The sequence below is a fragment of the Salvelinus alpinus genome, chromosome 11 (genome assembly GCF_045679555.1).
Source record: "Salvelinus alpinus chromosome 11, SLU_Salpinus.1, whole genome shotgun sequence".
Taxonomy (NCBI): domain Eukaryota; kingdom Metazoa; phylum Chordata; class Actinopteri; order Salmoniformes; family Salmonidae; genus Salvelinus; species Salvelinus alpinus.
In genome coordinates, this window is record NC_092096.1 from 51,704,176 (window position 1) to 51,776,264 (window position 72,089).

The 72,089-nt window shown below is 43.1% G+C and overlaps 2 protein-coding genes and 1 pseudogene across 4 annotated transcripts; 1 reads left to right on the plus strand and 2 right to left on the minus strand.

Moving 5' to 3' along the window:
* Window positions 1–17,693: 17,693 nt before the first annotated feature.
* Window positions 17,694–21,896, minus strand: LOC139534357 (heterogeneous nuclear ribonucleoprotein C-like; annotated as a pseudogene).
* A 10,406-nt stretch (window positions 21,897–32,302) lies between these two features.
* Window positions 32,303–40,814, plus strand: LOC139534889 (gastrula zinc finger protein XlCGF57.1-like). The gene is made up of 2 exons (XM_071334421.1): window positions 32,303–32,574; window positions 37,369–40,814. Exons 1-2 carry the CDS (start codon window positions 32,415–32,417, stop codon window positions 38,715–38,717), a joined length of 1,509 nt encoding a protein of 502 aa, XP_071190522.1. The 5' UTR covers window positions 32,303–32,414; the 3' UTR covers window positions 38,718–40,814.
* LOC139534888 (uncharacterized) lies at window positions 40,808–49,852 on the minus strand. 3 transcript variants are annotated; one of them, XR_011667024.1, is made up of 12 exons: window positions 49,552–49,852; window positions 48,610–48,654; window positions 48,189–48,461; window positions 46,964–47,284; window positions 46,593–46,863; window positions 45,860–46,032; window positions 45,509–45,625; window positions 45,366–45,390; window positions 44,774–44,916; window positions 43,700–44,443; window positions 43,051–43,200; window positions 40,808–42,150 (listed from the first exon to the last, which is right to left on the minus strand). XR_011667024.1 is itself a non-coding variant. In XM_071334418.1 (10 exons), the coding sequence occupies exons 1-9, from the start codon at window positions 49,580–49,582 to the stop codon at window positions 44,800–44,802; spliced, it is 1,329 nt and encodes a 442-aa protein (XP_071190519.1). In that variant the 5' UTR covers window positions 49,583–49,851; the 3' UTR covers window positions 44,304–44,443; window positions 44,774–44,799. The 3 variants fall into 3 exon arrangements, 2 of the variants coding, with proteins under 2 accessions (XP_071190519.1, XP_071190520.1); XM_071334418.1 differs by lacking the exons at window positions 40,808–42,150; window positions 43,051–43,200 and having other exon boundaries at window positions 44,304–44,443; window positions 44,774–44,872; window positions 49,552–49,851; XM_071334419.1 differs by lacking the exons at window positions 40,808–42,150; window positions 43,051–43,200; window positions 43,700–44,443 and having other exon boundaries at window positions 44,780–45,250.
* Between the last annotated feature and the right edge of the window lie 22,237 nt (window positions 49,853–72,089).

Sequence of the window (72,089 nt, forward strand, 5' to 3'; positions counted from 1 at the left end):
CAATGTCTTAAATAGTTGAACATGTTATGTGTTTTGCTAGCCAACATCGCCATGACATTGCCTGCGTGTGTGATCAGTGTGATCAGGGATTTCTGTTGGGTTTCTATCTTCATACTGTACTGTCTTTGATTTTATATAACCAAATATATGGTCCCACTCCCCTGGGAAACACCGAACAACACTTTGGTTTCTACCTTGTCACAATAAAGCCTCCGTAGAGATCCTATTAGTATTCTTATTCCTAATTCTATGAACACCTCCCAGGCTTTTTCATGAATTGTCATGTCAAACAACACTATTACATTTTAACTATAGAATTTGAATAATCTTTCTATTTCCATGATTCCAACAGTTCACCCAAGTGTTTCGATCTAAATTGCAAGTCAAATCTCAGTTGCAATATTTGGTTAAAATATTGTTTGCCCATATTGTGCAGCCCTACGTGGCAGTGTGGCAATGATCTCAAATAAGATCAACTTTTTGTCATGCACAACTCATAAAGCAAATGTAGAACTTTTATTATAAAATACTGTCAAATACCATCCAGAAAATATTGTAATATGATATTTTGGCCATATTTCCCAGCCATAGAGTGTGTGTGTTTTTTAGGGGAGTGTCCCATCCCTCACAGGTCACTATGACATGGTCAGGTCATATATCGTTCACTGGAAACAGTATGAAACTCAACAATGGAAAAAGCATAGAGTTTGCCAAGTCACTGCACAATCACTAATGTCAACAACAGAGCTGTGTCAGTTACACAAAAAAGAGCTGTGCAGTGTGTGGCCGTGCATGCGAGCGCGTGCACAAGGCTATAAAAAAATAAAAAAAACATTTATCAGTTATTTAACCGGTAGCTTTTGGAGCGGTCCATCCATAAGTCCATGTTGTTAATTTCACCGGCCGCCGACCTCTCCACTCCCACTTCATTATCTGAATGTCTGTTGATCAAATAACAGTCCTGCTACAATTGTCTTACATTAGATCGTGTGTCGATTCCGCCTGCACCAATCTGTCTCGTATCTTGCAAAGGGTAATGGGACAGATCAAAAGTAATCCGGCTACCTAGGTAACATCTTTTGCTGCACCCCAATATTGTGCTTCAATGAGCAGTATTTCTGAAGTTTGGCTAGCATACATTTCTCCAATAGCTGACCCAGTCACTGAAATCATCTTTGACTGAAACGATGCTGCTGACCAACCAGTACTTAGTGCTGTACACACAATGTTGAATTTTCCAACAAAAGCCACTTTATACCACATTGCCACTGTGGTATAAAGAACTGGAGACAGCATCCAAGATGGCGGACAGTTGTTTTCAACGTAACCTACTCACGTTTGCATATGCCGTTTCATGGTTGCTGCCATGTTGTTAGTTTCGGGTTTTACTGAGATTACTCCGCCTGCGCACTATGTAACGTTATGTAACGGAGCAGCGCAAGCATGAGCCCGGGCAGCAACTTCATTACGTGGGAAACTTTTGGAGAATTCTGCCAGTGTTGCCGGGGACATGGATCTGCGTGGCTGCGACTAGTTGGGGGGGAGGGAAAATTTGCAGGCACCCCAGTGACCACAACCACTAGAAACATGAAAAGTAATTTGTTATGCAGTTGTATGCAAGTACCTTACTGAGGACTAAATCAAATGTGCTCTAGCTAGCTGTGACTGTTGGGGCTCCATCCTTTCTAACCCCTGCCAAGAGACCTCTTCGACCTATCTTTTCAACATGAGTACAGCATGAGGTACTTTATTTTTGTCCTGCTATTCAAAAAACTATCAACAAGTGCTGCATCAGAGTAAGAATGACCAGATAAAGAACGCCTTACAGACGTGGAAGGTTGTGCATCCTGACGTAAATTATCTGCTCCTACTTATATGGATTATTTTGTATATGTTATCTGCAAATATTTCTCTAAAGTTATCATTTTAATGCATGAATCATTTAGCTAATCTGTTTGGCTGGCAAATTGGCTGAATCATGCGCCGATTGAACAATGTCCGTTGTCCCCTCCAGAGATTGGACAGTTTGATGAGCCAAGCTGGTGATCCATCTTCTCTCCATCTGTGGGCATAGTGTCCATCAACAGGGCACGGATATCCTCAGCCTGAGGACGGAGGATGTGGTCAGCGGGAGAGTTACTGGGTGATAATGGATTTCCCGAGGCATACATCTAAAAATATATTGGATGGGAATTATAGTGAGCAGACTACTTCATTGTAAGTCAGAAACTTAGTTGTGCAGATATAAAGATATAGCACATGCATACATTCACCATGTCTACCATTTTGAGCAAAAAACACGAGAGCTCTTGTTCATGTTGATAATCAGAGAAGACTTAACACTTCATTTGACATCTTCATGCTATCTACTGTTAACACTAGTGTCGAGAGGGGTGAAATCCCACAGAGGAGAGGACAGAAGAGACAGAGGAGGACAGGACAGAGGACACGAGACACAGGAGAGGAGAGTGACAGAAGACAAGTAACAGAGGAGAGATGAGAAGACAGGAGAGACAGATGAGAGGAGCGGAGAGAGAATACATGAGAGGAGAGAGAGGACAGGAGGAACAGAGGATAGGAGAGAGGTGACAGGAGAGAAGTGACAGAGAGAAGAGATGATAGGAGAGAAGAGAGGACCGGAGAGACAGAAGATAAGTAACAGAGGAGAGACAGACGAGAGGACAGGAGTGACACCTCTCTCTCCTGTCCTTTCTCTCTCATTAGAGACCTATGAGCATCATTAGAAAGCACATACACCACCAGTAAAATCAACCATTACACCTCCAATAGTTAGCTAACATTAGGTAAACGAGCGTAGATAGCTTGTAAATCAAGCTAGTTATAGCTAGAAGTCAACAGGGTTGGGTAGGTTACTTCCTAAATGTAATCCATTACAGTTACCTGTCCAAAATTGTAATCAGTAACGTAACTTAGGCGCTAGGAGAAACGCTGGTTGACTTGGGAAAACAAGACGAACTGGCACAGAGAGACAGGAAACACAGGGATAAATACACCAGGGAATAAAGGGGAAAACAGGAGACACCTGGAGGTGGGTGGTGAAGACAATCACAAAGACAGGTGAAACATATCAGGGCGTGACAGACATAGCTTGGACTGTAGCCTACAAAAGCCTATTGCAGTTTTTATCCCACGGATGATCAAACACATTTGGTATGTGTCATCATAGTGGTCTCTGATTTGTGGTCAGACTCGCTCAGGTGGAACAAACGTAAGCCTTTTTTCAATGTTCATTTGAACGTCATTGAGTAAACAGAAGATTTTTTTTCACAAACATCCTTTCTGAATTTAAAAGTAATCATCTGTTTTTTCAAAAGTATCTCTAATCTGATGACAATATTTTTGCTGGTAACGTAACCGATTACAGTTATTATTATTTGTTTTACATGTCATCCGTTGCTCCCCAACCCTGAGAGTCCCAGTAGTTCTTGTTGCTAATCTTATTGTTGCTTCTGTTTTTTCTGGCAGCGTTTAACAGGTGCAAAGAATTCTCCCAGCAGGAACGAGCACGTCCCAGTCAAGAGTGCGTGAGTGATTTCCTTTCAGTGTGTTCATGTGACATAAGCTCGCCAATGTCACAGCATGAATCTAAAATGATATTATAAACTGGGTGGTTTGATCCCTAAATTCTGATTGTCCGAAACATGTATTTTTACTGCTCTAATTATGTTGGTAACCAGTTTATAATAGCAATAAGGGACCTTGGGGGTTTGTGGTACGTTGCCATTATGCCACGGTTAAGGGCTGTATCCATGCACTCTGCGTTGCATCGTGCATCAGAACAGCTCTTAGCCAGTGGTATATTGGCCATATAGCACACCCCCTAAGGGCGTAATTGCTTAAATAATTTTGACTGAGTGATGGGGAGAGAGAAAAATCGGCCTCAGTGACAATTACTTGAATAGTGCAATGGATGTTTTGTTTATTAAGTTGATGCCTAAAGTGTCTTATTTGGAATACAAATGAGTTCTCTATAGGACCGTCTATGAGAATTGTCTTTCTATGCCGTACTTCAGCTGAACTGCAGTACCGGAAATGTCCTCTGAAGATAGTTGTAGCCTCCCGAGTCTGCTGTTGTACTCAGCTGCCCCAACGATACGATCGCAGAGAAACATGCTGATCTAGGGACTGATTTCTGATGAAAGTTAGTGCCTCTTAATTTTGTGGCTGCAATGTCTACAACTTCAGGGTAATTTAAACAGGCTAAGCAAGCTTTTTATGTCAGTGAAGGACGTGTTAGCTAGCTAACTGTGTCAGTAAGCTAACCAGCTACAACAGTTAGCTACACAGCTGATCAAGTCACTGCACTGCCACTGCGACCAAACTCCTTGCACGGAATTTGTGCAGGAGATCATTTTCTCTCACAATTGCACACTATTAAATCACTGTCTCAACGTTTATAATAATTTAGCGAGCTAGTTATTCTGCCTATTTCATGGTGTCACACTAGGGTGCAGTGATATAAAAAAATTGAATGGTGGATGCTCATTATTTGAATATGACTTCCACATCCTACGAGACATCAGTATAGGGACTAGCGTAGTGAGGAGTGAAGCCATCTGACGTGAGACAATTTCCTCCTACACTACTGATCCACCTGACATAGGTTCAAACTGTACTAAAAACATTTTAAATACTTTCTGTGCTTGATCGAGCTTTACCTGGCACAATGGTACAAATAGAAGAGTCTCAAAAGTGCATCCGCTCCACACCCCTGGCACTCCAGAAAGGGCTTAATCTAACGCTCACAAGTATTTGAAAAATATTGAATACTTTTGAATCCCAGGTCAGTATGCTAGACAGGGCTGTAATCCATATAGTGATTAGATTGGAGCTGCTGCGTCACTCAATACTGTGCTAGAACTACGCCTCGGGCTGCATGGTCCACCACCACGTCCCTATTGTAATCAACCACAGAGGTGAGAAGGCAGTCTATCCTTCTCCACCAGGCACTTCCACATATCCAGGTCAGGTTGATCAAACAAACTTTGGTTCATACTAACACGTTCTCATGGCCTGTTATGTCATCGCAACTCTACATATTCAGATTGTTCCGCCGAGGACACTCTTTTCAGTTTGAGTCTGTTATTCCTTGGGGACTGGTCCTGTATCCAATAAACTTCAGTATTACACTGTATATACAAAAGTATGGGGCCACACCTTCAAAATAGTTAATTTGGATATTTCAGTCACACGTTGGTGACGGGTGTATAAAATTGAGCACACAGCCATGCAATCTCCATAGACAAACATTGGCAGTAGAGTGGCCTCACTGAAGAGCTCAGTGACTTTCAATGTGGCACCGTCATAGGATGCCACCTTTCCAACAAGTCAGTTTGTCCAATTTCTGCCCTGCTAGAGCTGGCCCAGTTAACTGTAAGTGCTGTTATTGTGAAGTGGAAACATTTAGGAGCAACAACGGCTCATCCGCCAAGTGGTACTCCACACAAGCTCACAGAATTGTACCGCCGAGTGTTGAAACACGTAGTGTGTAAAAATCGTCTGTCCATGGTTGAAACACTCACTACCGAGTTCCAAACTGCCTATGGAAGCAACGTAAGCACATGAACTGTTCGTCGGGAGTTTCATGAAATGGGTTTCCATGGCCGACCAGCCACACACAAGCCTGAGATCACCATGCGCAATGCCAAGCATCAGCTGGAGTTGTGTATAGCTCGCCGCCATTGGACTCTGGAGCAGAGGAAACACGTTCTCTGGAGTGATGATTCATGCTTCACCATCTGGCAGTCTGACGACTGAATCTGGGTTTGGCGGCTGCCAGGAGAATACTACCTGCCCCAATGCACAGTGCCAACTGTAAAGTTTGGTGGATGGGTAATAACGGTCTGGGGCTGTTTTTCATGGTTCGGTTCTGTGCTTCCAACTTTGTGGCAACAGTTTGGCGAAAGCCCTTTCCTGTTTCAGCATGACAATGCCCCCGTGCACAAAGTGAGGCCCATACAGAAATGGTTTGTCGATCTGTGTGGAAGAACTTGACCGGCCTGCGCCGAGCCCTGACCTCAACCCCATCGAACACCTTTGGGATGAATTGGAACGCCGTCTGCGAGCCAGGCCTAATCGCCCGACCTCACGAATGCTATTGTGGCTGAATGGAAGTCCCTGCAGCAATGTTCCAACATCTAGTGGAAAGCCTTCCCAGAAGAGTGAAGGCTGTTATAGCAGCAAAGGGGGGGACCCATTACATATTAACGGACATCATTTTTTTATGAGATGTTCGACGAGCAGGTGTCCACATAATGTTGGTCAAGTAGTGTGTATATATTATTATATGGCACAGTACACTGTCCCATCTCTAGGGACTTCTGTCTAACAAAGAAAAGTCCTGTTTTAGTTGGGGTGTTTGATGGTCTTCTAACCCATACTCTTACTAGGTCCTACATCACAGCAAGATGTTGTTCTTCTGCCAAGCGAATACGCAGGAATCGTCATCCAGCTGTTCAAAGGTTTCCCTCTATCCCAGTTTCCCTGGGTCCTAAATTCCAGCAGAATATCCTTGTTCCTCTGTCTCCCTCTTTGTGTCTCCTACTCTCATCCTTCACCATTATTTTCTTTTAATTAAATGTAACATTACATTTTTTTCAAATTTCTTTAATATTTAACTTTTTGTATTTTTTCCTTCACATGATCAAAGCAAACTCAAAGTCTGAGGGTCATGATCACCTTCATCTTAGTATGTTTGACCCTGACTGTCCTGGTCCTCTCTTTGCTGGTTTCTTAGCTGGTGATGGGTTAGATCTTCAGAATATCGGCTCCATTCGATCACTGATCTTGTTGCAAGGTCCTTTTTTAGTCAGTTCAGCTGACCCCCAATTTTCCCGTTTTGGTCCTCTCTCTCTCTCTCTTCTGTTGTATTGGCTTAGCTCTTCAGAACATGGCCTTTCTTTCAGATGTTTCTGGATGGGGTGTCTGACCTGATAACTTTGTGGCTGGCGACCCCTTTTGTGATAGCAAATTCATCAGGGACCTCGTAACTCAAGATAAGAATAGCGTACAGGGAGTTTTACTATGACTTCGGCAGTGCGGGACAACACAAGTCTTGGGCCCTGGGAAAGAACACGTTTTAAAAGGCCTGCCTCTTGGCATCGGAGAGAACATTTTGCAGATAATTAAGCTAATTTCTTTCAATTCCACACATTTTGTCATTGGGCCGAGAGATTTTGTTGCAGCTTTTCAGCTAATATCCTGAAATTCTATACATTTTGCCAAGAGACAGAGAGAGAACTTTTAAGTTAAGCTTAAAGCAAGAGTGCCCAATTGAAACAAAGCCACTCCGCCTCTTATGATAAAAAAAAAAAGCTGAGGGATGGGCCTGGAGAAATGTAACCGATCAAATTCATAGACAGAGCTATGGATGCAAGGACTGACATCCATGATATACCAATTACAGTTTTACCCATGATTTGAGGCTATACAGTGTTTGTTTACAAACATTGGAGTAAAACAAGCTATTTTGAGTTCTGATGGGGCACAACGCAGCACTGTTGAAGTTATATTCTTCAAGAATCAATGGGTATATAATGGTAATCCATACCCAAAAATGGTGCTGCTTGAAAGTATGTGAACCCTACAGGGCATGTCATTATTTTGCAAAAAATAAACAAAATCCTCATCTAAACCCCAATTTGTAATAAATACATTCCAAGTAAATGACAGAAACAAAAAAATTATATTTTCCTTATTTAACAAGTGGTTTATTGAACAGAAACTCAGATTTGATGTGAACCCCTCAGTCAATAGCAGCGATAACTTGGCGTAAACGTGCCCTACAGCCAGTAATCAGTCTCTGACATCTGTTTTGAGGGATCTTTGCCCACTCCTCCAGACCTCAGCCAATTGAGTGAGGTTCGAGGGTTCTCTGACATGAACTGCCTGCTTCAGGTCCTGCAACAGAATCTCAATTGGATTTAGGTCAGGACTGGTCCAATCCAAAAAACAAATCTTCTTTCTCCTGAGCCATTCTTTGGTAGATTTGCTTGAATGCTTTGGGTCGTTGTCTTGTTGCAAGACCCATTGTCGACCCAGCTTTAGCTCCTTGACCGATGGCCTGACGCTCTGTTCAAGAATCTCCTGGTAATACCTCAGAATTCATGGTTCCCTTGACGATGTGGAGTCATCCAGGTCCAGAGGAGGGAAAGCAGCACCAGATCTTGACATTCCCACCACCATGCTTGACTGTTGGGATAAGGTTCTTTTGGTGGTAGGCAGTGTTGGGTTTTCGCCAAACGTAGCGCTGTTGATTGTGACCAATAAGGATTGTGACCAATTTTGGACTCATCGGTCCAGAGAATGGACTTCCAGAAACCTTCAGGTTTGTCCCAGTGGTCTCTGGCAAAGTTAAGACGGGCAGATTGGTTCTTTTTTGACAGCAGAGGTGTCTTCTGAGCCTCTGTGTTTGGGGAGTTTCTACCATTCTTCTCTGCAGATCCTTTCAACCTCTGTCAGGTTGGATGGGGAGCGTTGCTGCACAGTTATTTTCAGGTCTCTCCAGAGATGTTCAAGTGCAGGCTCTGCCTGGGCCACTCAAGGACATTCGGTCCTGCAGAAATGTTTTGTTACCCTTCCCTAGATCTGTGCATCGACACAATCCTGTCTCGGAGCTCTACAGACAATTCCTTCGACCTCGTGGCTTGGTTTTTGCTCTGACATGCACTGTCAACTGTGGGACCTTATACAAACAAGTGTGTGTGCCTTTCCAAATCCTGTCCAATCAATTGACTTTACCACAGGTGGACTCCAATCAAGTTGTAGAAACATCTCAAGGATGATCCATGGAAACAGGATGCACATTAGTATAATTTCGAGTCTCATAGCAAAGGGTCTGAATACTTATGTAAATAAGGTATTTCTGTCTTTTGCCTTTGAATACATTTGCAAAAATTTCTAAATGCCTTTTTTCACTTTGCCATTATGGGTTATTGTGTGTAGATTTATGTGGAAAAAAATATTTAATCGATTTTAGAGTAAGACTGTAACGTAACAAAATGTGAAAAAAGTAAATTGGTCTGAATGCACTCTACCTAGTTTCTGTTTTACCAAAGGTATATTTTTCAGTTAGACTTGATGGTGGGACTCTTGGACCCTGTGGCACCACTATCACCTTAGTCACAAGAAAGTCAATATAAACATTGGCAACGGATACAACACAAACACATGCACTTTTTTTGTGTCATCTTCTCTGATTGTCATTTTTTTATCAAAATAAACTTTCCCTCCTCCACAATGTCTTTCCTCTCAATGGTCTCTCTCTCTCTCTGTCACATGGATCTTTACAGCACCAGTTAAAGGAGTCTACTAATTCACTTTCAACAACTACAAGAGAAATGGAACAGCTATTGCCAATGGATAGGATCACAACTCCAGCGATGGCGATGACATGGTGAGCACCGTGTCCTTGGAGGTCGGAAATCGGGTCTGGGTGACCCTCATCGACAGCACTCCCATTGGGGGTGAGGAACTGATCACCACCTTCAATGGCTTTCTGCTCTTCCCCGTGTGAGGAGAGAGCAGGGCCCGCATTCATAAAGCATCTCAGAGTAGGAGTGCTGATCTAGGGTCAGTTTTCCATTTTTTTTTTTTTTTTTAGAACATAATGAATCAAGGCCCTGGTGTGTAGAAGCAATCCAGTGTAGAGAACCTTACATATGTGTCTGTACAGCCAGTGTAGAGAAATGTCAACTTTACATCTTCGAAGGAGCCACCCTTTGCCTTGATGACAGCTTTGCACACTCTTGGCGTTCTCTCAACCAACCTGGAATGCTTTTCCAACCATCTTGAAAGAGTTCCCACATATGCCTTCACTCTGCCGTCCAACACATCCCAAACCATCTCAGTTGAAAAACAAATGATAGTACAACTAAACCAGATGGGATGGCGTATCGCTGGAGAATGCTGTGGTAGCCATGCTGGTTAAGTGTGCCTTGAATTCTACGAAAATCACCAACAGTGTCACCAGCAAAGCACCCCCACACCATCACACCTCCTCCTCCATGCTTCACGGTGGGAACCACACATGCTGAGATCATCTGTTCACCTACTCTGCGTCTCACAAAGACAAAGCGGTTGGTAACAAAGAAGTCAAATTGTCAATAGTCCAAAGGACAGATTTCCACTGGTCTAATGTCCATTGCTCGTGTTTCTTGGCTCAAGCAAGTCTCTTCTTATTATTGGTGTCCTTTAGTAGTAGTCTCGTTGCAGCAATTTGACCATGAAGGCCTGATTCACGTAGTCTCCTCTGAACAGTTGATGTTGAGATGTGTCTGTTACTTGAGCTCGGTGAAGCATTTATTTTTGCGGCAATTTCTGAGTCTGGTAATTCTAATTAATTTAGCCTCTGCAGAAGAGGTAACTCTGGGTCTTCCTTTCCTGTGGCGGTCCTCATGAAAGCCAGTTTCATCGTAGCGCACTTGAAGAAACGTTCACATTTTCCGGATTGACTGACATTCATGTCGTAAAATAATGATGGACTGTTTCTCTTTGCTTATTTGAGCTGTTCTTGCCGTAATATGGACTTGGTATTTTACCAAATAGGGCTATCTTCTCTATACCACAACACAACTGATTGGCTCAAATGCATTAAGAAGGAAAGACATTTCAATAATACACTTTTATCAAGGCACACCTGTTAATTGAAATGAATTACAGGTGACTACCCCATGAAGCTGGTTGAGAGAATGCCAAGCGTGTGCAAAGCTGTCATCAATGCATAGGGTGGCTCCTTTGAAGAATCTCAAATATAAAGTATATTTTTATTTGTTTAACACTTTTTTGGTTACTACATGATTCCATATGTGTTATTTCATAGTTTTGATGTTTTCAATATTATTCTACGGTGTAGAAAATAGTAAAAATAAAGAAAAACCCTTGAATGAGTAGGTGTGTCCAAACTTCTGACTGGTACTGTATATGCCCCCATCTGTCTCTCCCTCCATCCCTCCACATCTCTGCCCCCCCCCCCCCCCCCTCACTCTGTCTGCCCTACACCCATCTCTCCTCCCCTTCTCTCTGTGCCTCAGGCATGCTGATTGCACTGTATAGATCGGTCTGTCTGTTTCTCTGTTCTGTATGTTGACACCAGACCAGGTCTGACCCACTCACAGGCGGCTGGTGGCACAATAATTGGGGAGGACGTGCTCATTGTAATGGCTGAAATGGAATCAACGCAAATGTCTCGAACACATCAAAGACACGTTTTCCATGTGTTTGATTCCATTCCAGCCATGATTATGAGCCGTCCTCACCTCAGCAGCCTCCTTTGGACCACCCTCCTATGTAGTCTACTAACACATACACTACATATACAAAGCATGTGGACACCTCTTCAAATTAGTTGATTCGGCTATTTCAGCCACACCTGTTGCTGACAATTGTATAAACTCGAGCACACCGCCATGCAATCTCCATAGACAAACATTGTCAGTAGAATGGCCTTACTGAAAAGCTCAGTGACTTTCAATGTGGCACTGTCATAGGATGCCATCTTTCAAACAAGTCAGTTCCTAAAATCTCTGCCCTCCTAGAGCTGCCCCGGTCCACTGTAAGTACGGGACTGCCAAGTGCTGAAGCGCAAGGTGCGTAAACATCGTCTGTCCTCGGTTGCAACACTCACTACCAAGTTCCAAACTGCGTCTGGAAGCAACGTCAGCACAATAACTGTTTCCTCGGGAGCTTCATGAAATGTGTGTTCCATGGCTGAGCAGCTGCACACGAGCCTAAGATCACCATGCGCAATGCTAACCATCGGTTGGAGTATTGTAAAGCTCACAAACCATTGGACCCTGGAGCAGTGGAAACGTGTTCTCTGGAGTGATGAATTCCGCTTCACCATTTGGCAGTCCAATGGACTAATCTGGGTTTGGCGGATGCCAAGAGAATGCTTCTAGCCCCAATGCACAGTGCCAACTGTAAAGTTTGGTGGATGAAGAATAATGGTCTGGGGCTGTTTTTCATTTTTCGGGCCAGGCCCCTTAGTTCCAGTGAAGGGAAATCTTAACGCTACAGCATACAATGACATTGTAGACGATTCTCTGCTTTCAAGTTTGTGGCAACAGTTTGGGGAAGGCCCTTTCCTGTTTCAGCATGACATTGCCCCCGTGCACAAAGCGAGGTCCATACAGAAATGGTTTGTCGAGATCGGTGTGGAAGAACTTGACTGGCCTGCACAGAGCCCTGACTTCAACCCCATTGAACACCTTTGGGGTGAACTGGAATGCCGACTGCGAGCCAGGCCTAATCGCCCAACATCACTGCCCGACCTCACTAATGCTGTTGTGGCTGAATGGGAGCAAGTCCCCGCAGCAATGTTCCAGCATCTAGTGGAAAGCCTTCCCAGAAGAGTTGAGGCTGTTATGGCAGCAAAGGGGCGACCAATTCCTTATTAATGCCCATGATTTTGGAATAAGATGTTCAACGAGAAGGTGTCCACATACTTTTGGTCATGTAGTGTATGTTGTTGGAGAGTGGATGGCATAAGGCTATGAGTAAAGTTAGATTCATGGGAAAAAGAACACGAGAGAAGAGAAATAGGGGGGGGAAAGGAGTGGAAGGGGGGCCCTGGGTGAAAAAGTTTGGGAACCCCTGACTGATATCTCTAGAGATGAAAGAAGTGTGTGTGTGTGTGTGTGTGTGTGTGTATTGTTGAGACAGCTGCAGAACTTTGGGAGAATTGGGGGGGGGGGGGGGGTTGTTTTGTTTTCCTGAGGCATTGGCAGCTAGGGGGTGTGTCCCTGCTCCAACGTGATTGGCCCTGCGGACGATTGCATTGGGAGTGAAATCACAACATCCTGCCTGACCTACTTGAAGGAAAATTTCACCCCAAAACTATGTTTTGGTATTTGTTAAGTAGTCAAACATTAGGAACACCTTACTAATATTGAGTTGCACCCCCGCACCCCCCACCCCACCCCTTTTGCCCTCAGAACACATTTGTCAGGGCATGGACTCTTCAAGTTCTCGAAAGCGTTCCAGAGGTATGTTGGCCCATGTTGACCCCAAAGCTTCCTACAGTTGTGTCAAGTTGGCTGCATGTCCTTTGGGTGGTGGACCATTCTTGATACACGCAGGGAACTGTTGAGCCTGTAAAACCCAGCAGCGTTGCAGTTCTTGACACAAACCGGTGTGGCTGGCACCTACTACCATACCCCATTCAAAGGCACTTAAATATTTTGTCTTGCCCTTTCACCCTCTGAATGGCACACACACGCAATCCATGTCTCAATTGTTTCAAGGCTTAAAAATCCTTCTTTAACTTGTCTCCTCCCCTTCATCTACACTGATTAAAGTGTATTGAAAGCAGGGGCATTCACCATGACATCAGGACTGTCTCTTTCACACTGCCTCTCTCTCCCTCTTTCCCACTTTCTTTCTGTTACTCCCTCACTCTTTTCCTATTTTTTTTCGCTCTCTCACTCTGTTTCTCTCTTTTTCCCACTCCTCTCTCTGCACCTCTCCTTTTGGCTCTCTATTGCTCCCACCCTCTCACTCTCTCTGTCCCCCCTCTCTCTCTTTCCCTCTCTCGCTCCGTTCCTTTCTTTCTTTCTCCCACCTCTTCTCTCTCTTTCCTTCACTCTCTCGCACCCTTCCCCCTGTCAAATTTGTAAAGAATTTTCCAAGATAAAAAACAACAGACATTGCTGATGTTAGATTTATCACTTAAAATTCACGTTGTGTTTTTCAAAAGCAGATGTATTGTCAGCTTTGTGATCCTATGGGGTGTATTGTGTTATACAGGGATATTCCTGGTTGACTACCACTCTGTGGATCTATTCTGGACTAACACTGTATTGTCTGACCTCGATAATGGCTCAGGAAGGAGAGAGGGTGAGAGAGGGATGGAAAGAGCGGTAGAGAAACTGATAATGACAGAGGATGTATGGAGAGAGGAATATAAAAGCGAGGGACAGCATCAGAGGGAGATATCTAATCCTCTCCCTCCCTCCATGACTGTGCATCGCCAAAGGGAGAAAAAAGGCAGGAAACAAAACAGCCCTAAGCACTAGCTCCCCCTCTCTTCTCCTCCTCCTCTCCTCCTCTACTCCACAATCACACTATCACACAGACTCCCTCTCTTTCCCTCTCACTCATTTCTTCTAAAATACTCCCTCACTTCCTACCTCCCTTCTGTCCCCCTTGACCTGTTTCTGTCCTCTCTTCTCTCTCCTAACCATTGGTTTTGTTCTCTCCTGGAGTTCTCTTCTCATTGACATTCAGTCCAGCTCTGAGGCTAGTTGCAGGGCAACCACAGCACAATACCATTCGTAAACGCAAATGAGCATGCACACACACACACACACACACACACATATACGCATGCATGCACACACGCACTGCCCAGGGGGAGACGCTGATAAATCGCCCTCTGGGCTTACAGCTCCATCTCTCCTTCTCTCTCCCCCTGTTCCATAACCTCCCTGGCGCTACAAAGCACTCCTCTTTCATCTCACACCCTTCTCATCCCATCTCCCACTTTCTCTTAGCCACAATGACCTCTGTTTAGGTTACATTCTCTTCATCATATTAGTATTCTGTCCTCCCATCTCCCAACCCATTTAACTAGAATTTTTCATTCAGTACATTGGAATTTAACGGTAAAAGTAATCTTTCTGTGCAAAACATCATCACGCACTGCTTTTTATCTGCAAAAAGTCCGTTTGATGGGAAGATATCTCTGGTGGGAGTTATTGTTTTAAGCAGATTTTATAATATTCACATGAAAATCTTTTGCATTTTGCATGGAAACCTAGCTATATACTGACCAGTTGAATCCAGGTGAAAGCTATGATCCCTTATTGATGTCACTGGTTCAATCCACTTCAATCAGTGTAGATCAAGAGGAGGAGACAGGTTAAAGAAGGATTTTTAAACCTTGACAATTGAGAGATGGATTGTGTACGAATTGAGGCTGTTCTGAAGGTAAAAGGGGGTGTAACTCAATATTAGGAAGATGTTCCTAATGTTTTGTACTCTCAGTATATAATAACAAAGCATTGTATCATAAACTACATATAACTAACACATTATATACTAACATTTAACATAACAAAATTGTATAATAATGTAATATAATAAAATCACATTATATACTGAACAAAAATATAAACGCAACAAGTTTTAGTTCCATGTTTCATGAGCTGAAATAAAAGATCACAGAAATGTTCCATATGCACAAAAATCTTATTTTTCTCAAATTTCGTGCACAAATTTCTTTACATCCCTGTTAGTGAGCATTTCTCCTTTGCCAAGATAACCCATCCACCTGACAGGTGTGGCATATCAAGAAGCTGATAAAACAGCATGATCACTATACAGATGCACCTTGTGCTGGGGACAATAAAAGGCCACTCTAAAATGTGCATTTTTGTCACACAACACAATGCCATAGATGTCTCAAGTTTTGAGGGAGCGTGCAATTGGCATACTGGCTGCAGGAATGTCCACCAGAGCTGTTGCCAGATAATTTAATTTTAATTTCTCTACCATAAGCCGCTCCAACATTGTTTTAGAGAATTTGGCAGTACGTCCAACCGGCCCCACAACTGCAGACCATGTGTAACCACGCCAGCGCAGGACCTCCACATCTGGCTTCTTTACCAGCAGGATCGTCTGAGACCAGCCACCCGGACTGCTGATGGAACTGAAGAGTATTTATGTCTTTAATAAAGCCCTTTTCTGGGAAAAAAACGAATTCTGATTGGCTGGGCCTGGCTCCTCAGAGGGTGGGCCTGGCTCCCAAGTGGGTGGGCCTATGCCCTCCCAGGCCCACCCATGGCTGTGTCCCTGTCATGTAAAATCTGTAGATTAGTACCTAATGAATTTATTTAAATGAACTGATTTCCTTATATGAACTGTAACTCAATAAAATCGTTGAAATTGTTATATTTTTGTTCTATATATATATATAACAGATGATATACTATATTGTTGAATACTCGTTTCTGATTGGCTTGAAGGGCATTCTAGAGCGTGCATTCAATGGCTATAGTTCATTCTTACATGTTCTATGTTTGATCTGCTTTTGAAAACAAAAGTTGAATTGAAAACATTATTGGCATTGTTGAATTTGATTTTCATAATAGCAAATATAGGACTGATGGTTTGGTTAGCTAAACTAGCAAGTCAGTTTGTTTGCTGACCAAGGCAACTCCTGTAGTAGCTATCTATTAAACTTGCTCGCTACTTCAGTGGGATGTTGAACACATTTCTACCTGTTAAATTATAAATTATGATATAAAAGGGATAATCAACGCAGGGCTCCATGTGTTCTCTGGAAAATAATGAACGATGAAAGGTTAGCTCCGCTAGTACATCGTCATGTAATACACCTTCCAAGTCGTTCATTATTTTCCATAGAATGCATAGCCCCTTGTTGATTATCCCTTACATAATATACTAAGATCATATCATATACTACAACCAAAGTGAGTTACTTCCCCTATCGTGGCCTTTGCTCAGAATGTGAGGGTTGGTTGAATACAAATTGACTCAGGGAGAGAGAATCATCTGTTGAACATTTCCTTCATATCTCCTGTTCCGGGAATCTTACAAAATCTTTTCCACATGTCCTCTATCTCTCCATCCTCATCCCTCCATCTGTCATCCACTCCTTTATTTGTCTCTACTCTTTATCAGTCTTTTTTACACCCTGTCCTCCTTTTATTCACTATTTTCATCTAACACTTTTCTACTGATCACCATCTGTCCTCCTGAAATCCTGTCCGTAATAAAAGAGGGATGAATAATTATCTTTCATCGTCACTTTTTTTTCTTTTTTTTTTCTGTTCCATCTGTCAATCTGTCCATTCTGATTTGAGGACCTCTGTTTCTCAGAGGCAGATAATGTGAGGGACATTCTGATTCCTTAGCTATCACAGGAACTGTGGAGTGAACATGAGCCTATAAGAGAAAGCAGGGCAGAGAAGACAGGACTAGGGAGGACTAGGAGGAGAGGAATGGAGAGAGTAGAGGAGGGAGGAGAGATATGATGAGTCCTAGATAAGAATTTATCATTATAGTCAGATAGGCCCAGACCTGCTCCATACTCTGTAAACACACACTGCATGCACACACGCACTCCACTTGCATACCCATATCCAAAAGCAAATAGCTATGCATTGAATACTTACAATCTTCCCATTGAGCACATACGTTAGTTCAATGTCTAGGTTTGATTTACATTTGGATGAGATGTCAACTACCGTGAATTCAACGTGAAATCAGCCCAGAAATGTCAACCGTCATTGGATTTGGGTTCAAAGTTGGGTAAAAACCTGACTAAATTCCCTGACGTTGATGCCTTGTTGCAAATCCAATCAGTTTCCCACGTTGATTCAACATCATCGCATGCCATTTTTTGGGGTTGAAATGATGTGGAAACAACATTGATTCAACCAGTTTTTGTCCAGTGGATTTGTATATCAACTCTGCAAAATAACTTACTGACATGTACACAGGCATACACGCAATCATTCTGATTGCATATCCAAAAGTAGCAAAACAGCCATTTATGCATTGAACCCACCTTTGCAAAAGTACTTACTTGTAGACACAGGCAGAGAGAGAGAGAGAGAGAGAGAGAAACACTCCTATATTACACCCACACATGTCACCTCATCTTGATTACAAACAGCTCAAAGACATTCTGGACTGGAACATTACCACTTTGAATTTTTTATTCACAAGCACAGTCCATGTAATGATTAACTGAAATCACATGGCAACCGAGACAAACAAACAAACCAACATGAATAATGCCCATTTTAGAACTCAAGGTCAAATGAGGTCACAGTCCTTATGTATTTCCTGATAAACACAATGAAAATTGTTCTAGCCAATAAAAACGGCATACAGAGGAAAATCCTGACATAACAACCTCCTATACAAGTCTGTATCATTGTTAACCTTGTAAAATCTTCCAACTCGTGTGCTACATTTTCATCGTAGCCTCAGTGTAAAATTGTCGTTGCACAGTGCCACCTACTGATGTAAACACAGCAGTACAGCACCCTCTCAGCTATTCTCCAGTTCAGTGGTTTTCAAACCCTTTTCACTCAGGCCCCCCCCCCTTCCAGCATTGGGGAACATCTAGCGCACCCCTGCGTGCACACGCCCTGTCTATTTCTATGGGCACAAGCACTGTTCATGACACAAATTGTTCACCCCCCTCTTGTTGGTGGAGAGAATATTGCAGGTTTAAAGCTTATTTCCTGCAATTCTACACATTTTGTCATGGGGTGCAAAGAAAATGTTCGAGTTTTAAAGCAAATTTTCTTGCAATTCTATACATTTTGCCATGTCTAATCTATGTGTATACATGTGACATGAGTGGGAGAAAAAAAAATGACAACAATATCTATGGGCTAAAACATTAAAGAAAAAAAAGCCTTAGCTGACATGGGCTAGTTGATCTGAACATTTCTGACAAGTTATAAATAGCTCTCTAAAAGGTATCCGATGACTGACATGACAAGAGGAAAACTGCTGATTCACGACCCAGTTTTGAAATTGCACCTTGTCCATTCAACGATTACAACTTTCAAGAGTAAGTTTAAAGCCGAACTGAGTTCCTTAAAAAAATGTGAACTCACACGCCTCAGAGTTTGGGAACTAATGCTCCAGGGCTCTCAAACTCAACTCTGGACTTCGAAGCCAGTTTCACTGCATTTTTTCTTTCCCTCTAGTCGGGGACTGATTTAGACCTGTGACACCAGGTGTGTGCAATTAATAATCAGGTAGAACAGAAAACCAGCAAGCTCTGGACCTCGTTGGGTAAGAGTTGAGTACCCCTTCTCGAGGGGTCCCCTAGGCATTTCACAATTTTGTTTAGTTGACAAGTTGAATCAGGTGTGCTAGCTCTGGAATAGATCAAATACATGGAGTGGCTGTGGTTCCCGCGGAGAAGTTTCAGAACCACTGCATCCAGAACAGGGTTGGGGTCAATTCAATTTCAATACCAGTCAATTCAGAAAGTAAACCAAATTCCAATTCCAAATGTTCCTCGTTTAAAGGAAAATTGGAATTTCAGTGTGCTTCCTGAATTGAAATGAAATTGACCCAAACTAGAATAAATTAAATCTCAATGACAGATAAACAAACATCCTGACCTCTCGCTCTCAGTTTCCTTTCACTTCACAGAATGTAAGCTTACGAGATCAGGGTGGTCGAACAAGGCTACAGAATAATACAGAAGAGACATCAGAAGAGAGGAAGAGGGACAGATATTTCCTTGACATACAGTAAATAGTAGAGTGTTAGTGAATGTGTATGTGGGAGCGCACATTCGAAAACGTGCAGTATATAGTTGAAACGTCCATTTGAACACAGAGCTCAGTAAGTACAACTGTCCATGTATGTGTGCGTGTTGGCATGTACAGTTAGACACATTTTGTTGTGTGTTGGTCAAGGTTTGTGTGCGCGTTCGCGTTGCTTAAGCATCGTCTCCGTTGGCGCCATCTCCGTTATCCTCTCCTTCTTCCTCATCGTTATCATCCCTTCCTCGACTCTGTACCTGCCGACAGGATTCAATAAGCTGACGTGAGACACCGCCTGCCTCCCAAATGGCATCCTTTTTCCCTACGTGGTGCACTACTTTTGACCAGAGCCATAGTCAAAAGTAGTGCACCGACAGCCACTGCTTCCTCCTCAATGTTTTCCTTCACACTACAACTCCTTTCCGTCTGCACTTCTCTTCCAGCGCTTCCCCGTCCCCCACAGTTCCTTTCCCCTCTCAAGTGTGGCTCAGTTTGTAGAGCATAGCGCTGGGTTGGATTTCCAAGGGAGACCCGTACGAAGTATGGAAATATATGCACTTACTACTTACTGTAAGTCGCTCTGGATAAGAGCTTCTGCTGAACGACTAGCTAAAATGTAAACGTAAGCTACACCTCCACTTCCTCCAGTAGGTCTCCTTCCCCCTCCTCCTCCTCTGAGTCGTTGAGAGACTGGTTCTCTCCCTCTTTAGGCTTTCCTCCTTCCCTCCGCAGTTGAGGAGATGAGACACCTCCCCTGTCTCCGGCTTCCCACTACTCTTCATGTCTAGAGAGGGAGCCAGAGAGGTTTTATTGATAAACAAAAATGAGTTGCTTTATACATGTTTATGTCTGAAAATGCGGTGGGCAACAAGTGTACATCCATCACTCGCGTCTGTCCCGTCCTACCGGACTTCTTGCTGTGGTCCTTCTCCATGCGCTCCAGACACTCCAGCAGGTAGTCCACCTTGTGTTTGATCTGGGTCAGCTCTCTCTTGATGGTCTGCAGGTCATCTGTCTTCACTGGGTTAGGAATAGGGGGGAGAGAGGAGAGAAGGAAGGAGGAGAGAGTCAGAGGCATACATTTACAGTCGGTATGGATGTCACTTCCATAGAATTAACATGGACACGTGTCTACCGGGTAAATGGATAATGGGTAAATGGTCTGAGTGAATTTGGACTTGGTAAGTGTGTGGCAAGGATGAGATCAAGTTATATCGTGTGTAGTTAGTAAGAGTGTGTTTGATCAATGGCGGAAGTGTCGAAAGCGTCTGTCATTCCATGTATGTGTGTGGCACTGACTGGTGTGTGAGATCGAGGTCCTGCTCTGGCTGCTCCTGGAGGTGGAAGATGAGAAGCTGGTCTTGGTGCGTCGGCTGCCCCCTCCAACTCCACTCAAACTGACCCGGGGATGTTTGGAGGGGATCGCCGGCCGGGACAGGGGTGGAGGCGGAGGGGGCACACGGGAACGGTATGAGTACATCCTACAACGGCAACACAAACAGGCACACACACATGTTATACGACATAAGGCTGTTACAAATGTAATGCATTCAATGTGTAACATCTCTCAAAAGAACGCTGCAGTTTAAGGAGGAGGTACAGCAAAAATATCAGATCCTTTATCCCTTTTTAAATACAGTGTGTGTGGCAACAGCGAACCAAAGGCTTACCGGTCATAGTAATCTCTCTGGAAGTCATAGTCCAAATCAAATGAAGAACTGGGCGGGTGGGCGGACAGACGGACGGGGTGGTGGGAGAGAGAGAGAGTGAGAGAGATTAACTGAAGCACTTGGTACAGATCCTATTTAATTATATTTATTCACACAGAGAGGAGTTGAGGTACACCTGTACATGTCTCCTGCGGAGCGCTTAACCGTCTTCGATCTCTGAGGCTTCGGTTCACAAGCGAGGTTAATGTCTGAGAGAGAGGAGGGGGTAGGGAGAAAGACATACAGAAAGAACAGAAATAGAGCAGAGGAAAATCAAGAGGAAGTTCTATCTAGACAGGGGGTGTAACATCCACATTATCACATGTCCCCACATACACTATGCCTTTAGAAGAGGGGAAACATATTGGAGGAAGATTGGGGACACGGGAGCAGGAGTGGAATACCGCTGCCTGGGTTCTTACCTAGGACCTGTCCTACAATCATCCTCCCGTCCTCGCCCGCTACAGCGGCCCGGGCATTCCTCTCGTTGGCGTACTGGACGAACGCGAACCCCTTGTGGACGGAGCAGCCCACAATCTTGCCGTACTTGCTGACGAAGAATGTGTTAATTTATTGTCCAATGTACAACGAATGGAAATGTGCCTTTTGTACATCTGTGGCTGTTCAATGTATATTTTTACGCTACACAAGAATTGCCCTTCTGGGACAGCATTGAATTGAATTCTTCTGCTCTATCCCAACCCCGCCGAAAGACACACATACACAGAGGCTGGTGATGTTGGAGCAGAGAGCAGCCAAGAGTATCGTGCCACCTACTTGAAGATGGCCTCCACATCTGCCTTGGTGACCAGGAGTGTGTTGAGGTTCCCGATGAAAAGCCGGGAATGGAGCGAACGAGGGTCCGTCTTGTTGGTCACGTTGCTGGACATCATGCTACTGGAGGTGAGAGGCCTGCTGGTGTGTTTATGAGAGGGAAATGAAGGGAGGAGAGGAAAGAGAGAGGAAGAGGGAGAGAACGGAGAAGTTGAGATATGCCTGCCTGTACGGGGCTGCTTTCCAAAATAAACTGGACCTGATTTGAGAGTCTGCGTCCATACACACACACACACACACACACACACACACACACACACGATTGGTTGTTTAAAACAAGCATCCCATTCATTATGTTTGTAGGGCTACTTTAGATGATGGCTTACAGCAATGAATGTGCATAGGAGGACTTTAGGCCCTTTCCACTTTTCTGTGCCTATAATCTACATATAATGGTTTTGTACATAGGAAGGTGGGTGGGGGTTCTCCTTTTTCACACACACTATTTGTGTGTCAGCAGTGCTTTTTGTTATATTTCAGGGTTTATACCGGAAGGCCTCTGCTTCTACATCTAGAGAACATATTTGGAAGGTTGAAGTGACCAGAACTCACTCCATGTCGCCTGTGCCCTGGACGGGCGTGGTCTGCCTGTTTCAGTTGGAGAGAAGAGTGTTGTTATCTCTCACGTCACCCCGCTCCTCCGCTCTCTCCACTGGCTTCCAGTTGAAGCTCGCATCCGCTACAAGACCATGGTGCTTGCCTACGGAGCTGTGAGGGGAACGGCACCTCCTTACCTTCAGGCTCTGATCAGGCCGTACACCCAAACAAGGGCACTGCGTTCATCCACCTCTGGCCTGCTCGCCTCCCTACCTCTGAGGAAGTACAGCTCCCGCTCAGCCCAGTCAAAACTGTTCGCTGCTCTGGCACCCCAATGGTGGAACAAACTCCCCCACGACGCCAGGTCAGCGGAGTCAATCACCACCTTCCGGAAACACCTGAAACACCACCTCTTTAAGGAATACCTAGGATAGGATAAAGTAATCCTTCTAACCCCCCCCCCCCCCCTTTAAAAGAGTTAGATGCACTATTGTAAAGTGGTTGTTCCACTGGATATCATAAGGTGAATGCACCAACTTGTAAGTCGCTCTGGATAAGAGCGTCTGCTAAATGACTTAAATGTAAATGTAAATGTTATTTGTCAACTGAGCCTGAGCTCGGCTATGCATCGTGGGAGACGTAGTGCATCTATGGAGTGGTGTCTCTAGAACTACAAAAGTCTTCAGAAGTGAAGCGTTTCATATTTTTTGGATCAGTGCTGCTCCCATGAGGTACTTCAAAAGTATTACATATATACAGTATATACGCCTCACAAAAAAAAAAAAAAAACGTGGAGTCATGTGGAGGTAAAAGAAAAAAGGAGAGGATGGCCAAAAAAAAAACCTGTTGGATGAATAGTATTATCATATCAAACAAGACAAATAAGTTAGAAACCGATTCATTGGGCAGGTCAATTAGCCAATTCAGAAACCCCCAAAGTGCTTAGCAATATTACTGTACGTAGATAGACAAACAGTATGAATTACAACTGGCATGTGAGGCCCAACATACTGTAAGAGACACTTGATAATATAATAGTATAATAGCCGCCTTGTGCACTCTCGATGAGGTGTCGCACAAATATCTGAACAGCAATAATATAAAATGTCTTCGGGTCCTTGAAAAGTGCTATATAAATCTCATGTATTATTAATAATATGAAGTGATTTTGGCATACCGTCTTTCATTACACATGTCTGTAAATCAAATCAAGGGACATGTAATTAGTTGGCGTGGTGTCAGAAAGAGGACATTCCTAAGCGTCAATGTAAATCCCAAAGCAGAGTACCTCTTGGCCCACGTCTACTTTCCTAATGATAAAAACAGAGGTCCGGTTACAAAAATGTCAAAGGGCAAAGGGCCGGATGGATATTGTCATTTATCGGCGTAGTAACAAACCCCCACCTCGATACCCATGCGAACCCAAACTGTTGCCATTTTAAAGCTCAACTCCTGCAATTCTACACATTTTGCCATGTCTTATGTGTTTTCATACCTGAGTGACTCAGCAAAATCAATGGGGCCCACCTTGGATGTCAAGAGGAAAAATGCATAAGAGGAAAAATGTCCATGAACTAACAAATTTCATAATTAAATTGCACCTCGTGCAGACATTCTACTATTATAACTCTCAACAGCAGTAAGTTGAAAGCCTGACAGTTCCTACATTTTTTATTTGACAAAATTGTACGTCAGGACCGCAGTCCATATTCACCCCTTTCTAGGTCCAGATATGAACCGTGGTCTGCCAGTTGAGTGTGGCTGGCGTAGGGTCTAGGGGTCGATTTGTCATTGGGCCCTAGTCTGGCAGATGTCAAACTCAGAGGAGGGGTACAAACCAATCGTGCTACATAATTCCCTTAGTGGATGACACAACTCCCCATTAGAGATATTATTGTACAAGGAGTGAAAAGAAACACACAGCATGTGGAGTTGTTTCATAGCATAGAGCGCTTCAGGTTTATATTGTGGGTCGCCGTTTCTAACCAGCACCTTCGATGATTGCCTGCCTCCAATTTATTCAGTTCCCAGGTGAACAATTTCATCAATTTTTTTTATCATGAAAAACAACTGGTAAAGTAGGGGTTCAATGTGAAATGCAAACTAATAGGCTACTCAAAACTACAACAATGGAGAGTAGTGATTGGATATCACAACAGCAGCAGAAAACTCCTTGCTTTGGGATTTTCGAAAAGGGGAAAAATGCTACTTCAAAAAGGCAGAGAATAAACTAAACTGGATTCAAAATCGATAGCCAATCACTCTCCATTGTTATAGGTCTGATTAGCCTAGTAGCTTGCATTTCACATTTAACCCTACTTTTCCAGCTGTTTTTCATGATAAAAAAAAAATGGATGAAATTGGTCACCTGGTAACAGACAAAACTTTTAAGATTTGTTGCCGCTCAAACTAAAAAAGGGGAACCAAAAAATAAACATTGAGAGAGCGCCTGTAATGTTGAATAAACCCTTAGAGGCTACCAACTATGCTAATGATGTCAGAGGTTTTTGAAACAAATAATTCTGATTGTTTTAGTGGTCATATACAGTATATACACGTACAGTGGATTAAGAAAGTATTCAAACACCTTGACTTTTTCCACATTTTGTTATGTTACAGCCTTATTCAAAAATGTATTAAATACAAAATTTCTCATTAATCTACACACAATACCCCATAATGACAAAGCGAAAACAGGTAATTTTTTGTGTGTGCAAATGTATTAAAAATAAAAAACAGAAATACCTTATTTACATAAGTATTCAGACCCTTTTCTATGAGACTTGAAATTTAGCTCAGGTGCATCCTGTTTCCATTGATCATCCTTGAGATGTTTATACAACTAGATTGGAGTCCACCTGTGGTAAATTCGATTGATTGGACATGATTTGGAAAGGCACACACCTGTCTATAAAAGGTCCCACTGTTGACAGTGCATGTCAGAGCAAAAACCAAGCCATGAGGTCGAAGAAATTGTTCCGTAGAGCTCCGAGACAGGATTGTGTCGAGGAACAGATCTGGGGAAAATTTCTGCAGCATTGAAGGTCCCCAAGAACACAGTGGCCTCTATCATTCTTAAACTGGAAGAAGTTTGGAAGCACCAAGACTCTTCCTAGAGCTGGCTGCCTGGCAAAACTGAGCCATCGGGGGAGAAGGGCCTTGGTCAGGGAGGTGACCAAGAACCCGATAGTCACACTGACAGACCTCTAGAGTTCCTCTGTGGAAATGGGAGAACCTTCCAGAAGGACAAATATCTCTGCATCACTCCACCAAATCAGGCCTTTTTGGTAGAATGGCCAGACCGAAGAAACTTCTCAGTAACAGGCACATGACAGCCAGCTTGGAGTTTGCCAAAAGCCACCTAAAGACTCTCAGACCATGAGAAACAAGATTCTCTGGTTTGATGAAACCAAGATTCAACTCTTCGGCCTGAATGCCAAGCGTCACGTCTGGAGGAAACCTGGCACCATCCCTACGGTGAAGCATGGTGGTGGCAGCATCATACTGTGGGGATGTTTTTCAGCGACAGGGACTGTGAGACTAGTCAGGATTGAGGGAAAGTTGAACGGAGCAAAGTACAGAGGTCCTTGATGAAAACCTGCCCCAAAGCGCTCAGAACCTCAGGCTGGGGAGCGAAGGTTCACCTTCCAACAGGACAACGACCCTAAGCACACAGCCAAGACAGCGCAAGAGTGCCTTGTGACAAGTCTCTGAATGTCCTTGAGTGGCCTAGCCAGAGCCCGGACTTGAATCCAATCAAAGATCTCTGGAGAGACCTGAAAATAGCTGTGCAGCAACTATCCCCATCCAACCTGACAGAGCTTGAGAGGATCTGCAGAGAAGAATGGGAGAAACTCCCCAGATACAGGTGTGCCAATCTTGTAGCATCTTACCCAAGAAGACATGATGCTCTAATCGCTGCCAAATGTGCTTAAACATAGTACTGAGTAAAGGGTCTGAACACTTATGTAAATGTCATATTTCAGTTTTTTATTTTTTATAAATTAGCAAACTTTTCTGAAAACCTGTTTTTGCTTTGTCATTATGGGGTAATGTATGTAGATTGATGAGGGGGAAAAACTATTTTAGGCTGTAACTAGAGATGCACCGATATACAAATTTTGGCTGACACCGATATCCAATATTTTCCTCTGCAAAAAAAAACGATACCGATTATCGATATTAAATATTTTAGCGGCCGTTTAAGCATTCTAGTACAGTTAAATTGGTTTACACACACACACACCGACCAAAGTTATTTTGTTGGCATTTACGTATGTTCCCATTACCAGTATAACATAATCAAAACATATTTCTTTCACTTACTTGCTGTGCTGTTTCGTTGTTCACTTGTTCAGTCTCAACCAGGATTGCATTATACATGTCAAGCAGTGAAGTTTCAGCTTTGTCTGTCAGTGGCCTCTCTTCCTCGGTGCGCATGGTCACTGTGTCCGTTTCCATCTTGTCCAGCTGTGTCTAACTTTTCACGTAAACCCTGTTTCTTGTCTGCAACGAAGTAGCGGTCCTTGTACCTAGCATTTAACATGGTGGCGACACAGTAGAGGCTCAGAGAGAATGCCATCGAATCGCTTGTTCACAGCCTCTAGTAGAGTACTTTTCCAAGTTAACCTGACGATCTGTGTTGGCAGTTTTGTTGAGCAGGCATTTCAATGCCATGACATCACGTCTGCTGCAGACTCAGTTGAGCTTATTTCTCGAGTCAGTTGTTCGAAATGGAGCTAGGAGTGTTCATGTTTCCAAGTTTCAAACATGTTCTCAAATGCCATTGAAATGGCAGCAGTGGTATGAGAACCAGCACATTCTTGAGCATGCAATACGGCTTTCCTCAGTACGAAATCCTCGTCGACCCACTCTGCTGTCAGACTCATAAAGCTCATGGGGCTGACATTGGTGGTCCAAATGTCAGTTGTGAAGCTAATAGCAGTCACACCCATAGCAAGTAGCTCATGGATGTGAGTTTCAACAATACTGTGTAACTCCGGTAAGGCAACATATTAAAAATAGCGCTTACTTGGTAGTGTGTACCGGTGCTCGACTAGTCGGCGAAAGCCAACATCATCCACAACAGAGAATTATTGATTGTCAAGGGCAAAGAATTCCATTATCTTGGCGTTAATGGATTTCGACTTTGAGTTGTGTCGCTGAAATGTTCTTACTCTTTCAAATAACTGCTCGACTTGTTGACTGCTCGATCCACACAGCAAACATTGTGGGCTCGGTTAGGAATGCTGTGTTGCACTTGTAGCGCTATATTTTCTGTGGCGTCATTACATCATCTACCTACGTTATATAGATATGCACATCAGCTTTGACATCGGTTTTGCACATCGGCTTTAAAAAAGATATCGAGCCAATGTTGATGTTGGCATTTTTAGCTAATTTCGGCCGATACTGATATATTGTTCCTCCCTAGCTGTAACGTAACAAAATGTGGAAAAAGTCAAGAGGTCTGAATACTTTCTGAATCCACTGTATACAGCAAGACCTCCCACATAAGCATTCCTGTCTCTTCTATAGATGTTATATCCTTGTTTTGCTAATGCTCTATTATCAAATTAATTATCTAAGTGAGTCTCAGAAAAGGCTAATATATGAATGTTATCTGATGTTAGCAAGTTATTGATTTCATTAACTTTATTTCTAAGGCTTCATATATTAATATGGGCCCTTCTCAGCCCTTTCCTGGGTAGCTTATCAGAGATACATCATATGGAAAAGAACAAATAAAGCAAGAGAAAAAATGCATGCGCTCAGCAATCAGTTAGTCAGTTGGTGTGTGTAAGTGTGTGTGTGGGCTGTGGGATTGAAGCTACGAACCCACAGGCTTGGCTCTCTCATCCATTCCAGGCTTTTCGGAGAGAGGGTGGACAATGAGCCAGCCTGTCATAGCGGGTGTAAGCAATGTCCCAACGCGCTCTGACAGCTTCCATGGCTGGGATAAGTTACTTCCTTTTCTGGCACACAGCTTCAGGATAGTCCTCGTTAAGGAAGATATACGTTCCTCTCAAGTTCTTCACTCTTTCCAGAACAGCTACCTTGTCCTTGAAACTCAGGAACTTGACCACTATCGGCCTGGGCCTGTCAATTGGGTCGGTGGTGGGTTTCCAGTCCTGTGGGTGAGCTCCACCTCAATCTTCCTGTGATCCATCTTCAGTTTCTCCAAGATCTTTCCTCTTACGTTGTCCTCAGACTCCGTCCAGTTCTAATGCAGGGATGCAATTCTGCAAGTCCGTCCACAACCATGTTGTTCCGCCAGGTTTTTTTTGACTAGGTACACAGCTACGACCGGAAGTTACATTTTCGTAGCAGGCAAGGAGAATTTACGCCGCACGTTAGGAGAAATAACCTCTATCGATCCAGTATCTCTGCACGTTGTAAATACGGTACTGGAGCTGACGTATATGTTAGGCTTACTTACTTTATCGTGTTCTTCTTGTTTTGTTCTACCTTGTTATTTTTAGTATTAATTGTTATTGATTACTGCCTTGGGGTTAGAGTTTGCAAGAAAGGAATTTCACTGTACTTCATTATGCATGTGGCATTAAAACTTGAAACAATACCTCCAGCCACAGCTCAGCCGTAAGCAGCGACCCAGTAGTACTTGACAGCATCCCACAATTGGATCCCAACCCACCATTGGATCCAAACCCACCATTGGATCCCAGCCCATCCCAGCCCATCATTGGATCCCAAACCACCACTGGTTCCAAACCCACCATTGGATCGCTGCCCATCCCAGCCCATCATTGGATCCTAACCCTCCATTGGATCCAAACCCATCAACGGGGGAACAATGTTCCAAACCCAGCACCACGTCTAGAAAAACTTGCCATTGCCGTGACTGTGGTGAAACGTTTGCTCTGACAGTTGACCTGCAGAGGCATGTGACTCTTGTCAAGAAGAGACCCAATGAATGCCCTTTCTGCAAAAAATTATACAACTGTAAACTGAAGGCTGATGTCCGACTCTGTCACGGTGGGACACAATGCACCTGTCCTGTTTTTGTCAAGAGATTCAAAATCAAAGGAGATCTGTCGAGACACATATAGATTCACACAGGAGAGAGATCATTTAGCGGTGGTGACCGTGGGAAAACCTTCAGTCTCAAAGGTTACCTAAGGAAGGACAAACTGACTCTCACAGAAGAGAAACCATTTAGCTGTGAGGACTGTGGGAAAAGCTTCAGTCAGAAGGGAGACCTAGGGACGAATATACTGACTCACACAGGAGATTAATAATTTAGCTGTGGTTGTGGGATAAGCTTCAGTCTCAAGGGGACCCTAACCAGGCATAAACTGATTCACAGAGGAGAGAAATCATTTAACTGTGGTGACTGTGGGAAAAGCTTCAAGCACAGGCAGACCCTAAAGCAGCATAAACTTACTCGCACGAGAGAGAAACCATTTAGCTGTGGTGACTAGGAAAATGTCCATCACAGGCAGACCCTATTCATAGACGCTATTTAGCTTTAGTGCTTATTGATCATCAAATCAAATCAAATTTTCAAATGTATTTATATAGCCCTTCGTGCATCAGCTGATATCTCAAAGTGCTGTACAGAAACCCAGCCTAAAACCCCAAACAGCAAGCAATGCAGGTGTAGAAGCACGGTGGCTAGGAAAAACTCCCTAGAAAGGCCAAAACTTTGGAAGAAACCTAGAGAGGAACCAGGCTATGAGGGGTGGCCAGTCCTCTTCTGGTTGTGCCGGGTGGAGATTATAACAGAACATGGCCAAGATGTTCAAATGTTCATAAATGACCAGCATGGTCAAATAATAATAATCACAGTAGTTGTCGAGGGTGCAGCACCTCAGGAGTAAATGTCAGTTGGCTTTTCATAGCCGATCATTAAGAGTATCTCTACCACTCCTGCGGTCTCTAGAGAGTTGAAAACAGCAGGTCTGGGACAGGTAGCACGTGCGGTGAACAGGTCAGGGTTCCATAGCCGCAGGCAAAACAGTTGAAACTGGAGCAGCAGCACGGCCAGGTGGACTGGGGACAGCAAGGAGTCATCATGTCAGGCCGTCCTGAGGCATGGTCCTAGGGCTCAGGTCCTCCGGGAGAGAGAGAAAGAAAGAGAGAGAGAATTAGAGAGAGCATACTAAAATTCACACAGGACATCAGATAAGACAGAAGTACTCCAGATATAACAAACTGACCCTAGCCTCCCGACACAAACTAATGCAGCATAAATACTGGAGGCTGAGACAGGAGGGGTCAGGAGACACTGTGGCCCCATCTGATGAAGGTACCTTCTTCCCAGGGGACTTTTGATAACAGCCCCTACGCTTGGTGTAAATGTGAACAGGCATAGCTTGCGGTACAGTTTTGGAAACATAAGGAATGTATCTAGTAGAAAGAGGAGGAAGGGAAGCGCTACTAAGGTACACTATAGTAGATTTTGGTAGATAGAAGGTGCTCTTTGGTAAAAGGGGTAAATTGGTCATCAAAAAGAAAGGAGGACCAAGGCACTCTTCATGATAAGGAATGTATCTTTCATATCAGCAAGAAAGAATTTTCACCCCCAAAAAAGTGAAATTAATACACATCTTTATAGGGTTAGGGTTAGCGTAGGGGCGGCAGGTAGCCTAGTGGTTAGAGCATTGGGGTGGCAGGTAGCCTAGTGGTTAGAGCGTCAGGGCTAGCAACCGAAAGGTTGCTAGATCGAATCCCTGAGCTGACAAGGTAAAAATCTGTCGTTCTGCCCCTGAACAAGGCAGTTAACCCACTGTTCCTAGGCTGTCATTGTAAATAAGAATTTGTTCTTAACTGCCTTGCCTAGTTAAATAAAAAAATTAAGTCTTTCCACACTGCCATATCTCCATGTTATAGTGTGTGTTTAAGGAAGACAGCTAATTACCACAGGTGGTCGCCTCTATCTAGCATGCTCTGTAACGGAAGAAAGCCACCAGAAACATGTTGTAACTGAAAAATACCGTCAGCTGCAACTGTGAAAAAGCCGGATAAAACATTTTACAGGGCGGCAGGTAGCCTAGCGGTTAGTGCGTTGGGCCAGTAACCTAAAAGTTGCTGGTTTGAATACCCAAGTTGACATGGTGAAAACTCTGTCTGTGCCCTTAAGCAAGGCACTTAACCCTAATTTGCTCCAGGGGCGCCTTACTTAATTTGCTCCAGGGGCGCCTTATGGGTGACCATGTAAAACAATTCAATTTACTGCACCTATCCGGTGTATGTGACAATGAAACACATTTTTTAAGTGCATATTTTGCAGTTGTGAAATTCTTTTTATGTGATATGAAAGTTTCTAGAACGATATTGCAATTGAGAATCCATTCACATTTAGATGGAGTATTTGGCTGTTTTGGCTGCTAGAGCCCGTCTACTTTTGAAAAATAACATATAAAGTTCTTGGACCTTAGGGAGTAACGGTAGGCTCATCTACACTCCTTAAGAGTACATTCTCGGGCTAAGGCGGACCCTATAGACCCAAACGGTGCACAAACTGACTCACACAGGAGATAAATTATTCAGCTGTGGCGACTGTGGGAAAATCTTCAGTCTCAAAGGTTACCCAAGGAAGCACAAAGCAACTCACACAGGAGAGAAACCATTTATCTCTGGAGAATGAATGGTCAGACTGATGTTATTGTTGATACATTAAATATATACTTTCCAGAAACGATCTCCGTCCATTTCTTGAAGACTATTTTCATTCATTGATATACAATCGACTCCTGAGAAATAATCGATTCTCCCAGATCATCCTATACTTATGATAACCACTGTTTTTCTAATGTTAAAAAAATAATAATGTAGTAATCGTTTCACTTTACTAGTCTCTAGACTGGCTGCCTTGCACGGTAGTAAACCCCCCAACCAGCTGGCGGCGCTGTTGTGTTTCTGGGCTTGCCACACGCTAGCTAGAACCAAGGAATCGTCTAAAATTCCTTGAGTGGAACACGGAAGTAGGATTGGAGACGAATTTGTTTTGATTTTCAACATTCACCGTGTTGACTAAAGAAATACCAACTGACTCAGTTGAATTTGCAACGCAAAGCTAATTTGACAGAACATGTCTAAACTAGAGTTCTTGCGTGTGTTTTTGAACGAGCGTTTAACGGCTGCTGCTGTGGAGATTTTCGGGGCAGTTGAGAAAACGGTAGTGGGGTACCAGGAGGAGAATGATCGGCTACGGAGACTGCTGTGTATCACACCGAAGATAGCATGTATAGGTTCGTATCTATACTGAACACAAATATAAACGCAACATGTTACAGTTTATATAAGGAAATCAGTCAATTGAAATAAATTCATTTGGCCCAAATCTAATGATTTCACATTACTGGGTATACAGATATGCATCTGTTTGTCACAGATACCTGTTTGTCAAGATCAGAAAACCAGTCAGTATCTGGTGTGACCACCATTTGCCTCATGCAGCGGGACATATCTCCTTCGCATAGAGTTGATCAGGCTGTTGATTGTGACCTGTGGAATGTTGTCCCACTCCACTACAATGGCTGTGCGAAGTTGCTGGATATTGGCGAGAACTGGAACACGCTGTCGTACAGGTCAATACAGAGCATTACAAACGTGCTCAATGGGGTAGCATGTCTGGTGAGTATGCAGGCCATGGCAGAACTGGGACATTTTCAGCTTCCAGGAATTCATGTTCAGATCCTTGCACCATGCACCGTGCATTATCATGCTGAAACATGAGGTGATGGCAGCGGATGAATGGCACACACATGGGCCTCGGGATCTCATCATGGTATCTCTGCATTCAAATTGCCATTGATACAATGGAATTGTGTTCATTGTCAGCAGGTTATGCCTGCCCAGACCATAACCCCACCGCCACCATGGGGCACTCTATTCACAACGTTTACATCAGCACACCGCTCGACCCACACAACAACATACACATTGAAGTCCGTTATGATTGGTTGTGCAAACCCACAGTTTCATCAGCTGTCCGGGTGGCTAGTCTCAGATGATCCCTCAGGTGAAGAAGCTGGATGTGGAGGTCCTGGGCTGGCGTGGTTACACATGGTCTGCGATTGTGAGGCTGGTTGGACTTATGGCCAAATTCTCTAAAATGACGTTGGAGTCGTCTTATGGTAGAGAAATGAACATACAATTCTCTGGTAACAGCTCTGGTGGACATTCCTGCAGCCAGCATGCCAATTGCACACTCCCTCAAATCTTGAGACATCTGTGGCATTGTGTTTTGTGACAAAACTGCACATTTTAGAGTGTCCTTTTATTGTCCCCAGCACAAGGTGCACCTGTGTAATAATCATGCTTTTTATTCAGCTTCTTGATATGCCACACCTGTCAGGTGGATGACTTTTTTTATCGAAATAAGCTTTTTGTGCGTGTGGGAAAATTTCTGGGGTTGTTTATATTTCAGCTCATGAAACATGGGACCATCACTTTACATGTTGTGTTTATATTTTTGACAAGTAAATCATTTTACATAAGAAATGTCAGTTTAAGTTTTGAACATTTGGAAATTAATTAAAATATATTTTTTAAGAGGTTGGCTTATTTGGAATACCTATGCATGAGCTTAAAGGGTACACTCGGTACCCATTAAGCACAGTCCAGACTTTTCACATATTTGATCAAATATTTTATTTCTAATACATTTTTTTTAAAAGTAAAGTCATAAAACTTCACGAGATGAATCTGTCATTTTATATCTACTTCTACAAAAATTAGGCCAGTATATGTTATAAATGTCTAAACTTCGATTTTGGTGGGCTTAGTAGGTTAACTTAATAGGTATACTGTGAAGGTACTTCACACTGAAGGAAGTTAAGTGACATGAAAGCCACCCTTAACAAAATATAGTTCACTTAAAGGCCTAGTGCAGTCAAAAACGTGATTTCCTGTGTTTTATATTTTTTATGATAAAATTATGATAATGCCCTTTCAGTGTAAGAGCTGTTTGAAAAGAGCCATTTCATCCCGTTTTGGTGGGATGGAGTTTTGGCCTACCTGGTGACATCACCAGGCGGTAAATGAGTTAATAGACCAATAAGAAAGAGTTCCAAACTTCTCTGCCAATAACAGCTTTTTTTTTTGCTGCCCATTTTTGTCATCGGACGACAAAACTCTACACACATTTTACATACATGCCATTTAAATTTATTTTTATTTTTTATTACACGTTAGTTACATAGCAAAAATATAGTTATTTGATATACATCAGGGTAGGGCTGAATTCAAATTGAAGGCAGTCAATTCAGAAAGTAAACTAAAATTCCAATTCAGTAATTGTAAAATATTCATTTATTTTCAATGACTTCTCAATAAACTGTAGAAGCTATTTATTACCAAACTATTTACATTTCAACATTTTAAATAAATATGACCTGAATTGACTACCTTTAATTTGAATTGAGCCCAGCACTGACATCTAGATAGATTGTACTTAAACATATCAGGTAAATGTGAAATAGTGTTTCCAGTCATAACTATTATAAATCATGAGCTTTTAATCCTACCCCTTAGCTACCCTCAGCCAACCCCACCTATTTCTGTAGACCACCCGCTTACGATTTCCGTGTGCCATATATTTTTCAACTGTGCTATGTTGTTGCACATGCAATTAGAAAGGTACAAAATGTATAGTATCTACAGATTGTAAGTCAAAGTTATATATTTTTATTAAGTGTTATTTTTTGATTATTGACTATGGTTTTCCAAATTTCCCAACTGTGCTATTTGTAGGGTTAGTTTTAGGTGAATGGTGTGATTTTTCTGCCATTCCTGAACCTGTGACCAGAAACAAGCTACATAGGTGCAATACCAGAATAAGTGATCTAGTGATTCTGTCTCTTCGCAACTATAAAAGCTGGTATTCAGATTTCCCATCCCCATTCCCAGACAGTCCTGCAGAAATTGAGGAATTGCTCTTTGCTAAGAAACTACACTACATGACCAAAGGTATGTGGACACCTGCTCATTGAACATCTCATTCCAAAATCATGGGCATTAATATGGAGTTGGTTCCCCCTTTGCTGCTATAACAGCCTTCACTCTTTCGGGAAGGCTTTCCTCTAGATGTTGGAACATTGCTGCGGGGACCTCCATGCAGCCCCAAGAGCATTAGTAAGGTTGGGCACTGATGTTGGACGATTAGGCCTGGCTCGCAGCTGGTGTTCCAATTCATCCCAAAGGTGTTCGATGGAGTTGAGGTCAGGGCTCTGTGCAGGCCAGTCAAGTTCTTTCACACTGATCTTGACAAACCATTTTTGTATGGACCTCGCTTTGTGCACGGGGGCATTGTCATGCTGAAACAGGAAAGGGCCTTCCCCAAACTGTTGCCACAAAGTTGGAAGCACAGAATGTCATTGTATGCTGTAGCGTTAAGATTTCCAAGGGGCCTAGCCCGAATCATGAAAAACAGCCCCAGACCATTATTCCTCTTCCACCAAACTGTACAGTTGGCACAATACATTGGGGCAGGTAGTGTTCTCGTGGCATCTGCCAAACACTGATTTTCCCTTCAGACTGCCAGATGGTGAAGCGTGATTCATCACTCCAGAGAATGCGTTTCCACTGCTACAGAGTCCAATGGCGGCAAGCTCCCGAAAGAACAGTTATTGTGCTGACGTTGCTTCCAGAGGCAGTTTGGAAGTTTAGTAGTGAGTGTTGAAACCGAGGACAGACGATTTTTACGCGCTGCACACTTCAGCACTTGACGCTCCCATTCTGTGAGCTTGTGTGGCCTACCACTTCGCTGCTGAGCCGTTGTTGCTCCTAGACGTTTCCATTTCACAATAACAGCACTTACAGTTGACCGGGGCAGCTCTAGCAGGGCAGAAATTTGACATACTGACTTGTTGGAAAGGTGACATCCTATCACTGAACTCTTCAGTCAGCCCATTCTACTGCCAATGTTTTCCTATGGAGATTGCATGGATTTGTGCTCAATGTAATACACCTGTCAGTAACAGGTTGTGACTGTAATAGCTGAATTCCTGATACTTGCTGGTTGAAAATGCAATCTACACAGGACCTTCTAATCAGCCTGTTTGCATGGGTGGGAGTTTTGGCTTGCCTGGTGACATCACCAAGCGGTATATTGGTTGATATACCAATAATAAAGACAGTTCCAAACCCCTCTGCCAATAACAGCTAGTTTTAAGATTCCCCCTCCCCATTTAGACCACTCCCAGACAGCCCTAGCCAAATTCTTGCTTAAGAGCAATTTTTTGCCATTTGAATGGAAAACTATTACAGTAAGGTGCCTAATTGTTACCCAGAAATGATTTGATATTGATTTAAAAACAGCTGCATTGGTCCTTTAAACTACATGTAGTTCACTATTCCCCAACACTGCCAATTAGCTGGGCAGGCCAAACGCATTTTCATGATTTCAGTAATTTCATAAAAATCAATAAATCACAGCACTTTTTGGGGCTCGTTTGACAGTTTTTACCTGATTTAAGTTGATCTCTGTTGAAAAATTATCTTAAAAGTACTGTTTCTGCTTCCTGTTGTCGTGGATTTTCGATTTATAGCCCAGTATCATAACCCTGGTTTCAAATGTCCAATTCCATAACCAATATGCTGAACTTAGTCGTGATATTTGACCAAAACATTAAAAAAATACTCTACACGTCACACTTGTGTTCAGATAACTTGTATTTTGCTCAGTTAGTACCTTATAATCTACCACATAGAGGCACTCTTTCCTCAGTGTCCTGGCTAAATTCCCAAGCTGTCCCTCATACCGTCACGGTCACCTAATCATCCCCAGCTTACATTTGGCTCATTCATCCTCCTCCTCTCCCCTGTAACTGTTACCCAGGTCGTTGCTGTAAATGAGAATGTGTTCTCAGTCAACTTACCTGATAAAATAATGGTAAAATGAAATAAGAACATACTACTTTTGTATATTTAGTGTAGCTACGTGTACTCAGGCATGTCTAAAGGCTGATGACTGTATGATTCAGGTGTTCTATTTAATTATGTGGTATATAGCAAACCTCTGCTCCTCTTCTTCCCTCCAGACTCCCTGCAGCTCTCTCCCATAGTTTCTGAAGAGGAGGTTCCCCCTGAGCAGCAGCACTGTGAGCAGGAGTGGAGCCCCAGTCTGGGGCAGGAGGACCTAGAGCACACACAGATTAAAGTGGAACAGGAGGAACTCGGCACCAGTCAGGAGGAAGAGCAGCTTCAAAGGCTGGAGGCTGATATCATAGAGTTTAAGTTCACTCCTTTCTGTGTGAAAAGTGAATGTGATCAGGAGGACCCACTTTGGTCCTTGACTCTTCCCCAAACACAGACTGTGGAGAACAGAGACAGTGACTCTAAACCAGTGGATTCTAAACCTTTTGGCACTGTGACCCACCTAAAGGGTCTCGACAATCCCCGTGACCCTCCATATAATCAAAACAATGACTCCAGCCATTGCTCCGTTGTAAGCCGCAACCCAGTAGGACTTGACAGCAGCCCTCCATTGGGGGAACACTGTTCCAAACCCATCACCATGTCTAGAAAAACTCACCGCTGCTGTGACTGTGGTGAAACGTTTGCTCTGAAAGCTGACCTACAGAGGCATGTTACTCTCCCCAAGGAGAGACCCAGTGAATGCTGCTTCTGCAAAACAAACTACAACTCCACCTGTAAACTGAAGGCACATGTCCAACTCTGTCATGGTGGGAAACCTTGCAGCTGTCCTGTTTGTGGCAAGACCTTCAATGTGAAAGGAGATCTTTCCAAGCACATGATGATTCACACAGAAGAGAAACCATTTAGCTGTAGCTGTGATGACTTTGGGAAGAGCTTCAATCTCAATGAACACTTAACCATAGATATACTGACTGGCACAGGAAGGAAACCATTTAGCTGTGGTGTCTGTGGAAAAGGCTTTAGTCAGAAGGGTTCCCTTAAAAAGCATATATTTACTCACACAGGAGAGAAACGATTTACCTGTAGTGACTGTGGGAAAGGCTTCCATCAGAAGTGGACCCTATCTGAACATATACGTACTCACACAGGAGAGAAACCGTTTAGCTGTGGGGACTGTGGGAAAAGCTTCAATTTGAAGGGGAACCTAAGGAAGCATAAACTGACTCACACAGGAGATAAACCATTCAGCTGTGGTGACTGTGGGAAAAGTTTCAATTTGAAGGGGAACCTAAGAAAGCATAAACTCACTCACACAGGAGAGAAACCGTTTAGCTGTTGTGACTGTGGGAAGAGCTTCAATCTCAAGCAACACCTAACCATGCATAAATTGACTCACACAGGAGAGAAACCATTTAGCTGTGGTGACTGTGGGAAAAGCTTCACTCAAAAGTCTAGCCTGCTGACACACGTGAAAACCATCCACAAAGAAATAAAACTGGATGAAAATTGATAGAAGCAATTAAATTATGACAAATAGATATTATGTAAGAAGAAGGAAATTAAAGGGTAGGATGTGGACATCACTCTTAGGGGGGGAAAAACTGAAGAAAACAACTCTGGATTATTCATATAGATGTGTGATTAATTTACTTTTGTAAATAAAGTTACATTTTATTTGAATGATGAGGTAATGATAAAACAGAACAGAGTATTTTAGGAAACACACAGATTTGCTGTTCAAAGTCTGTTGATGTTTCACGGCATTAGAAACAGGAATTCCTCTTAGTTTGTTTTGGAATTTCTCTCAGGGTGATGAGAAAATGGTCTGACTGATGTTATTTGTACAAAAAAAAAAGTACTTTCCAGAAAATGCTAAAGACTGTTTCTCATCCATTTTGACCTAATGCTGCTTATCTATATTATAATATAAGCCTTGTAAGCTGCGGGAGAGTCTACAATTTTGGGCTGATTTTCTTCATTTTAGGTTAAAAAGAAGAGTGTCGTCCTCTTACATCTTGCTGTACACTTGATATGTGTTGGGGATGAATCAGAATTAGTTGGGTAACATAGATAAGATGTTTTATTTTCATAATATGCTTGTGAGATACTTGTCATTAAAATATTTCCCTTTGGACTATAGGGTTGGCAGTTGCAGTTATCACTTCTCAGCTAGGGCTTAGTCACTTGGGGCCCAGAGAGGGGAGAGGTCAGGCTAAAATTCATATGTCAATGTATCTGTTAAACAATGTCTGTACGCCAGTCACTCCCTCCTTTTCTCACTGGGGGGAGGAGTATGGCAGTGTCTGGAACCATTGTATGTCCCCTCTGAGGTTGCCCTTATCTTGACCTAGTATATGACCTAAGAGGCTCACTGTCTTCAGTGAGTTTGTCCAGGTTGGGGTGTATTTGAGATGGGCGTATCTAGAATTGACAATTGATATATGCCATTGGATGAGGTAATGTTTTGGTACTCTGTGAAGTACCAAGAATGAGATTAGAACCTCGTTTAGGAGACCAAACTGAACGATAATTTATAGCGAATGCTGTCTAGCTAAGGGATACTCCTTTCTCAAGTAAAAGTCTTTGTGAGAAATTCCTATTATCTGTGGTTTGTCATGTCGACTAGGGGGTGGATCTTTGCTATAAAAGATCTCAGTTGCCATTATGTTGGCCACTCTCAACTTTTCATTAGAGATACTGAAATGTTGAAAGTCAAATGCTATTGCAAAAGCTTAATTATTATTAAAGGTGAAGTTTAAGTATAACTCTGACTGGTGTGTGGTTTGCTCTCTCATCATTTGGTAATACAGGAAATTGCCACGACATATGTCGCTGTGTTTTGTATATTATTATTTATAAAAAATGTGTTTGGAATGGCAATGTTGCCAGGGGAGATTGTGCTGTCTTAATGCATTTGATGTAAGCAATTGTAGGCCCATTTTGAATCTGTAGAATGACTCCATTACCCATAATGCTCATTGACTGTATTTTTACAAAATTACCATGGCAATTATTGCGTCACAATAGTAATATACATTTTTGCAACATGCAGCAATCCATGATATTGAAGGTACGGTAACACTTTACTTGACACCCACGCTCATAACTGCTTTATGGCTGGTTATACCACCTACAGTGCATTCGGAAAGTATTCAGACCCCTTGACCTTTTCTACATTTGAATGTCAGTGTTCTGCCACGGCCAGCGAAGAGCCTGGATCTCAATCCCGTTCAGCACATCTGGGACCTGTTGGATCGGAGGGTGAGGGTTAGGGCCATTCCCCCCAGAAATGTCTGGGAACTTGCAGATGCCTTGGTGGAAGAGTGGGGTAACATCTCACAGCAAGAACTGGCAAATTTGGTGCAGTCCATGAGGAGGAGATGCACTGCAGTACTTGAATGCAGCTGGTGGCCACACTAGATACTGACTGTTACTTTTGATTTTGACCCTCCCCCTTTGTTCAGGGACACATTATTCCATATCTGTTAGTCACAAGTCTGTGGAACTTGTTCAGTTTATGTCTCAGTTGTTGAATCTTGTTATGTTCATACAAATATTTACACATGTTAAGTTTGCTAAAAAAATAAACACAGATGACGTTGATAAATGTCCACTGTCTTGCCATTTTCTTCACACAGAGAGAGTACAGAGACCAAAAACACCAAAACAACACTCATTAATCTCTTAACACAGTTTACTAGAACTGTAGCAAAAGAACTCTCAACAACTTACAATAATAACAACTTGATACTACAATGAATCCAACAAATATTGCATTTTATATTCATTGTCATTGACAGCACATTTTGCAACCACTGAGTTAGCACCACTCTTTAGTTCCTGAGTAATGACTTGGTTAAATGCACACCACCACACTAACCAGGTCTGCATGGCATCGGCTACACAAGCTCAGGTTCTCACAGAGAAGCAACATCAATGTAGGGTAGTCACTTTCTTTCTTCACATTTGCTTCAATTTACTTTTAGTGCCATTTACTAAGCTTTTGCACTGTTTTCTCAATAAGGGATAAAAAAACTCAAATTAAGCTAATTCATGAAACTCTTCATTTCCATGAATGTCTTATTCCTTTTTCACTTAAATTCTTAGTAAATCAGGTAATTAGTGTTCATAAACAAACACACTAACTCAGTACTTACATAGCAGAAAACAGAGCAAGGTGTGCTCCATTCTGTTCCCACGGACAAGTTACTTTTTATACAACTACAGTCCTTCTGACAAACCCTTCTACTTCCTATATGATGATAGTCTGCTGAGATCATGCCTCTTCTAGAAAGATTCTAGAGAAATGTAAAAAGACTGTGAGATAGTAGCATTTGCGTGTTTATATACTGTCCAACTTCTTATGGTTGGCTACATGGTCTCACACTTGTTCCTTCCTCATTATTGGAAGAATTGAGAATATAGACCTGAAGTGGTGAGATCAGAGCTTGTGGTTTGATATCAGAATGTGCAGAGGCTTGTTTCATGTTGCACCCACCATAGATAGATAGATAGATATCCATATAAAGTAAACTATCTATCTATCTATCTATCTATCTATCTATGTATGTATGTATGTATGTATGTATGTATGTATGTATGTATGTAAAAAAAAAAAGCTGACAGCTGCCTACCATGAACCTGCAGAGTGACAGCCTTAGTGAGAATCTGCTTGTCTGTTTCAGCAATAACTAGAAATTCCCCTGAGTCTTGCAGAGTCAGTTTCCGAATTGTTAAACTGAAGTTAAATACATTCATCTCTAGTCTCCCATCGAACTGGGATCCTGGTGAATATACAACTACTTTTGAGTTGAATTCTGCAATATCCTTTCCTCTGTACTTCCACTGCATTGTGGTGACATTTTGCCCCTCTAAGTCTGCAGGAATCTCCACGGATTCCCCTACTGTCTTGTGGAACGATGAGTATGACGAAACACCCACACCTGAAACACAAACATGTACATTAGCATTCTGACACCAATCAATGGTTACACTTTACATTTCAGTGCACTTACTACTGTGTAATTATTCATGTAAGTACGGTATAGCAAGTACAGGATGAGATGACAGGAAAAGAGAAGTGGGGGTGGATCTAATAACCCCTCCTCAGCTCACAAGTACAAATACCATTGTGTTTACTGTGTCATTATCCACCAGAAATGCATTATATACTGCATGGGTGGCATTACAAATACATATCTGTCTGAAGTAAGATAAATTAAGACAGTTTACAGCTCAATGAAGTGTGGTATTTAGGGCATAACTGCAGTTATCCTAGTCCGGCTGTAATAAAAACAATAATTTGATACAATCCCGAATTGACTTAAATTTAATGAATGACAAGCATCTAGCACAGGGTCGTAATATCTTTGCATTCAAGAAGCACTGCAACAGCTGCTGACCCAACCACACCATTGGCACTCATTCAAAACTGCAGAATCACTTAATCATGATGTGTTCCTGAATATAGGTATTATGTAGGTTTTATCACACAGTAATAAAGCAAAAGATTCTAAATATCCAACCAATCACTGACGACCAGGCATGTACAGTCAACACACACCATGTAAAAACCAACAAGGAAGTTAGAGAAAGCTAACGGTTTTCCTTACTTTATTAGGCAAGCAAGCACATGCAATAGATCCTGTTTGGGGATGATTCTACCCTCTTGGTTTCACATTAGAATAAGGAGACCGTTGAAAAGACCCTAAGCAGCCAACTGATTAAAGTCAGTAAGTGGTTATCCATTTAGGCAAGACAGAATATATCCTGTTTGGCAAGAAAGCACATTCAATACAAAGCATGAACAGGAGAAAGTCTTTTATTTTTTTTACAAAACTTACCATAGTGGAGGTTAGAGAGTAGGAGAAGTAGTATTCCCAGGTTGGAGAAGCAGGAGAAGGGACCACCAGACATCTCTTTATGGTCTTGTATGACTGTTTCCTCAGGCTGTATGTCCTTATCTATCACTGTCACTGGTAGCTAGCAGTTGACTATCCAAAACACACAGAGAAGAAAGAGTAGAAAGAGCAGAGACCTCCTTTTGACAAGGGCTTCCTTTATGTTAGCTGAAAAGGAGGTCACGTTCTATAGTTGCTCTCTGAAAATACCCCTTCACTCAGCTTGAGAGTTAGAAGATGAGCTGTGGGTGTGTTTGGGGTATTTCACTGTGTTGATCAGTCTGATGGTGGTGGTTTTGGAGCATGTGTTTCCTAGCTGCTGCTGGTTGTGTGGTTAATGGTCTTGGTCATGGTGTTTCACAGATACCGGTAACTTGTTACTTTATGAGCAGACCACTCAAGTTGCAGAGAAAGATAGAGGGCTCGGGGGAAGAGAGAGAGAGACACAGAGAGAGAGAAATATAAAGAAAGAGAGAGTGTGAGAGAGAGAGAGAGAGAGAGAGAGAGAGAGAGAGAGAGAGGGGTTAGAGAGAGAGAGCTAGAGAGAGCAAAAATATAACAGTGTGTGCATTTTCATCTTGGCTTCATATACCTGCAGAAGTGTTTGCATGACTTCTTCTGCATGCTCATAGGTCAGTGTGGCTGAGGGACATGGAAACACATGCCAACTTTTTCAGAAGGTAGTAGGTCCCAGGTTACTGACAAAGGCCCCCTTTCTATGTTCCAGGTAACTTCTTGTGGTGATGTCACTTCCTGTGACTTGTGGTCTCTGTGGCGACCTGTTTCTGTTTCTCAGAAGCAGTGACAATGACCGGGCTGCTGGGTGTCTGTCTGACAACATAGACATAAACACATAGACACGGAAACACCCTAACTGGAACAGTGACCTTCCAGACCATGCAGGGACACTGAAAATATCAGTAAGAGTCAAACACCACTGATGTCATTATTCGTCATGACCTGTCTGTAGGATAAGGAGGCAATATGGGAGAACTGGTAGTCATGCATACGTAGATTTCTATGTGGAATTCAACACAGAAATGAAAATATTTAATATTGTTTCCCTTTAGATACCACACCCTGGCTAATGAGTCTTACCTTTGCTTACTTGGAAGACCACTTTGCCATCATAGATGTGCATGTCCACAATTCAATATTAAAAAGGAAGTAATACACAGTACCAGTACTAACCAGCTCCTCAGAACTCCTATTTGATGAGTAAAAAACACTGCTACATTTTGTTTTATTTTATGTGAAAGTTGAGAATTACTTTCCTTTTTAGGTTGAATCTGGGCGTACATCACTTCACTTGGTCCAGCAGTAGCAGCACCAGCATCTGAAATATACAGGTAATACACTAATATCTCTACTGAGTGTTAGTATGCTAGTCATATTAAACATATGAAGAACAACAGCAACAACAACTCTATACTGTATTCATGCTAAATTTAACATACAGTCTACAGTACCATTGTCATTATTGTATTGTAGATGTTAGCTCCAGCTAAGGAGAGGAAGATTAATGGGTTGGTTTTCCCTCAGCTTGTCTAGGGACTTAAAGTACAGTAACATGTTGTATACAAAGTGGATGGTGAAAAGTCAGTGGGGCAAGTGTGTGAAGTTACAGAGAGGGGAGATTGACAGTGGTCTGGGCTGGGAGACTGACCATGCTGCCGATGTGTATACCCAGCATCATGAGCCCGGCCCTGGGTAGATCCTTGGTCCTGTTGGGGGTCCAGGTTGGTGCTCTGGGGCTGGGGGGGGACTACAGGGAGAGAGATAGTGTAACGGCAGCCTTCCCTCTCTTCACTAGAAGAGAGAGTGTAGCAGGGATCGGACCAACACGCAGCGTAGCCAGTGCTCAACATGTTTAATTAAACGAAAACAGTGAACACTTACAACGATACTAAAACAACCAAAATGTGGCAAACCGAAACAGTCCTAGCTGGTGCAGACAAAACACAGAGACAGGAAACAACCACCCACAATCCCCAACACAAAACAAGCCACCTATATATGATTCTCAATCAGGGACAACGATTGACAGCTGCCTCTGATTGAGAACCATATTAGGCTGGACACAGAAACAGACTAACTAGACACACAACATAGAATTCCCACCCAGCTCACGTCCTGACCAACACTAAACAAGCAAAACACATAAGAACTCTGGTCAGGACGTTACAGATAGTCATGAAACACACGTATTATATTTTACTGTATGAAAAGGAACGTAGTTGAAAGACAGGTGTACTCACGAGAAAGTCCTGTTGCAACAGGAACCTGCAATGAGAAATACATACTATTATATCAGGTCATTAATGTTTTGAACTTTTGCAATTAGACATTTTTCTCCTAAACATGAACAAAAAAGTTTAATGAGAAATTATAAAAGTCTCACCTTTGGCGTTTTTATATCGACACAGCAGTACCAGGAGAATGGCCAGTAGAACACCAGCAACAACCAGGCCCACAACCACTCCTACTAGGACTAATGTAGATGGTCCAGGAGTTACGCCTGGAGAGAGAACATAAAATCACCATCAGACTGAGGTAGTTAAAAAAATCAAAATAAAGTAGTGGACAAAGTGAAACAATTCTGTAGATACATTATATATTTGGCAACTGACTTGAGATCAGATGAACAGCCTGAGCTTGCAACTCCAAACCTACAGTGTGCTTTTTAACACTACAAATGACTGATGACCACAGATATTATGAAAATGTAATGTGATCATAATTATTTTCTCACCTCTCACTGTCACCCAGCTCTCTGGTGATTCTCCTTCATTAAATTTACACTTATAGGAGCCTTCATCTGACTTGGATACTGCAGGGATGGTCATCTCTCCTGTGGTCTCATTCCTGATGAGTACTCCATCTTTGTAGAAATCAACCTTCGGTATTGGGTTTGTTTCCTGATATCTATTTGTACAACGTAGAGTCACAGAGTCTCCCTCAGTCATGGGATAGGGAGGGCTTTCCAGGATCAGAGTGCCAACTGTGTAACATAGCATGTCAATAAATCTGTAAATCTGGAGTAATCACTCACACAATATTAACATCTGATGAGCTTGTATTCTTTGAAATGCAACCATTCAGTTACAGAATTGAACATCATTATCATACATTGTAATGTAAAAAAGGTTAGTGAATGTTGGACAATAGACGTACCATCCACTGTGATGTTGACAGCATTACTGTACTCTCCTGATCCAGACTCACACCAGTACACTCCACTGTCCCCTGTGTATGTGTATGTAGGTGTCCTGACTCTCTGAGGTCATTAAAGATCCCATGGCACTTATCGTAAGAGTAGGGGTGTTAACCCCGGTGTCCTGGCTAAATTCCCAATCTGGCCCTCAAACCATCTTGGTCACCTAATAATCCCCAGTTTATAATTGGCTCATTCATCCCCCTCCTCTCCCCTGTAACTATTCCCCAGGTCGTTGCTGCAAATGAGAACGTGTTCTCAGTCAACTTACCTGGTAAAATAACGGTAAAAAAAAAAATAAAAAAAAATAAATAAAAATAAAATAAAAATAAAATAAAAAAATGTGGAACTGATGGTACATGTGGACCCTGCTCTTGATCCCCAGTTAGAGACACACTCTGATTCCACTGCTTTCTCTCTGTATCTCTTCAGTCTCCATCCAGTAGAGTTCCTCTTCTCCTCACAGCTTAGTGAGAGAGACTTTGATGTAAAGTGTTGAGTTCTGTTAGGTCTTATTTTGAGAGACACTGATGGTTGCGGATCTGAAACAAAGAGTGACAGAGACAAACGTATACAGTAGTTATATATACACATGAGGGGGACTTAAATGGGATTAAATGCAGTTTCAATGCAGTTAGTTACCTCCTGACCAGAAAAACTGAGGTTCACTGTAGAGTGTGTCATAGACTGGGTCTCCTCTCCCAGCTCTACACACATATCCTCCTGTGTGACTTGGACCAGCAGGGATCAGAGTGTAGGTGTCTTCAGTAGTCCCATCTCCAGATAGAGGCTCAACAGAGTAGGACGAGTCCGATAGGGACAGTAACCCAGCTGTGTAGGGAACAGTTCGGTACCAGAAGAACCTCCAGCCTGTAGATGACTCTTTAACCCCACAGCTCAGAGTAACTGAGTCTCCAGGGTTCAGCCACTGAGGAGAGACACTCAGGACAGCTTGGGGTTGATCTGTTACAAAGGATAATGACACAATTAAATTAGTTAAATGTTCAAATAATTTAAGATAAAAAAATTACCCATTTTGTTATTATGGTATAGTACCTTACCCTAAAATCAAAATATAATTGATCATTGATCTCACTGTCTGTTATTTGACCTCATTCCTTATGTCTTTTTCTCACTATTCTGTCTCTTTCTCTTGCAATCCCATAAAAACAGACTTACCTAACACGGTCAATTGTATAGCATTACTGGTCTGGGAGTGTTTTAAGCCATTTCTTTTCTGAAGACCTTCACAGGTATATAGCAGAACTATTATAAACTACATATTTATTTTTGTTTTTAGAGGGAGAGAAACCGAAAACTTAGTCGTTTCATGATTCTCCCAGTCAAGGACAGCACAGGTATTGAACCAGCATCTGTAGCAACACAACTTGCACTGCTATGCAGTGGCTTACACCATTACGCCACTCAGGAGCTGTACAATGTGACTGGTCGGGAGTTGCCTACACTATTACAGTAAGAGCAAAATAATCCTAACAAAATAAAATAATAAAAACCTTAGTGTAACAGTTTTGGTAAGTAACACTGAAGTCGTGCACAATTATCAGTTTCTATTTAGGTTTATGTTGCCCATTAATTGTCAGTTAGAGACACAGTTGGACCCAAAAGCATAATCAGTGCTCTAACTCCCCCTTGCGCTGGTCTGGAGCAATGAAGTGGTGACGCAGGGTACCGTACTAAACCACAAATTACGTTGAAGTACCGCAGCATAATCACAAAACTTTTAGTCGAGCAACCACTGTAGGCAGACCTTTTTAAAATAATGAAATAGCCTCGTTAAAATGGGGACCAATGTCAAGTGGTTATGGACAAGGAGGGACTGTTGTGAATGAGAGATTAGATGACTTACCTGTCACTGTCAGTCTGACTGCATCACTCCACTTAGAATACGTCCCATTAACAATATGTTTACCCAGACACCAGTATTCAGCACTGTCTGAAATCTTAATCTCTCTGATCTCATATTCATTCTTCCTACTGAAGAAGTTTACATCATCCTTGCTCCATGTGTATTCCCAGTCAGTGACTTCTCCCCTCTGTATGTTGCATCTGAGAGTGACAGACTCTCCACTGAATATCTGGGAGGATGTGGGGTATATGGTCAGAACAGCCTTTGCCTGTCCTGCACAAAATAAAACCAGCATGATACAATTACTTCACACATATTATTTTGAAACACTCAAAAGCACATTTAAAAAATCACATACAAAGAAATATGATGAAGCATTAAGAGATGAAGGCTTGATCAAGTGTACAAATATAATATCCACCATCATCCTCTTCAGAGTGTCCAGAGTAGATGTGTGTACTCAGCACTACAACAAAGAAAGTCACATTGCTCCAATATTAGCTTGAAATAAATAGCATGCCATATTCATGTTACTGTTTACCAAATCCATCCTGTACTTTATTTTAAAGGTGCAATCTGCGATTTCTACATCGATTTTTGCGCTTTTAAATGAAACACAGCCATTTATTCTTGAAGAGTATAATTTTGAATTCCCTCATTAGCTTAGTACAACTGTCTTATCCCATCATAACCTACAATATGGTTATTTTATTACAATTATTGTAAACAATGTAGATTAATGAATTTCCTTAGCCCCATCCCTCAGCCGTATACCACAACAAGCGCAGGCTGACTGTTTTGTTGTATTTTGGATTACATTACTGCAGCTTTAAATGTCCACTGACTTCCCATGTTGGCACCTGACTTCCCAGAGAGAGTGCAGAGATCCAAAACACCAGTCATTAATCTCTTAACACAGTTTACTATGACTGTAGTGAAGGAACCCTCAACCATTTACAATAATCACAACTTGATACTACAACACATCCAACAAATATTGCATTTTATATTCATTATCATTGACAACACATTTCGCAACCACTGAGTTAGCACCACTCTTTAGTTCCTGAGTAATGACCTGGTTAAATGCACACCACCACACTAACCAGGTCTGCATGGCATCGGCTAGAAAAGCTCACACAGAGATACAACATCAATGTAGAGTGGTCACTCACTCTCGATTCATATATTCCTACAGCATATTTGCTGCAATTTCCTTTTAGTGCTGTTTACTAAGCGTTTGCAATGTTCTCAATAAGGGATAAAACACCATTTACATTCATGTCTTATTCCTTTTTACCTTAAATTCTTAGTAAATCAGGTAATTAGTGTTCATAAACAAACACACTAACTCAGTACTTACATAGCAGCAAACAGAGCAAGGTGTGCTCCATTCTGTCCCCACAGACAAGTGACTTTCTCTACAACTACAGTCGTTCTGACAAACCCCTTTACTTCCTATATGATGACAGTCTGCTTAGATCACACCTCTTCACCGTACACAGAAAAACAGAGAGAAAGATTCTCGAGAAATTAACAAAGACGGAAAATAGAATAGCCGTTGACAGCGTGTTTACATTTTGATCAACTTCTTCTTTATGGTTGGCTACATTGCCACATACTGGTTCCTTCCTCATTATTGGAAGACACTAGGACGGAACAAGAATAGAGACCTGAATTGACGAGATCAGAGCTTGTGGTTTGACATCAAAATGTGCATATGTTTGTTTCATATTGCACCCACCAAGCACATTGATTGGTAGACAGACAGACAGACAGACGTGTAGGCCTTCCCTCAAACCTTTGCTCAGTTGTCAGGTGGCAAGCCAAGCCAGCTAACCTCAGTTGTGCCACAATGGAAATGGACATCTTCAACCTCCCCCTCAATACACACACACACACACACACACACACACACACACACACACACACACACACACACACACACACACACACACACACACACACACACACACACACACACACACACACACACACACACACACACACACACACACACACACACACACACACACACACACACACACACACACGCATAACCGCAGATGGTTCTGTTAAGTTCAGGTAAATGCTGTCTGTATATATATATATGTTTGTTATTCTGTTGTATTTCAATTTGTCTGTTTATGTGATGTGCCTTAGGGTTATTATGTGTGTGTGTGTGCGTGTGCGTGTGCGTGTGTGTGTGTGTGTGTGTGTGTGTGTGTGTGTGTGTGTGTGTGTGTGTGTGTTGTGTGTGTGTGTGTGTGTGTGTGTGTGTGTGTGTGTGTGTGTGTGTGTGTGTGTGTGTGTGTGTGTGCGTGTACATCAGAGGCAGAGCTGTGCGGAATCTTTTACCACTGACCAGAGATGGGAAAAGTTTCAAAGCTGTAACTGGGGTTTCCAGGTTAAAGTGTAGAGTTTAATTTTGCGTCACTACATGTTGAATACATTAATACATTTTGTACAACTATTTAACTCAAATAATATCTAAGTGGTTTGTTGTGTGTAGTGTGTGGGACACATGCACAACATGTGTGAAGAAACCAACTGTCACGACTTCCACCAAAGGTGGCTCCTCTTCCTGTTCGGGCGGCGCTCGGCGGTCTTCGTCACCGGCCTACTAGCTGCCACCGAATCCCTTTTCTTTTTCTGTTGGTTATGTCTGTATTGGTTTCACCTGTTTCTTGTTTGGGGGTTGTTTCAGGGCTATTTAAGCCTTTTATGCCCGCCTGCTTTTGTGCGGGCTTGTACTCTGTTTTGTTTGTGGATGGTTATGTTTTGTATTTTCCGGACTGTTTGGTGTCCTGTTTTGGGTCGGTCATTATTTTCGCCTGTTATTTTTGGCATGACCATTTACTTACTGAAATAAATACGTTTTTTTCCCAAAACCTCTGCTCTCTGTGCCTGACTCCACACCCGCCACTCCTAGCTACGTGACACCAACATGGGGAGAGAAAGGTTACAGGGGAAAGCAATTAAAGACTTCACTATTACTGGGTTTACTAAGGTACGCATCTGGGATTTTTATCGCCCCCCTTCTCGCCACATTCGTGTAGATCACAATATACTTGGTTGTGAACATGTGGTTCTAGAGAATCTGTGTCCTTCACACCAGTACTGACCCTGGTCAGACACAGCAGCTCTACTGGTGGTGAGAGTGTCTCCTGTTAGTGTATTTATACTGGCACAAGCTAATCTCACAGTTATCTTTGTACCACTGATAGCTCCAGCTACTGTCAGACCCTGTTGAACACATCAGCATTACTGTCTCTGCAGTGTACACAGGGTTTGGCATTATGGTCAGTGTAGCTTTGGGCACCTTAACCCTTAACCTTAACTGTAACCTTAGCAAGCAGTTGCTTATCAACAGATACAGTGCCTTCAGAAAGTATTCATACCCCTTGACTTATTTCACATTTTGTTGTGTAACAGCCTGATTAAAACATTTATCAAATATTTTTCTATCACCCATCTACACACAATATCCCATAATGACAAAGTGGAAACATGCTTTTAGACATTTTTATGAATTTATTGAAAATGAAATATAGAAATATCTAATTTACATAAGTATTCACACCCCTGAGACAATACTTTGTAAAACCGTCTTTGGCAGCGATTACAGCTGTGAGTCTTTCTTTTTAAGTCTCTAAGAGCTTTCCACACCTGGATTGTGCAACAATATTACTTAAAACATTCTTCAAGCTTTGTCAAATTCGTTGTTCATCATTGCTAGACAACCATTTTAAGATCTTACCATAAATTTTCAAACAGATTTAAGTCAACACTGTAACTCGGCCACTCAGGAACATTCATTGTCTTCTTAGTGTGGAATTCCAGTGTAGATATGGCCTTGTGTTTTAGGTTATTGTCCTGCTGAAAAGTCAATTATTCTCCCATTGTCAAGTGAAAAGTAAACTGAACCATGTTTCCTCTAGGATTTTGCCTGTGCTTAGCTCTATTCCATTGATTTTTTTATCATGAAAAAGTCCCCAGTCCTTAACGATTATACGCATACCCATATCATGATGCAGCCACCAGTATGCTTGAAAATATGGAGAGTGGTACTCAGTCATGTGTTGTTTTGGACTTGTGGCAAACATAACCCTTTCTATTCAGGAAAAAAAGTGAAATGCTTGGCCACAATATTTGCAGTATTACTTTAGTGCCTTGTTGCAAACAGGATGCATGTTTTGGAATATTTTTATTCTGTACAGGCTTCCATCTTTTCACTCTATCAATTAGGTTAGTATTGTGGAGTAACTACAATTGTTGATCCATCATCAGTTTTCTCCCATCACAGCCATTAAACTCTGTTCTCCCATCACAGCCATTAAACTGGCCTCATGGTGGCCTCATGGTGAAATCCCTGAGCGGTTTCCTTCCTCTCAGGCAACTGAGTTAGGAAGGACGCCTCTATCTTTGTAGTGACTGGGTGTATTGATACACCATCCAAAGTGTAATTAATAACTTCACCATTCTCAAAGGGATATTCAATGTCAGCTTTTTACATTTTTTACCCATCTACCAATAGGTGCCCTTCTTTGCGACACATTGAAAAACCTCCCTGGTCTTTGTGGTTGAATCTGTGTTCACTGCTCGACTGAGGGACCTTATAGATAATTGTATGTGTGGAGTACAGAGATGAGGTAGTCATAAAAAATTTAAGAAATTATGTTAAACACTAATATTGCACACAGAGTGAGTCCATGCAATTTTAATGACTCGGTCAGCACATTTTTACTCCTGAACCTATTTAGGCTTGCCATAACAACGGGTTGAATACTTATTGACTTGACATTTCAGCTTTTAATTGAATACATTTGTATAAATGTCTAAAAACCTAGTTACACTTTGACATTATGGGGTACTGTGTGTAGCCCTGGCACACACAATCTCAATGTAATACATTTCAAATTCGGGCTGTAACACAAAATGTGAAAAAAGTCAAGGGATGTGAATAGTTTCTGAAGGCACTGTAGTTTTTTGATAGTATGACCATCTCTAGAGGATTTACAGATGGAAAATCCGGACTATCCAAATAAAGTGTGATCAAAAGCCGTACTCAGAATTAGTAAAATTCCATTAGTGATGGAGTATCGATAATGAAGTAATCTTTCTTTCCACGCAAAACCCACCACTAGTACAGTATGCGTTGTCAAAGTGTGTACTAACCAACCCAGCAACGTTTTTAGCAGGTTTTTCAATATGACTACAATGATTTCTATATTTGTCTCTCTCTAACCACAGTGGGAAAGAACTTCACACACTGCCGTCCTTTACAAAACACACACACTGCTAAAGAGGAAGAGAGAAAAACACTGTTTGAGTGGGGTTGTTGGTTTGTGGTGTTGGAATGTAATCTACAACATACCTCGTTCACCCTCCTCAGGACTTTGAAGGGCCCCACATACCGCGTACCCAGCTTCCGGCAGGGCAGGCGGAGGGGCAGGTTTCGGGTCGAGAGCCAGACCCGGTCCCCCGGGTCTCACTGCGGTGACGGTCCGCGCTGGTTTTCTGGCGAAGCGCAGCTCGCTGGAGGTGTACACGTGCGGCCTCCCATGTCTCCTCCGCGCGCCTGAACCAGTCGTCCACCACAGGAGCCTCGGTCTGACCCTGATGCCACGGTGCCAAAACCGGCTGGTACCCCAATACGCACTGAAAGGGAGAGAGGTTAGTGGAGGAGTGGCGAAGCGAGTTCTGTGCCATCTCGGCCCAGGGCACGAACGCCGCCCACTCCCCCGGCCGGTCCTGGCAATAGGACCGCAGAAACCTGCCCACATCCTGGTTGACTCTCTCTACCTGCCCGTTACTCTCGGGGTGAAAACCCAAGGCAAGGCTGATCGAGACCCCAGACGTTCCATGAACGCCTTCCAGACTCTCGACGTGAACTGGGGACCCCGATCAGACACTATATCCTCAGCCACCCCGTAGTGCCGGAAGACGTGAGTAAACAGGGCTTCCGCAGTCTGTAGGGCCGTAGGAAGACCGGGCAGAGGGAGGAGATGACAGGACTTAGAGAAACGATCCACAACGACCAGGATCGTAGTGTTTCCCTGTGAAAGAGGTAGATCAGTTAAAAAATCCACAGACAGGTGTGACCAAGGTCATTGTGGAACGGGTAAGGGGTGTAGCTTACCTCTGGGCAGGTGTCTCGGAGCCTTACTCTGGGCACACACAGAGCAGGAGGAAACATAGATCCTCACGTCCTTTGCCAAGGTGGGCCACCAGTACTTCCCAGTCAGACATCACACCGCCCGACCGATCCCCAGATGACCAGAGGAGGGTGACGTGTGAGCCCAATAAATCAACTGGTCACGGACAGCAGACGGAACGTACATATGCCCGACCGGACACTGGAGGGGAGCGGGTTCTGTACGCAACGCCTGCTCAATGTCCGCGCCCAACTCCCACACGACTGGCGCCACCAGGCAAGAGGCCGGGAGTATGGGAGTCTGATCCATGGGCCGCTCCTCTGTGTCATACAGCCGGGACAGTGCGTCTGCCTTAGTATTCTGGGAACCTGGTCTGTAGGACAGGGTAAATACAAAATGGGTAAAGAACATGGCCCACCTAGCCTGATGAGGATTCAGTCTCCTCGCTGCCCGGATGTACTCCAGGTTGCGGTGGTCAGTCCAGATGAGGAAAGGGTGTTTAGCCCCCTCAAGCCAATGTCTCCACGCCTTCAACGGTTTAACCACAGCCAACAGCTCCAGGCCTCCCACATCATAGCTACGCTCCGCTGGGCTGAGCTTCTTCGAGAAGAAAGCACAGGGGCGGAGTTTTGGTGGCGTACCCGAGTGCTGTGAGAGCACGGCTCCTATCCCAGCCTCGGATGCGTCCACCTCCACTATGAACGCCAGAGAGGGATCCGGATGGGCCAGCACGAGAGCCGAAGTAAACAGAGCTCTTAGCTGCCCAAAAGCCCTGTCCGCCTCAGCCGACCACTGCAACCGTACGGGACCCCCCTTCAGCAGTGAGGTAATTGGAGCAGCCACCTGGCCAAAACCCCGGATAAATCTCCGGTAGTAATTGGCAAACCCTAAAAATCGCTTCACCTCCTTTACCGTGGTGGGAGTCGGCCAATTACGCACGGCTGCAATGCGGTCACTCTCCATCTCCACCCCTGATGTGGAATTGCGATACCCTAGGAAGTAGACGGCCTGCTGAAAGAACAGGCATTTCTCAGCCTTGACGTACAGGTCATGCTCCAACAGTCGTCCAAGTACCCTGCGTAGCAAGGACACATGCTCGGCGTGTGTAGCGGAGTATATCAGAATGTCATCGATATACACCACTACACCCTGTCCGTGCAGGTCCCTGAAAATCTTGTCAACAAAGGATGTGAAAACTGATGGAGCATTCATTATACGCACTCCTGAGATCCGTTTTCGTGAAGAAGCGCGCCCCATGCATTGACTCAATCGCCGTGGCGATAAGAGGTAGCGGGTAACTGTACCTCACCGTGATTTGATTGAGACCTCTATAGTCAATGCACGGGCGTAGACCTCCATCCTTCTTCTTCACAAAAAGGAAACTCGAGGAGGCGGGTGAAGTGGAGGACCGAATGTACCCCTGACGCTGGGATTCAGAAACATATGTCTCCATAGCCACCGTCTCCGCTTGCGACAGGGGATACACGTGACTCCTGGGAAGCGCAGCGTCTGCCAGGAGATTTATCGCACAATCCCCCCGTCGATGAGGTGATAATTGAGTCGCCTTCTTTTTACAGAAGGTGATAGCCAAATTGGCATATTCTAGGGGATGCGCACGGTGAAGACCTGGTCTGGACCTTTCACAGTGGTAACACCAATGGAAACCCCTACACACCTCCCCGAGCACTCTCACGACCACCCCGTGAGAGGCCTCTGTTGCCATGAAATAGTGGGGTTATGAAGAGCTAACCAGGGAAGGCCTAGTACCATGGGAAACGCAGGACAGTCAATGAGAAAGAGACTGATTTTCTCCCCCTGCGTCTCCATGGTCAGGGAGATAGTGGCTTCCCTGATTAGCCCGGACCCTAATGGTCGACTGTCCAGAGCGGGAAACCCGGGAAAGGTCTAACTACATTAATAATGGGGATCCCTAAACTAAGGGCTAATGCTCTGTCGATAAAATTCCCAGCTGCGCCTGAATCGACGAGCGCCTTATGCTGGGAATGCGGGGAAAAATCAGGGAAACAAACAGATACAAACAGGTGATCAACAGAGGACTCTGGAAGAGTGTGGTGCGACCTCACCTGGGCTGACGCCAGAGTGCCCTGGCTGTTGCCTCGACTCCCAGAGGAACCAACACCGCACCGACCGACAGTGTGTCCGGTGCGGCCACAGATGGTGCAGGTGATGTCTCCTCCTCCAGTCTCCCTACGAGCAGCCCCTCCCAACTCCATGGGCACCGGAGCAGGAGTGTTGGAAGATGGCACCGACAGAGCCCCCTCTGGACGTCCGCGGGTGACCAGTAGGTTATCCAACCGGATGGACAAATCCACCAGTTGGTCGAAGGAGATGGTGGCATCCCTGCAGGCCAGCTCACGTCGGATGTCCTCACGCAGGCTGCACCGATAGTGGTCGATGAGGGCACTGTCGTTCCAGCCTGCTCCGACGGCCAAGGTCCGGAATTCCAGGGCAAAATCCTGGGCGCTCCTCGTCCCCTGCCCGGAAGACGGCCCGGAAGCGATGGGTGAACTCCTCGAAGTGGTCCAACGCCGCGTCTCCTTCTCCCCACACGGCGTTTGCCCACTCCAGAGCTCTTCCTGAGAGGCATGAGACGAGGGCAGAAACGCTCTCCTTTCCCGAGGGAGCTGGGTGCCCAGTGGCCAGGTAGAGGTCCAGTTATAATAGGAAGGGAGAGTTGTCCAATTGTAATCCCTGGCACTGTGTTGCCGTCCCATCATACTCCCTGGGAAGGGAGAGGCGTATCGCACTGGGACTGGTTCCGGACGGGACGGGTAGAGGGAACCCCGGTTGCGCTGGTCGAGGCACTGGGGAGTCCTCCTGTCTCTCCCATCGGTCCATAGTCTGGACAACACGATCCATCATGGCACCAAGATGATTTAACATAGCTGAATGTTCCTGGACGCGCTCCTCGACTCCTCTAACCAGGGTACCTGCTCCTGCTGACTCCATCGTTGGTGTGTAATTCTGTTAAGGCTGTGTAAGGGAGGCAAAGTCAGGTGCAGGAGAGCAGAGTAGAGTAAACAGGCGCACTTTTATTCCGTTTCAACAATAGGCACAAAAATGACATAAGTGCCCAAAAACACGGAACATAAACTATAAAAGTATCGCGCCTGAACATACACCATTGACAATGAACAATTACACACAAAGACATGATGGGGAACAGAGGACTAAATACATGTAGATTGATTGGGGAATGAAAACCAGGTGTGTATGGAACAAGACAAAACAAATGGACATATGAAAAATAGAGCGACGATGGCTAGAAAGAAGGTGACGACGATCGCCGAACGCCGCCTGAACAAGGAGAGGAGCCGAATTCGGCGGAAGTCGTGACAGAGTGTCCTGAAGTGGGATGTATATAACTGTGATGGTAAGAAATGTTTTGCTGTCAAATTACAGCTGTACAGAACCTTTGCGAAGAATTAAACTTGGTTAAAGCTTCTCTAGTGTCCGTGAGTTATTTACTCTGAAAAATAAGAACCTAACAGATGGCGAGCTTGCCAGGAGTTCACCACAATTTGTAGTCAAACCAAAGAGACCAGATCTGTGGAGCAGAGCTGGCAACAAATAAGGTAGGCTAGTTCCTCTATCTGTTTCCACTCATTTTGACATCTTGGGGAGATGAGAATCGTTGGCTGAACTAATTATGGGATACGGACCTGGAGAGCCAAAGTTTAATTCTATAGGCCCATTGTGTAAACGACCGGTCGTAAATATATGGTGTAGGGTAGGTTCCAAAAGGATAGGTCCCAAGTGGAGATTGTTCTCTGCGAGAGCCAGGCTAATATATGTGAAGGGTAAGTTTCATATAGGATAGGCCCCTTGTGGGGGTATAGAACATAAAGTCCTGTCCGTATTCTCGAGTCATAGGTTCGCAGATGTTTATGGTATCGGTTCTAATACAAGGTATTAAGTGCCGTGACCAATTAATTATTATCATGGGAAGTGTCTAGTGCTATCTTAGAAAATAGTTAATAGAAGGTGTGTATTATAGACGGGAGTGAAGAAATCTAAAATACCCTGAACACCGCTGGGAGTGTTTAAGGAATAATAACTAGTGATATGGCAACAAACGGACCCGTTTCTCCCTGTAATATAGAGATAGTGGAATTTATTAAAGCCATGGAAGCGGTAAAAGAAGCGCACAAGCATTCAACCAATTTGGCTGGAATATGGGAAACATTTTGCAAATTAGATAAAATTGGACAACATTTTCCTGCTGATGGTGAATTCAAATCAAATAAAGAATTCAGGGAGGCAATTATGACTTGGCACAAAGACATAAACCCAGAATCAAAAGCTCAATATACCAGCGTTTTGATGTCAGCATTCTACTAACAAAAAATGCATCATGATAAAGCCAGATATGACTCCGCTCACCTCGTGAGCAGGGGTTAGAAGAGCCATAGAGAATATCACTAAATAGTTTCAATGGCCCAGATAAGACAAAGAAACGTAGCAGAAAAGCATTCAAAGTGTAGGGAGACCGAGTCCTGTTTTAGGTGTGGGACTATTGGTCATTGGAAAAGGGAGTGTAAAGTGGGTATGGAGCCTGCTGCATTCTGAGAAAATGTTGCCAGGCAAGCATTTGCATCATTGTCGCGATCGTCGTAAGAACTGGACCAAGGTGCAGCGTACGTACAGTTCCACATGTTAATTCAATGAAACTCACAAAAAACAATAAAGAATAAACTAAACGTGACGTTCTGGAGTACTCACAGGCAACAACACAAAAACAAGATCCCACAAAACACAGTGGGGAAATGGCTGCCTAAATATGATCCCCAATCAGAGACAACGATAAACAGCTGCCTCTGATTGGGAACCATACCAGGCCAACATAGAAATAAAACAACCTAGATTACCCACCCTAGTCACACCCCGACCTAACCAACATAGAGAATAAAAAGGCTCTGTATGGTCAGGGCGTGACAGTACCCCCCCCCAAAGGCGCGGACTCCGGCCGCAAAACCCGGTCCGGGTGGTCATCTAGCATCGGTGGCGGCTCCGGTGCGGGGTGAAGTACCCACTCCGCTCGCGGATCCGCCAGCATCGGTTGCGGCTCTGGTGCAGGACTTTGCCCCCACCCAGACCACGGGTCCGGTCATGGAGCACGGGACCCGTGCGCAGAGGAAGGCTCCTGCCCTGGAGCGGGACTGGACACCGTGCCTGGACTGGGAATCGGTGCAGAGGAAAGCTCTGGCCTTGGAGCTGGACTGGACGCCGTGCCTGGACTGGGCACCGGCGCAGAGAAAGGCTCCGGCCATGGAGCTGGACTGGACACCGTACCCAAACTGGGTACCGGTGCAGAGGGAGGCTCCTGCCATGGAGCAGGACTGGACGCCGTGCCTGGACTGGGCACCGGCGCAGAGGAGGGCTCCGGCCTTGGAGCTGGACTGGAAACCGTGCCTGGACTGGTCACCGGTGCAGAGGGAGGCTCCTGCCCTGGAACGGGACTAGACGCCGTGCCTGGACTGGGCATCGGCGCAAAGGAGGGCTCCGGCCTGTGGACCGTCGTAGGAGGTTCCGGACTGTGGACCGTCGTAGGAGGTTCCGAACTGTGGACCGTCGCAGGAGGTTCCGGACTGTGGACCGTCGCAGGAGGTTCCGGACTGTGAACCATCGCCGGAAGCTCTGGACTGTGGACCGTCGCCGGATGCTCTGGACTGGGGACCGTCGCCGGAAGCTCTGGACTGGGGACCGTCGCCGGAAGCTCTGGACTGGGGACCGTCGCCGGAAGCCTGGTGCGTGGAGCCGGCACAGGTGGCACCGGACTGGTGACACACATTTCAGGGTGAGTGCGAGGAGCAGGCACAGGACGTACCGGACTGGAAAGGTGCACTGGAGGCCTTGTGCGTGGAGCCGGTACAGGTGGCAACGGAATGTTGACACGCACTTCAGGGCGAGTGCGAGGAGCTGGCACAGGACGTACTGGGCTGTGGAGGCGTACTGGAGACCTGGTGCGTATAGCCGGCACAAATTGTACCGGAACGATGAAGCACTTCGCACTGCGAGTGCGGGGAGCTGGCACAGGACGTACTGGGCTGTGAAGGCGTACTGGAGACCTGGTGCTTGGAGCCGGCACAGATTTTACCAGACTGATAGCCCGCTCCTCAGGACGAGTACGGAGAGCTGACTCAGGTGGCATCAGACTGATAACACGTTCCTTAGGGCGAAAGTTGTGCCTCAGACACCAACACAACAACTCTCTCATTTCTCTCTCCTCCGATTTCTCCATTTACTCACTGACGGTCTCTGACTCTCTCCGTTCACGCTCCTCCAGTTTCTCCCTCTTCTCCCAGACTGGCTCTGGCTCACTCCTCGGCTCTGCCGACCACCCAGTGTGCCCCCTCAAAAAAAAATGTTGGGGCTGTTTCTTGGGCTTTCTTTGTGGCCGCGAACCCCGGCGTTGTCACTGTCCTCCCTTCTCTCCTTGCGTCTGCTTCCAAGGAAGGCTTTCGTCTCCAGCCATAATTTCCTCCCAAGTCCAGGATGTCTTCTCCTCCTTTATCTCCTCCCAATCCCAGGATACTCTCTCCTCCTGGGCACACTGCTTGGTCCTGGTGTGGTGGGATATTCTGTCAACATCGTCGTAAGAACTGGACCAAGGCGCAGCGTACGTAGAGTTCCACATGTTTATTCAATGAAACTCACAAAAAACAATAAAGAATAAACGAAACGTGACGTTCTGGAGTGCTCACAGGCAACAACACAAAAACAAGATCCCACAAAACACAGTGGAGAAGTGGCTGCCTAAATATGATCCCCAATCAGAGACAACGATAAACAGCTGCCTCTGATTGAGAACCATACCAAGCCAACATAGAAATAATACAACCTAGATTACCCACCCTAGTCACACCCCGACCTAACCAACGTAGAGAATAAAAAGGCTCTCTATGGTCAGGGCGTGACAATCATTTTCAAAAGCGCAACAACAAATCCTCCGGAAAGTAGAAGGAATGGAACTTTCACCTAGCGGTGTATAGTCTCTGTTCGATCGATAGGTGGTACATAGACATTACAGTTTCTATGTGAAGGAAGACATATGAGATAACATTTACCTAACAGTTTAGTAAAGGCCAGGGATTAAATATTGCGGAATACCTACGATGAGAAATTGGCTAAATTTGCCACAGGAAAACGTATTTTGGGTTGCAGATACTAGGCGAAATGCCAGGGGAATGGATTTTTAAGGTAACACATTTAAATTATATGGCCAAACACTCCTCGCAAATGCAGAAGGCCTTAGGGTTTGTTTAAATCATTAGACATTTTATGTGGTTTTATTTTTAAATACATTTACGTTTGATATCGTCTTATTCTTGAATGGGATTCTAGAATGGACGAAAGGGTGGATGGGTCATGAGGAATTGGTATAGGGCTTACCAAACCTAAAATTAACTTTTAATTTGTATGTGGTGTGGTGGTTATGGAGAATCATGGGGAAAAGGAGACCAGTGAATCGTAAGACTCGGTGGAGAGATACTATCGCCGTGTTGTGGGATTTATTGGATGAGGTCTTTTCAATTCAGTTAAAATGGGAATGCAGGAGGATGAAATGTTTTGAATATATATTTAAATGGTTTTCGAAGGACAGGGAAAGAAAGGGAGGGGAAACATTTTAATGGTGTCGAAAGCCCTGAATATTAAAAATTCCTAATGAAAAATGGTCAACTTCATTAGGAATTAAATAGATAGTGGGATTTCAATATAAAATTCATGAGAAACACCATTCTCTATCCAAAATGTACCATTACTTTAGGAGATTATTATTATTTCTGTAGAGAGTTATAAAGAGTTGTAATTCTAAGGTGATTAGTTATTCCAATTGGTTTAGTTCCCTGAGGTCCTGGTCTTTGGGGTACATATATAGTGGTACTGTGTTCAGGCTGCATATAGAAAGGACAATATATGTTAATAAGGGTTGACCATAACTTCAAATGGATTGTGATATATGTATTGCTGATTTAATGTTGTGTTTTTGTTTTGATACAAATTTCACCCGATTGGTATCGTGGTGTGGGAATTCTGTGAGGGGTTAGGGTGCTATCTTCATGATCTGGTAACTCTTCCTAGAGGTCGCCAGTAGAATAAGGGAGTATGGACTATTTAAAGAAAATGTTTTTTTTAGCAGTAACATTATGTTATGCTTTTTGACATTTGTCTTAGAGATGTTATTAAGAAAATGTTAATGTCATAATTCGTCATATAGTCAATGTTTGTCTGGTTTCCTGAAACAGAAATGTAACGAACTTAACTGTTGTTATGATCTGTGCTTTTTTGAGGTTATCATGGAAGGTGACGTCAGATCGTGTCTTAAATGCATGGTAGAAATAATTTGACCATAGACAGTGTGTGTAAACCTCAAAACCCTCCCTAACCGGCTGAAGAAAGAGCAACGAAGGCGTGCAATGAGACAGTGACTTACCACTCCTATCTGAGTCCGAGCCATAAAACAGGGCCGGGGTGGTGAGAGCGCGTGTGGAGTGAGCGTGGAGAGAGAGAACAAGCTCAGGTGAGAGACTTGTGTACGTGGGAGAAACGGAAGTATCTACTTGGATATTACAATCGGGACATTATCAAGGCCCATGAAATGTGACAGGCAAAGTTACATGTGCCGTTGGGAAACTGAACTGTAAACGATATCTGAAGAAGACACGCTAAAATGATAGGTGCCGGGTGAAGGAAAGGGTGGGCGGTGGTGGTATACGCCCTGCTAACTATTTAAACTAGGAATGCATTGAGATACTGATCTTTCTTTACCAGGCCACTCTTGACAGGAAAACAGGGACAAAGGGGGGCTGTAATGAGAAGAGTTATGACCGGCAATAAAAGGTTGTTTATAAATTATCCAACCCAATTTTAGAATGACTGACATCAGTGCTTACTTTGAGTCTAGGGCTCAAATTCCAGTGTACCCTGGTGATACAGTGAAACACTGGAATTTGAGCCCTAGACTCAAAGTAAGCACTGAGGTCAGTCATTCTAAATTTGGGTTGGATAATTTATCAAATGTTTAAATTGTGATTGGGATACAGGGAGAAAAAAATTGCTAAATTGCAAGATGAGGGGTGGATACGCTGATAACATTTATGTGGCCAAGAGAGTCTCCAGAAACTTATCTCTGAGTGTCATCCTGAGGGGAGGTGTTTTTTGGGGGGGGAATCACTAGATGATAGCTTGGGACAACCATGAAAGTTTTTTTTGTTTTACCCTGTATTCAGAGTTTTTATGTTACATCGCATCAATGAGTGGTGCTAAGTTATTAAACATGTACTTTGTTTCTCTTTTCTTTTCAAGTCAAAATGTTTAGGTTTCGTGGAACATGAGGGTGTTCATTGTTCCGGTGTTGTAACGGTTGCGGTTGGTGGAAGGAGAAGAGGACCAAAGTGCAGCGTGGTACGTATTCATAATAATTTAATAAAGAATGAATACTGAACAAAAACTACAAACCGACAAACGAACAGTTCTGTAAGGTGCAAACAAAAACACTAAACAGAAAATAACTACCCACAACCCATAGTGAGAAAACAGGCTACCTAAGTATGATTCTCAATCAGAGACAACGATCGACACCTGCCTCTGATTGAGAACCATACTAGGCCAAACACATAGAAATGTAACGACTAGAACAAAACATAGAAAAACAACATAGAATGCCCACCCCAACTCACGCCCTGACCAAACTAAAATAAAGACATAAAAAAGGAACTAAGATCAGAACGTGACAGTACCCCCCCCCCCCCAAAGGTGCGGACATTGCTGGGGGAAAGGCCAAATTAACTATACAGACAATGCCTTCATCAAACAACACTGTTTCATGACGCATCAGTGACATGGCAGGAGATGTTTTGAAACAATTACTGCTTCGCATACAAGCCAGTGACTTCTATGCGTTACAGCTGGATGAGTCAACAGACGTGGCGGACCTGGCACAGCTTCTAGTATATGTCTGCTACGTTTCTGGGGGATACGTTAAGGAAGACATTCTCTTCTGCAAACCACTGGAAAACAGGACAACAGGAGAGGATATTTTTTAATTACTGGACAGCTTTGTGACATCAAACAGACTTTGGTGGTCAAGATGTGTTGGTATCTGTATTGATGGCGCAAAAGCCATGACAGGAAGACATAGTGGAGTGGTAACACACATGCAAGCAGTTGCTCCCGACGCCACTTGGGTACACTGCAGCATCCACCGAGAGGTTCTTGCTGACAAAGGAATGCCTGACAGCTTGAAAGACATTTTGGACACTACAGTGAAAATTGTTAACATTGTTAAAGCAAGGCCCCTGAACTCTTGTGTATTGTCTGCACTATGCAATGATATGGGCAGCGACCATGTAACACTTTTGAAACATACAGAAGTGCGCTGGTTATCAAGGGGCAAAGTATTGACAAGTTTTTTTAAATTGAGAGACGAGCTTAAAACCTCTCTGGGATAGGCGGGACGCTTGCGTCCCACTTGGCCAATAGCCAGGGAAAATGTAGAGCGCCAAATTCAAAAAAATTATATAAAATCAAACTTTCATTAAATCACACATGTAAGATATCAAATTAAAGCTACACTCGTTGTGAATCCAGCCAACATGTCAGATTTCAAAAAGGCTTTTCGGCGAAAGCATAAGATGCTATTATCTGATGATAGCACAACAGTAAACAAAGAGAGTGTAGCATATTTCAACCCTGCAGGCGCAACACAAGACGCAGAAATAAAATATAAATCATGCCTTACCTTTGATGAGCTTCTTTTGTTGGCACTCCAATATGTCCCATAAACATCACAAATGGTCCTTGTGTTCGATTAATTCCATCTATATATATTCAAATTGTCCATTTATTTGGCGCATTTGATCCAGAAAAAAACAGCTTCCAATTTGCGCAACGTCACTACAAAATATCAAAAAAATTACCTCTAAACTTTGCCAAAACATTTCAAACTACTTTTGTAATACAACTTTAGGTATTTTTAAACGTTAAACTATATTGAAAAAACATACTTTACGATGATATTGTCACATTTATCAAATAAAATCAAAGCCGGAGATAGTAGCCGTCTATAACGACAGCTTTTCAGAAGGCAATCCCCGGTTCCTTCTCGCGCCTTCCTGAAAACAGGAAATTGGTGTCACGTCATGCCAAGAGCTCTTATTCGACCTCAGATCAAGCTATACACTCCATTTCTCCTCTCACTGCCTATTGACATCTAGTGGAAGGCGTATGAAGTGCATGTATACTAATAGATTTCAAGCAAAAGATTAGGAGAGCCTCGATTTGAGATTTCTCACTTTCTGACAGGAGGTTTGCTGCAAAATGAGTTCTGTTTTACTCACAGATATAATTCAAATGGTTTTAGAAACTTGAGAGTGTTTTCTATCCAATAGTAATAATAATATGCATATTGTACGAGCAAGAATTGAGTACGAGGCCGTTTGAAATGGGCACCTACTCAATACTGCAGCCATAAGAAGTTATTAATCGATCAAATTGAAGACGGGTCTATCTGTTTTCAATACAGGAGGACAACAAACTAACGCTACTTTTCTAGTCTTGCGCAACTCTCAAACAGTACACATAACGTTACACTGATTCCAGATGGCCGTACTTCTTCATTGCACAAAGGAATAACCTCAACCAATTTCCAAAGACTGGTGACATCCAGTGGAAGCGGTAGGAACTGCAAACAAGTTGATTAGAAATCTAGTATCCCAATGAAAGCTCATTGAACAGACAGTGACCTAAAAAAAAAGAAATCTGAATGGTTAGTCCTCGGGGTTTTGCCTGCTACATAAGTTCTGTTATACTCACAGACATGATTTAAACAGTTTTAGAAACTTCAGAGTGTTTTCTATCCAAATCTACTAATAATATGCATATCTTATATTTTGGGGATGAGTAGAAGGAAGTTGAAATTGGGCACGCTATTTATCCAAAAGTGAAAATGCCGCCTCCTATCCTAGAGAAGTTAAAGTTTTCTTTACTGACCATCATTTTCACTTGTCCGATCACTTGCATGATGACAAGTTTCTCACGCAACTGGCCTATCTGGGTGATGTTTTTTCTCACCAGAATTATCAGAATCTAGGATTACAGGGACTCTCCACAACTATATTCAATGTCCGGAACAAAATTGAGGCTATGATTAAGAAGTTGGAGCTCTTCTCTGTCTGCATTAAAGTCTCTTGGGTAAGTGAGACGTTAGCGTCCCACCTCTTCAACAGCCAGTGAAACTGCTGGGCGCAAAATTCAAATACAGAAATACTCATTATAATAATTCAGGAAACAAAACATATTTTACATAGGTTTAAAGATTAACTTCTTGTGAATCCAACCACGGTGTCAGATTTAAAAAATGCTTTACGGCGAAAGCATACCTTACGATTATTTGAGGACATAGCCCACTAGACAAATCATTACAAACAGCAACCAGCTGTAGAAGTAAAACAGTTACACAAATCAGAAATACAGATAAAATTAATCCCTTACCTTTGATGATCTTCATATGGTTGCACTCAGCAGACATTCATTTACTCAATAAATGTTCCTTTTGTTCGATAAAGTCTCTTTACATCCAAAAACTCAGTTTTGTTCGCAAGTTTTCTTCAGTAATCCACAGGCTCAAACGCAGTCAAAACAGGAAGACATAAAAAATCAAAATTGTATCCGTAAAGTTCATAGAAACATGTCAAACGATGTTTATATTCAATCCTCAGGTTGTTTTTAGCCTAAATAATCGATAATATTTCAACAGGACAATAACGTCGTCAATTTAAAAGGTAAACAAGAAACGCACTGTCTCGGTCTCGCGCATGAAAAAGCTCTGTGACACTTTACGGTCCACTCATTCAGACTGCTCTTACTTCTTCATTTTTCAGAACACAAGCCTGAAACAATTTCTAAAAACTGTTGACATCTAGTGGAAGACATAGAAACTGCTACTTGAGTCCTAAGTCAATGGATACTATAATGGCATTGAATAGAAAACTACAAAACCCCCCAAAAAATGACTTCCTGAATGGATTTTTTCAGGTTTTCGCCTGCCAAATCAGTTCTGTTATACTCACAGACACTATTTTAACAGTTTTGGAAACTTTAGAGTGTTTTCTATCCAAATCTACCAGTTATATGCATATCACATCTTCTGGGCCCGAGAGGCAGGCAGTTTAATTTGGGCATGCATTTCATCCAAAATTCCAAATGCTGCCCCTTACCCTAGAGAAGTTTTAACAAGGACAACACACAAGTCTTTCCATCAATGTATGATTTTTTTGTGCGCAAATAAACTCAAGCTTACGGACAATGTAAAATGTTATATAGCGAAGTACCTGAGTTGGGTGCGCAATTACGCAGGTACTTTCCCGAAACGGATGACACAAACAACTGGATTCGTTATCTCTTTCATCCCCTTCCTCCAGTCCACTTACCGATATCTGATCAAGAGAGCCTCATTGAAATTGCAACAAGCGGTTCTGTGAAAACTGAATTTAATCAGAAGCCACTGCCAGATTTCTGGATTGGGCTGCTCTCAGAGTATCCTGCATTGGCAAATCGCGCTGTTAAGACCCTGATGCCCTTCGCAACCACGTACCTATGTGTTTAGTGGATTCTCGGCCCTCACTAGCATAAAAACTAAATATAGGCACAGACTGTGCGTGGAAAATGATTTAATTCAACCCAACATTGCAGAGTTATTTCATTAACCTGTGGTGAGTTATTCACAATTTTCGATGAACAAATAAGGTTTTATATGTAAGATGGTTAAATAAAGGGCAAAATGATTGATTATTATTATTATTTGTGCCCCTGGTCCTATAAGAGCTCTTTGTCACCTCCCATGAGCCGGGTTGTGACAAAAACTCAGTCATTATTATGTTTAATAAATGTATCGTATAGTAAGTGTGTGGCAGGCTTACAATGATGGCAAAAAAACTACATTTGAGAGTGCGCTGACCCTGGTGCTACAGGGGGTACGGGACTATAAAAGGTTTGGGAACCACTGGCGTAGACCAAATAGAGTTTCCAATCTATCCAAAATAATATGGTGATCGATGGTATCAAAAGCAGCACTATGGTCTAGGAGCACAAGGACAGATGCAGAGCCTTGGTCTGACACCATTAAAATGTTATTTAACACCTTCACGAGTGCAGTCTCAGTGCTATGATGGAGTCTAAAACAAGACTGAAGCGTTTCGTATACATTATATTTCTTCAAGAAGGAAGTGAGTTGCTGCGCAACAGCTTTTTCAATTTTTTTTGAGTGGAACGGGAGACTTGATATAGGCTGATAGTTGTTTACATTTTCCGGTCAAGGTTCGGCTTCTTCAAGAGAGGCTTTATCACTGCCACTTTTAGTGAGTTTGGTACACATCCGATGGATAGGGCGCCATTTATTATGTTCAACATGGGAGGGCCAAGCCTGGTGATTCTCCATCTTCAGATTTGCCCACAGGACTTTGCTTCATAGTCAGTGTAGCTGTTGGGCAGGAATTTTTTTAAATTTTCTATTATTAATCCAATTATTTCAACTTTATTTGGATACATTTCCACATTTGAGCTGTTATTGGAGAGGTTTGATAAAAGTCCTTTTTAGGTGTATGTAATTAATCTCAAGCTCACCAGCTGACCCGATGAGGATGGTTCCACTGAGTTGAGACTGCTGGGGCCGACCTTTGTACTGACCAGCCTGGTTAGACATTGTGGTGATGGTTTTACCACGTGTACTAGAACTCTGTTGGTTGTCTTTGAACCAGCGGTATGTCCAGTCTGTGTAGTCTGATATGTCACACAGCAGTGACCTCTCCAGAGTAGAGGGGACCCTAAGGAGAGATTCTCACTGTGGCCATGGGCAGAGCTGTGGAAACACAAATGCAATTAGATGATTCATAGATAAGATTTTGTTTTATATTGTGGGTAATACAGTCACTATTATTTAAAACATACTTACACACAGACCATGTCTACATGATGGACTCAATATAAATAGTGTTTGACAAAAACAGAGACACACAACAAATAACTCACCTACAGCAGTGAGAGTAATAGCATCACTTGGTTGTGAAGATGGGGCTCTAGAGAACCTGTGTCCTTCACACCAGTACTGACCCTGGTCAGACACAGCAGCTCTACTGATGGTGAGAGTGTCTCCTGTTATAGTGTATTTATACTGGAACAAACTAATCACACTGCTGTACCAATGATAGCTCCAGCTACTTTCAGACCCTGTTGAACCAGTCAGAGTTACTGATGAATAACGGACTCAGCACTAAAACACGAAAGCAGGAGAGAAAGAGGTAGAACGACGGAGTGAGCGAGAAAGGGAGTGTGTGTGAGAGAGAGTGAAAGCGAGAGAGAGAGCTGACTACATGACATTGACAGACTGAGAACGTATTTCCAAAATGATTGGCACAATTGATAAAGATGAGTAAAAAAGACTGTAGAAAATAAATAATACAAATACTGAGCTCAAGAAGTATTTTTTCTCTCAAAAAGATACAGGTCAAAATGATTGCCCCAGGACCAGTGGAAGCAAAATAGCCCCATCTTTCTTTCGACACAAAACCCACGACTGGCATGCGTGGCCAAGGAGGTCTATTTTCATGTCATCTGACCATCGCACCAGTTCCAATCCAAGTGCCAAAGCCTTTTAGCAAACTCCAGGTGTTTACATTTGTTGGATGACATTAAAATATTACTCTTTTGCATTGAAAGAAAGATAGATATGCAAAAAAGAACCCCATATTTACTGTAAGTTATGGTGGTTGAACTTTGATGTTATGGGGCTATTTTGAAACTTGGCTGCAAGTGGATCCTTCATCAAGTCAATAACCCTGAGCACACATCACACTCCACGAAGAAATGGTTAATTGACCCAAATAACTACATTTTGCAATGGCTCTTGAACCCCATTGAAAACCTGTGGTTTGAATTGAAGAGGGCAGTCCATAAGCGCAGACAAATGATATCAAGGATTTAGAAAGATTCTGTATGAAGGAATGGTGTAAGATCCCTCCCAATGTGTTCTCCAATCAGCAGGTAGCCAAGCGGTTATAGTGCTGGGCCAGCAATCGAAATGTTGATAGTTCTAATCGCTAGTGTAGAATCTGTTAACGTGCCCTTGAGCAAGGCACTTAACCCTCATTTCTCCAGGGGCTCTGGACAACGGTGACCCTGGCTGTGACCCCACTCTCCAAGGTTGGCTCAGGGCGATTTGGGATATGCAAAAAAATAAACACATTGAGGAATGTATATAATACACACTTGTACATGTTTGAAATAGAAAAAATATAAGAGCCCACCCAAAATGTTATTTTTTTCTTTTTTACTTTTTGGAGGAAATGCTCAGTGTCGTTATTCTTGCAAAGTGAGGTATTGGAAGATATTAAAAACAGGGGTGCCAATATATATATATATTTTTTTAAATTTAAATGAATTATTTAACAAAATCTCTTTCTCGAAGCAATTTTATTAGTAGAAAAAGAACAATTTTGACACACACAAAAAATCATACAATATAGCTCAGTATTTGTTTTATATATTTTATACAGTCATTTTTTATCAAATTTATCAAGGGTGCCAATTATTTTGCACCTGACTGTATATGGTATAAAACGACACTATATAGATACCTAATGTCTCTTAGGCTCATGCTACAACCTGATTAAAAGCACCAATGACCAACAACTCCATTACTCTGTAGTCGGTAAACACAGTGTAACCAAACAATGTCATCATCTGTTACCACATTTATTGTGCATATATGACATACTTCATATTCTATGAATGAAACATTTTCTCTTCCAATAAAGGAAATAGTTAGCTAACAATATTCAAAATACCGATAAATACATTAATCATACACAGAGTAGCACATAGTGAAGTGTGCTCCATTCTGAGCCGCTGGTAAGTGACTGTCGACACCAGCATGTCCTCCGGACCTCTACAGTTCCTGTGGCTGTGACACGAATGGGGTTTTGACAGAATTAGAAAGGTACAGATGCTTAAAGCGAAACAGAGAAAAATTGCATCTGATGTCATGTTAATGTCTACACAACTTCATCTTACTGTAAAAGGCGTGGACACAGCAACAATGTGGTCTTTCTGTGGGTGGAAGAGTGAAATAAACTATAGTAAAGATATGAGGAAGGAATTTTGTGGATAAAAACATATTTGGTCCAATCTTTAATGTCACTAGGAGAGGTGTCAAAGGTTTGACGTCATGGCATGTTTATCATTTGGTTTATGTTGTAGCTATTTGGAGGTCAACTGCATGTAGATGTTCTTGAGTTACAGTCTGTCAACTGTTCAAAGTAATAACCCAGGAAAGTAGTGATCACAGTGGTAGATCGAATGTAAAAGAGAAATGAATGAGTGAACTACAGAATATGTATGCTGAAAGGACATTGTCATTCTTCTCTTTGAAACGGACATACAGAATATTGACTTTTTTCCACATTTTGTTACGTTAAAGCCTTATTGGGGTGGCAGGTAGCCTAGTGGTTAGTGTTGGACTAGTAACCGAAAGGTCGCAAGATCAAATACACAAGCTGACAAGGTAAAAATCTGTTGTTCTGCCCCTGAACAAGGCAGTTAACCCACTGTTCCTAGGCCGTCATTGAGAGTAAGAATTTGTCCTTAAAACTGACCTTCCTAGTAAAATAAAAAAATATATAATAAAATTGATGAAATATATACACCACTGTTCAAAAGTTTGGGGTCA

Bases quoted from the DNA above. Each gene is read 5' to 3' on its own strand.
- LOC139534889 (XM_071334421.1), top strand. From the start codon at position 32,415: ATGTCTAAACTAGAGTTCTTGCGTGTGTTTTTGAACGAGCGTTTAACG. The intron at 32,575-37,368 runs GTTCGTATCTAT...TCTTCCCTCCAG, and splicing joins ACCGAAGATAGCATGTATAG to ACTCCCTGCAGCTCTCTCCC.
- LOC139534888 (XM_071334418.1), bottom strand. From the start codon at position 49,582: ATGGAGCACACCTTGCTCTGTTTGCTGCTAT. The intron at 47,285-48,188 runs GTAAGTCATCTA...CCTTTGTAACAG, and splicing joins AGTCAGACTGACAGTGACAG to ATCAACCCCAAGCTGTCCTG. The intron at 45,391-45,508 runs GTGAGACTTTTA...TTCTCATTGCAG, and splicing joins TCGATATAAAAACGCCAAAG to GTTCCTGTTGCAACAGGACT.